This window comes from Phyllobates terribilis, unplaced genomic scaffold (assembly GCF_046119375.1).
Source record: "Phyllobates terribilis strain yellow unplaced genomic scaffold, ASM4611937v1 Scaffold_13__5_contigs__length_258822181, whole genome shotgun sequence".
Taxonomy (NCBI): domain Eukaryota; kingdom Metazoa; phylum Chordata; class Amphibia; order Anura; family Dendrobatidae; genus Phyllobates; species Phyllobates terribilis.
Window position 1 is genome coordinate 110,373,559 of NW_027362773.1, and position 72,089 is coordinate 110,445,647.

General features: G+C 46.3%; 2 protein-coding genes across 3 annotated transcripts; one reads left to right on the plus strand and one right to left on the minus strand.

The window, feature by feature from the left end:
• The first annotated feature begins 15,946 nt into the window (after nt 1-15,946).
• On the plus strand, nt 15,947-33,223 carry FOSL1 (FOS like 1, AP-1 transcription factor subunit). The gene is made up of 4 exons (XM_073659486.1): nt 15,947-16,258; nt 30,941-31,135; nt 31,771-31,878; nt 32,366-33,223. Exons 1-4 carry the CDS (start codon nt 16,115-16,117, stop codon nt 32,798-32,800), a joined length of 882 nt encoding a protein of 293 aa, XP_073515587.1. The 5' UTR covers nt 15,947-16,114; the 3' UTR covers nt 32,801-33,223.
• A 10,862-nt stretch (nt 33,224-44,085) lies between these two features.
• On the minus strand, nt 44,086-59,949 carry CCDC85B (coiled-coil domain containing 85B). 2 transcript variants are annotated; one of them, XM_073658392.1, is made up of 2 exons: nt 59,793-59,949; nt 44,086-49,744 (listed from the first exon to the last, which is right to left on the minus strand). In XM_073658392.1, exon 2 carries the CDS (start codon nt 49,423-49,425, stop codon nt 48,820-48,822), a length of 606 nt encoding a protein of 201 aa, XP_073514493.1. In that variant the 5' UTR covers nt 49,426-49,744; nt 59,793-59,949; the 3' UTR covers nt 44,086-48,819. The 2 variants fall into 2 exon arrangements, with proteins under 2 accessions (XP_073514493.1, XP_073514494.1); XM_073658393.1 differs by lacking the exon at nt 59,793-59,949 and adding an exon at nt 58,911-59,214.
• Nucleotides 59,950-72,089: the final 12,140 nt, after the last annotated feature.

The window sequence follows — 72,089 nt, forward strand, 5'->3', positions numbered from 1 at the left end:
CATATCCAGGTGTTAGAAGGGCCAAGTCAAAGTCCAGACCTGAATCCAATCGAGAATCTGTGGAAAGAGCTGAAAACTGCTGTTCACAAACTCCCTCCATCCAACCTCAATGAGCTCGAGCTGTTTTGCAAGGAAGAATGGGCAAGAATTTCAGCCTCTCGATGTGCAAAACTGACAGAGACATACCCCAAGCGACTTACAGCTGTAATCACAGCAAAAGGTGGCGCTACAGAGTATTAACTCAAGGGGGCCGAATAATATTGCACGCCCCACTTTTCATTTTTTATTTTTTTAAAAAAGTTTAAAATATCCAATAAATTTCGTTCCACTTCACGATTGTGTCCCACTTGTTGTTGATTCTTCCCCAAAAAATTAGAATTTTATATCTTTATGTTTGAAAGCAGAAATGTGGCAAAAGGTAGAAAAGTTCAAGGGGGGCAAATACTTTCACAATGCACTGTATATTCCTCATCCTGTCTGCGCTGCTGTTGTTCAATGCATAGAAAAAAAACAAATGATAAACACTCCTACTCACCTTCCCTCCGCTCCCCCGCCACACAGTGTCTTCTTCTGAAGCCTGACTTCAACGTCCAAGAGACGGGAGCCCATTACGTCACTGCCATGCACCCCAGTCACATGCACGCCGACATCAGCTGCTGGCCTCTGATTGGCCGGCAGCATGTATTGCGGTGCACGGACCTGGTGAGTTTGTGCGCTGCAATATACTTCAGCTGGATGTGCGTCCCCCCACCCTCGCAGGCCCGATCGCAGCGGCGACCACTACACCCGTCGTCGTTACGGCTCTGAGTATTACCCTGCCTGAAGGCAATCAAGATTTACTTCAAGTCCAATATTTCTAATAATACCACTATATAAGACTGAATAAGAATAATATTACAAAAATAATAAAGCAATATATTAGACAAATACCAACAAACCATAATCAAATATTACCAGCATATACAGTATTGATAATATCACCATTCCTCCTCACAGCACCTTATATACATTGCTCAAAAATATAAAGGGAACACTCAAATAACGCATCCTAGATCTGAATGAATGAAATATTCTCATTGAATACTTTGTTCTGTAGAAAGGTGAATGTGCTGACAACAAAATCACACAAAAATCATCAATGGAAATCAAATTTATTAACCAATGGATGCCTGGATTTGGAGTCACCCCCAAAATTAAAGTGGAAAAACACACTACAGGCTGATCTGTGGTGCCCCTGCGGGTTCAGTCGCCACAGAGGTGCTGCATCTCACCCAGGGGTGTGGTATCTCACTCTTAGGTAAGGATAGAGTGCTGCCTGGGACCCTAACACTTGCATCCAATATTACACTACTCCAGACCGGCAAGAGGGGCAAGATGTGCTGCCTCTCTGCTGAGCCCTGTCCCTGGCTGGAGTGGGGGGAACCAAAGTAGGGGGAACCATGTAGTGGGTGTGGGTGGAGGAAGTAGTTCAGGGGAGCTCAATAGGAAGCGATATAAAAGAGAGGGTGGAACATTCTAGAGGGAGTCTGAGTCTGAGGAGATTGAGTCAGAGGAAGAGTTGGGAGCCGGAGCTCCGCTCAGGAGAGCAGAGGAGTGGGGCCTAGTCAGAGAGGCCCAGGAGAAGGAGAGGAGGAAGGAACGAGAGCAGAGGGAAGGCTCCAGGAGTGATGAAGGGATCCCAGGGGTACGGGCAGTGCTGGAGGCCACCCGTACGCCCAAATCTACCAGGCGGTGAAGGGATCGAGCCGCAGAATGGGAACCGGCCCCTAACTAGTGAGAATTACAAAGTTCAACTAGAAACCGGAGGCTTCTGTATTTTCAGGGTGCAGTTGCCACATCCGCACTCAAGTCGTCAAAAAGGTAACCACATAGGATCCAGGGAACTCCAAGTTGCCCAGAAAGATCCGAGGATACCGGCTTGTGACATTGTTTGGCGAGGTGCAGGGCAAGAAGGGTGAGAGCCAGCGCAGGAAAACGGCTGAGAAGGGCATGTAGAACGGGGTCTTGTCAGGCACTCTTGAAATATCTGAGGGATTGCTGAACCCCGGCCCGGTGAACGCAGCATGATGTGGGAAGTTATGATCTGCAGTTGTAACCAGGAGCAAAGTGAGAACTGTGAGTAAATCCGGAAGACTGCACCCCACTGTCTCTGTGAATTATTACTGCTGTGCCATCCCCTGCACCACACTGCACCACAACCGCTACCTCAACATCTATAACATCTCAGCACAGCCCTGGGGCTTAGCTCTACCTGTGGAGAGCTGAACCAACTCTGCTGCATTAACAAAAGCTCCAGAGGACCTGCTCCACAGCGGCGGCTCCATATAGACACATACCACAGGTGGCGTCACAAACATTACACATAAAAACTATAATCCTTTTCTATAAATCCCCTTTTATTGACCGCCCTGGGTCACGGACCGGGTCACCGCCACTGTGACATCTCCACTAGCAATGACCGGCCCGGCACCGAATACCCCACGGCCCAGGGGGCGAGTCAGATCCAACTTTGATGTAATGTCCTCATCAGGAGCATGCCCAGGCGTTGTAGGGAGGTCATACAGGCACGTGGAGGCCACACACAATACTGAGCCTCATTTTGACTTGCTTTAAGGACATTACATTAAAGTTTGATCAGTCTGTATTGTGTTTTTCCACTTTAATTTTGGGGGTGACTCCAAATCCAGGCCTCCATTGGTTAATAAATTTGATTTCCATTGATGATTTTTGTGTGATTTTGTTGTCAGCACATTCAACTTTGTACAGAACAAAGTATTCAATGAGAATATTTAATTCATTCAGATCTAGGATGTGTTATTTGAGTGTTCCCTTTATTTTTTTGAGCAGTGTAGTATGATGGACCCCCCAATAGACCCCTATATAGTTTGATAGTCAACCCCACAGCCCCTTATATAGCATGATGATCCACCCCACAGCCCCCTGTATAGTATGATCGTCCACCTCACAGGACCTCATATAGTGTGATGGTCCACCTCACAGCCTGTTATATAGTATGATGGCCTCCTAAACAGGACCCTATATAGTTTGATGGTCCACCCCACAGCTCCCTATATAGTATAATGGTCCCCACAACACACCCTTATATAGTATGATGGTCCTACCCACAGCCCCCTATAAGGTATAATGGTCCCCACAGCAGTCCCTTATATAGTATGATGGTCCACCCCACAGTCCCCCCAAAAATAAAAATCCTTATACTCACCTAATCCAAATTCCTCGTCCTCTGCAGCCTCCGTCTCGTGTTCTATCAGGTCTCTCAGTGGACGCTGGCGGTGCGATGCAGTGAAGTTATTGCGCTGCTGACTTCCCATAAGTCCTGTGGCCTGCCAGAGCAAGCGATGGAGCACGGAGCCGGTGGCTCTGTCACAACTGACGATGCTGATACTGTTAACAGCATTGCAGACAATGCTGCTCACGGCTGAACCGGTCCATCTGACAATTGCCAGAATCACCAGATGGCCAGTCCGGCCCTGGGTCACAATGCGACCCTATTCATCTACATTACACTGTGAAGTAGCCGCTGCACAGAGCGATCTCTGGCTGCCTGACTGGTGTCACTGAGCGTCCATGTGAATGGAGAGATGGTTGTGTAGTGGGGGGATGACAAAGTATGGATTTTAAAGATCTGTTATACAGGGTTGTTGTATGAGTACCCCTTTAAGGAATTGCAGCCATCCTGGCTACATCATGCCACCACAAAGTGCTTTTTTGTACTTGGTGGCAGATGGGCCAAAAGTTCAATTTGCATGGCACATTTTTAGGCAGTGAAGGATGTGGCACATCAGGATGAGTCAACATTCGAATACTTTATCTTCATTTGAGTTTTTACACAAGAGACAGATTTTCTTTATTGACACATGAGGCCTCTGCCTAAGGGGAGAAAAGAAAGGTTGCACATTGGAATCAGGGCCAGCGGGGGCTGGTGTCCGAGACTTCATTCAATATGGATGATGCAAGCGCTGATAGCACAACACCTAGGGCTCCTTCACACATCTGTTTTTTTTTTGGTACATGAGCTTTCCATTATTAGGATGGATAGCTGATGGACTCATTACAATGATTGCACCTTTTTGCAGATTGTGGACAGATTGTCGGAGACATGTCCCACTTCAATCCGTGTTGCGGATCAAAATCGTCAATGCAGGTCAATGGCACCGTGAAAAAAAGTGAATAGCACACGAATGTCATCTGCGCGCTATCTGTATTTTCCTGCTTAACGGGCAGGAAAAGCTGAAAAATGCTTTATTTTTTTTTTCAATTGATGCCACCAGGATTGTAATAAGTGACCCATGGACCAAAAAATGGGTCCAGCACTCTGAAAAAAAAATCTAGAAAAAAAAAACGACATGTAAAAGCGGCCTTAATCTCAGTTTTGTTAAGAGATTGAAAGTCCCATGTAGCACACGTCCGATCTCTTCTACAATTACTCTGACTGGTCAGTGTCTTGTGATGTATATTGGAAGAACATAAGAAATAATAGTAAATAAATAAGACATCATAATAATAATAATACATACAGAATAATAAATAATAATAAATAATAAGAACTAAGAAGAAATGAATAATAATAGATATAATAAGAAATATCAATCATACTACACTGTGTTCCAAATTATTATGCAAATAATCTTTTCTCAGATTTTCCAAAATTACCTATATGAATTGCAGTCATTGTAATTTTCCAGTCAAATAACTATTAGAGTACAATTGAAAGGTTTTTGTACAAACTGCCTATGATAACAGTATATTTAAAAAAAATAAAAAACTCAAACTGCACTCAAAATGCATGTTCCAAATGATTATGCACAGCAGAGTTTTCAACCTTTTCATTTTAATAAAGAACAAAAAAATGGTTATTTTTGAAATTATAAGCATTAGCAGGTTATTACAAACTGAAATCAAACAGTTTTCAACTCAAAACTTTATTCTAGGTGATGTAACATTTGCACATAGGACCCCTTGTTCGAAAGCAGCTTCTGAACTCTCTCGTCCATTGAATTTGTCAGGTTTTGGATGGTTTCTGCTTTAATTGTTTTGCATGAGGACAGAATACCCTCCCAGAGCTGTTGCTTAGATGTGAACTGCCTCCCGCCATCATAGACACTCCTTTTGATGATGCTCCAGAGGTTCTCAATGGGGTTGAGGTCAGGGGAGCATGGGTGCCACACCATAAGTTTGTCCCCTTTTATGCCCACAGCAGCCAGAGATGCCGATGTGTTATGTGCAGCATGAGACAGGGCATTATCATGCATGAAATGATCTCGATGGTCCAGATGGATGGACTGGAGGATGGCTGGTTGATGGACACCCCATGCAAACACGGCTACGGCGCTAACAAGGAGGAGGTGGAGTAAAGTTTTGGGCTGGAATCATGGGGAGAGAGATTGTCGGCCCTTTTAGGTCCCTGAAGGGGTAAAGATGAACTCCATAATGTATGTTGAGTTTCTCAAACAGCACTTCCTTCCATGGTTCAAGAAGAAGAACCGTGTATTCCACAGCAAGATCATTTTCATGCATGATAATGCCCCGTCTCATGCTGCACATAACACATCTGCATCTCTGGCTGCTAAGGGCATAAAAGGGGACAAACTTATGGTGTGGCACCCATGCTCCCCTGACCTCAACCCCATTGAGAACCTCTGGAGCATCATCAAAAGGAGTGTCTATGATGGCGGGAGGCAGTTCACATCTAAGCAACAGCTCTGGGAGGGTATTCTGTCCTCATGCAAAACAATTGAAGCAGAAACCATCCAAAACCTGACAAATTCAATGGACGAGAGAGTTCAGAAGCTCCTTTCGAACAAGCGGTCCTATGTGCAAATGTAACATCACCTAGAATAAAGTTTTGAGTTGAAAACTGTTTGATTTCCGTTTGTAATAACCTGCTAATGCTTATAATTTCAAAAATGACCATTTTTTTGTTCTTTATTAAAATGAAAAGGTTGAAAACTCTGCTGTGCATAATAATTTGGAACATGCATTTTGAGTGCAGTTTGAGTTTTTTATTTTTTTAAAAAATATACTGTTATCATAGGCAGTTTGTACAAAAACCTTTCAATTGTACTCTAATAGTTATTTGACTGGAAAATTACAATGACTGCAATTCATATAGGTAATTTGGGAAAATCTGAGAAAATATTATTTGCATAATAATTTGGAACACAGTGTAGTAATCATAATAAATAATAAATAAATGATTAATATATAATAATAATAAATAATAAAAACATAATAATAAGAAATAAATAATAAAAAATAATAATAATACTGACCCTAAATTCTGTATTTCCTGACCCTTCAAGGATGACATGTCTGGCACTGAATTGATAGGTAATAAATGTATAATTGCTGGGAAATCTATCGATGGCCCCCACCATTTAAATGAAGCAGGCCTCCGTCTCCAGTCCTGATCCGGCGCCTCCTCTCGTCTTGCGATTGCCATCCTCCTTCCCTGCTTCATCAGGGATGACGCGTCCTACATCATCCATACTGTATCCTCCATCGCGCTTCAGCGCAGGCGCACTTCTCTGTGCCCTGTGGAGGGCAGAGCAAAGTACTGTAGTGCGCATGTGCCGGCTTTATCTACGGGTCACTGGCGCTCTTCGACCTTTCCCGACGCATGCGCACTACATTACTTTGCTCTGCCCTCCACAGGGCACAGAGAAGTGTGCCTGCACAGGAGCAAGATTGGGGGACACAGTATGGATGACATAGGAAGCGTCATCCGCATGAAGCAGGGAAGGAGGACGGCATCGCAAGACGAGAGGAGTCGCCGGATCAAGACCAGAGACGCCCATCGGACCGGACGGCGCCATCTATGGATATAATAAAAGGTCTTTTTTGTGCATAGGGGATTGGGAACATATATACAGCATTCTAGAATGCTGTAACAGAGTGCTGACAGGTGCTGGCTGTACTTTATAGGGGGAAAAGCTAAGATCGTACATTAATCAACCCCTTGAAGTAGTAGATTTTTAGTCTTGAGCCCCAACGATCAGCAGAATGAAAGGTATAATGTTGGAAGTTTTCAGCCTCAGCGTACGGATCCAAGACACAGTCATCTCAATAACTTCATTCACCTGCGGCTATATACTGTATGATAAACTAGACAGTATATACAGTAGAAGTAGGGTAGTATGCAGCTAGGTGTGTCAGTAAAAGCACTAAAAAAGACCCCCGGGGTGAGTACTGGGGGCTGCCGGGGCAGAGAATGACTTCATTTCAGATTTTGCAGCCAGTATGGACAGGAATGTGTAAATTATGCAGAGCAGCTGTAAGAGTTATTAGCTGGATGTATCTCCCAGCATTTCTGGATGGTGCAGTTTTCGGCTGTTTTTTATGGTTTTACACAAGGAATTACGACAGTTTTCCACTTTATTTCTAGCAAATGTCAAATTAACAACAAATAATCAATGAACATTGGAAGGAGCGTTCGTTTATGTTCCTGTTCCTTGTAGGATCTGATGTCCTTGTTATAAGAGCAGAAACAAAACCATGTGATGGCGGCTCCAGATCTCAAATATACATATATATATATATATACAGTATTAAACTACTGAATGCTGAGGGTCCAAACACTTGGACCCCCAGTGATCCAGAGTACAGGACTCTACATAAAGTTTATATTCACATGTGAACAGTACACCATTTTGCAGTTCATATATAGATAAAATCGTCACGTGAACTTTAGTTACTTAGTCAAATCCATTAAAGCAATATTATAGCCCAGAGCTTAATTCATAATTCAGCTAGTTGTCATTAAAAACAGTTGACAAGCTTGTCAACAGACACATGCTTAGCTGAACTCCTCTAATCCATTGTGAGTTTCTCCTACACCAGATTTCTATACATTTCCTGGTGTAAAAAGGGAATGGCGTGGAGGAATTCTGGAAGATTTCAGCTCTGAAGTCACCAGAATTGTGAATGTTGCCCTAGACTAAAGTACAGGCTGTAACTCATGATCTATACAAGATAAGTCATGTACAGTTATGGCTGAAAGTGTTGGCACTCTTGAAATTGTTCTAGAAAATGAAGTATTTCTCCCAGGAAATGATTGCAATTTCACATGTTTTATTACACACGTTTATTTTCTTTGTGTGTACTGGAACAACACAAAAAAAACAGAGAAAAAAAGGCAAATTGGACATAATTTTACACAAAACCCCCAAAATGGTCCAGAAAATTGTTGACACCTTCGCAAAAATTGTGGGTAATCAACTTTGTTTCATGCATGTGATGCTCATTCAAAATCACCTGTGGCAAGTAACAAATGTGGACAATATGAAAATCACACCTGAAACCAGATAAAAAGGGGAGAAGTTGACTCAATCTTTGCATTGCGTGTCTGTATGTGCCACACTAAGCATGGAGAACAGAAAGAGGAGAAGAGAACTGAGAAGTCTGAGGACTTAAGAACCAAAATTGTTGAACAATATCAACAATCTCAAGGTTTCAAGTCCATCTCCAGAGATCTTGATGTTCCTTTGTCCACAATGCATAACATAATCAAGTAGTTTACAACCCATGGCACTGTAGCTAATCTCCCTGGATGTGGACGGCACATAAAAAAGCTACTCTACAGTTTGCCAAAATGTATGTAAGTAAGCCAAAATCCTTCTGGGAAAGCTTCTTGTTTACAGATGAAACCAAGATAGAGCTTTTTGGTAAAGCACATCATTCTACTGTTTAGTGAAAACGGAATGAGGCCTACAAAGAAAAGAACACATTACCTACAGTTAAATATGGTGGAGGATGAAAGATGTTTTGGGGTTATTTTGCTGCCTCTAGCGCTAGGTACTGTGACTGTGTGCAAGGCATCATGAAATCTGAAGATTACTAAGAGATTTTGGGTCACATCCTAGATCATGGGTCTTCCAGCAGGACAATGACCCCAAACATACTTCAAGAAGCACCCAGAAATGGATGGAAACAAAGCGCTGGAGAGGTGTAAGAAGCTTGTTGATGGTTATAGGAACCGGTTGATTGCAGTTATTTATTCCAAAAGGTGTGCAACCAAATATTAAGTTGAGGGTGTTAACAATTTTGTCCGGCCAATTTTTGGGGTTTTGTGTGAAATTATGTCCAATTTGCCTTTTTTTCAAATTTTTTTGTGTTGTTCCAATAAACACAAAGGAAATACACGTGTATAACAAAACGTGTAATTGCAATAATTTTCTGGGAGAAATGCTTCATTTTCTAAAACAATTTCTAGGGTGCCAAGACTTTCGGCCATGACTTTAAGTGTGTAATGACTCAGCTCTGTATGATGAGTAAAGGGATTTTCCTAAAATCGCCATGTGCATAAGACAGAAAATGAAATGTCCGGTCATTGAAGGGAATGTATAATCAAAAAAATACCTATTGTTTAAACCAGATTGTTATCTTAAATGTGTTTTTTTATTTGTTTAGTTTTTTCTAATTTTTCTTGTCAACTAAAAAACTTCAAAAATTAAAAATCTTGCAGTTTTCACATTGGGCCTAATATTGGACTCCTACTTCCTGTTCTTTACAACAGGCACAAGAACAAAAGCAACCAAAGCCATAGCCGTAGCCATAGCCATTCTGACCATAACCTATTGTGAATGGTGGATCCTGTGTTATCTACTGTATATAGAGGTGTTATCAGTCATTGTACATGATGAGGAGGTGAGCTGTGACATCACCTATTGTGAATGGTAGAGCCTGTGTTATCTACTGTATATAGAGGTGTTATCAGTTATTGTACATGATGAGGAGGTGAGCTGTGACATCTCCTATTGTGAATGGTAGATCCTGTGTTATCTACTGTATATAGAGGTGTTATCAGTTATTGTACATGATGAGGAGGTGAGCTGTGACATCTCCTATTGTGAATGGTAGATCCTGTGTTATCTACTGTATATAGAGGTGTTATCAGTTATTGTACAGGAGGAGGAGGTGAGCTGTGACATCTCCTATTGTGAATGGTGGATCCTGTGTTATCTACTGTATATAGAGGTGTTATCAGTCATTGTACATGATGAGGAGGTGAGCTGTGACATCTATTGTGAATGGTAGAGCCTGTGTTATCTACTATATATAGAGGTGTTATCAGTTATTGTACAGGAGGAGGAGGTGAGCTGTGACATCTCCTATTGTGAATGGTGGACCCTGTGTTATCTACTGTATATAGAGGTGTTATCAGTCATTATACAGGAGGAGGTGAGCTGTGACATCACCCATTCTGAATGGTGGATCCTGTGTTATCTACTGTATATAGAGGTGTTATCAGTCATTGTACATGAGGAGGAGGTGAGCTGTGACATCTCCTATTGTGAATGGTGGATCCTGTGCTATCTACTGTATATAGAGGTGTTATCAGTCATTATACAGGAGGAGGTGAGCTGTGACATCACCTATTGTGAATGGTGGATCCTGTGTTATCTACAGTAAATAGAAGTGTTCTCAGTCATTGTACAGGAGGAGGTGAGCTGTGACATCACCTATTGTGAATGGTGGATCCTGTGTTATCTACTGTATATAGAGGTGTTATCAGTCATTATACAGGAGGAGGTGAGCTGTGACATTACCTGTTGTGAATGGTGGAGCCTGTGTTATCTACAGTAAATAGAAGTGTTCTCAGTCATTGTACAGGAGGAGGAGGTGAGCTGTGACATCACCTATTGTGAATGGTGGATGCTGTGTTATCTACTGCAGTGGTCCCCAACCTTTTTTGCACCAGGGACCAGCTTGAAGCAAGATCATTTTTCCATGGCCCAGCAAGAAGGGGGTGGGGTGGGCGGGGCTTTGGTCATATGGGGGCGGGGTAATGGAGGGATTTGGAGTTTAGTGCATACTTATCATATAGTGTAGACCAGGTCCCCGCCAGGAGCTATGCCAGGAGCCCCACATAATGTGCTGTGCCAGGAGCCGCATCACTGAGGCCCCATCACGCCCTGCAGCAGGACAAGGCAGCTGTCCTGGCAGCTTCTGTTCAGCTGCATTTACTTCATCCCAGGGGCGGACACAGACTGTAGTGGGCCCCTGTGCAAGAAATTTTTGGGGGCCCCCCCCCGCCCTTCATAAGGCAACAAAGTTATGTAAACATAACCCCCCCCATGTGCATCTCTCACCCCCCCATGTGCAGCTCACCCCCCGTGCATCTCTCATCCCCCTCCGTGCATCTCTCATCCCCCTCCGTGCATCTCTCACCCCCCCGTGCATCTCTCATCCACCCCCCGCGCATCTCTCATCCCCCCGTGCATCTCTCATCCCCCCCGTGCATCTCTCATCTCTCCCCTCCCCCCATGTGCATCTCTCATCTCTCCCCTCCCCCCCATGTGCATCTCTCATCTCTCCCCTCCCCCCATGTGCATCTCTCACACCCCCATGTGCAGCTCACCCCCCGTGCATCTCTCATCCCCCTCCGTGCATCTCTCATCCCCCCCGTGCATCTCTCATCCCCCCCGTGCATCTCTCATCCCCCCCGTGCATCTCTCACCCCCCCGTGCATCTCTCCCCTCCCCCCATGTGCATCTCTCATCTCTCCCCTCCCCCCATGTGCATCTCTCATCTCTCCCCTCGCCCCCATGTGCATCTATCATATCTCCCCTCCCCCCCATGTGCATCTCTCCCCTGCCCCCCATGTGCATCTCTCCCCTCCCCCCATGTGCATCTCTCATCTCTCCCCTCCCCCCCATGTGCATCTCTCATCTCTCCCCTCCCCCCATGTGCGTCTCTCACCCCCCCATGTGCAGCTCACCCCCCGTGCATCTCTCATCCCCCTCCGTACATCTCTCATCCCCCCGTGCATCTCTCATCCCCCCCGTGCATCTCTCACCCCCCCGTGCATCTCTCCCCTCCCCCCATGTGCATCTCTCATCTCTCCCCTCCCCCCATGTGCATCTCTCATCTCTCCCCTCCCCCCATGTGCATCTATCATATCTCCCCTCCCCCCCATGTGCATCTCTCCCCTGCCCCCCATGTGCATCTCTCATCTCTCCCCTCCCCCCATGTGCATCTCTCATCTCTCCCCTCCCCCCATGTGCATCTCTCATCTCTCCCCTTCCCCCCATGTGCATCTCTCATCTCTCCCCTCCCCCCATGTGCATCTCTCATCTCTCCCCTCCCCCATGTGCATCTCTCATCTCTCCCCTCCCCCATGTGCATCTCTCATCTCTCCCCTCCCCCATGTGCATCTCTCATCTCTCCCCTCCCCCATGTGCATCTCTCATCTCTCCCCTCCCCCATGTGCATCTCTCATCTCTCCCCTCCCCCATGTGCATCTCTCATCTCTCCCCCCCCATGTGCATCTCTCATCTCTCCTCTCCCCCCCATGTGCATCTCTCATCTCTCCTCTCCCCCCCATGTGCATCTCTCATCTCTCCCCTCCCCCCCCATGTGGATCTCTCATCTCTCCCCTCCACCATGTGCATCTCTCATCTCTCCCCTCCCCCCATGTGCATCTCTCATCTCTCCCCTCCCACCATGTGCATCTCTCATCTCTCTCCTCCCCCCCATGTGTATCTCTCATCTCTCCCCTCCCCCATGTGCATCTCTCATCTCTCCCCTCCCCCATGTGCATCTCTCATCTCTCCCCTCCCCCATGTGCATCTCTCATCTCTCCCCTCCCCCATGTGCATCTCTCATCTCTCCCCTCCCCCATGTGCATCTCTCATCTCTCCCCTCCCCCATGTGCATCTCTCATCTCTCCCCTCCCCCATGTGCATCTCTCATCTCTCCCCCCCCATGTGCATCTCTCATCTCTCCTCTCCCCCCCATGTGCATCTCTCATCTCTCCTCTCCCCCCCATGTGCATCTCTCATCTCTCCCCTCCCCCCCCATGTGGATCTCTCATCTCTCCCCTCCACCATGTGCATCTCTCATCTCTCCCCTCCCCCCATGTGCATCTCTCATCTCTCCCCTCCCCCCATGTGCATCTCTCATCTCTCTCCTCCCCTCCATGTGTATCTCTCATCTCTCCCCTCCCCCATGTGCATCTCTCATCCCCCCCACATGTGCATCTTCCATTCCCCCCACTCCTAGTTAATTGTATTTAAAAAAAAATAAAACTTGTTATACTTACCCCCGTGCGATCCCTGCAGAATCCTGGCGCTCGTCCAAATCGCTGACACCAGGTTCTCCTGCCTTCCGGTCATGTGACGGCGCCGTCACATGACCGGAAGTCAGAGGAATTATGAGATGTCCTGGACCCGGCGCTTTGCATGGGGCCGGGGGCCCCATGAGGAGAGAGACGCACAAGAGGGGGGCTCCGAGGGGGCTCCTACCGGCCGGGCCCCATACTGGAGTCAGGGCAGTCATGCCCTGATGGCGGCCCTGCTGGAGGCTGGAGGGGCCCCCTCTCCCTCGGGGCCGCCGTTCAATGAACCGGCTGCACGGGCGGTAGTTCCGCCCCTGCTTCATCCTGCTTCAGGACCTGTGGTGACATCACAGTTATGTACCTTGATGTCATCACAGGTCCTCTACAGGTCTACCCTGCGGGAGTCTAGAACAGCGGGCAGCATCCACCCCACACAGTGTGCTCTGAGCCACCGAAGACCAGAGCACACTGTCAATGTTTAGTGATTGTCTGTGACGGTGCCGCGGACCGGCTGAAAAACCCCAACGGCCCGGTCCTGGTCCGCGGACCGGCGGTTGGGGACCTCTAATCTACTGTATATAGAAGTGATATCCATCATTGTACAGGAGGAGGAGGAGGAGGAGGTGAGCTGTGACTTCCCCTATTGTGAATGGTGGATTCTGTGTTATGTTATCTCTTGTTTATAGAGGTGATATACGTCATTGTACAGGAGGGGGAGGAGGTGATCTGTGACATCACCTATTGTGAATGGTGGATCCTGTATTATATACAGTGTATAGGAGCATTACCTTACATTACAATATTGTCTATGATGATAATGAGACTGCTGAAAAGTCACCTATACAGAACAGGAACTATATCTCAGCCAGTGTGAAAATTGTAATATTTCTGCATTCTGCATGTCACGTGTGAGGCCATGACATGGGGTTAGCAGTGTAGGCAGTGGAGTATCATTGTGGAGGTGGGTGCACAATTTATGGATAAAAAAAAACAATAGGAGAGCAGCTATGCTAAAATGCGTGGGGTAGGGGGAACAGTTCACTGTTCTGTATTCATTTATTTTTAGTCACTCTACATCCCCTTTAACCCCTTAATGAACTGGGTGACCTTTAACAACTTAATGACTTCACTGTGTTGTATATTTTTGTGGTTGGGTCCACGTGCATGGAGCGGGCACAGGATCAGAGTCCGCTCCATACACAGCAGGTGCTGGCTGTGTTATACAGTCTGCATCTATCTCTAAGGCCACGGGCCCCACTATCAGTATTCGGTCAGTATTTTTTTCTCAGGAGTGGGATCCAAAACCAGGAGTGGGTGATAAATACAGAATTGGTGACTTGTTTCTATTATACCTTTTCTCTGATTGTTCCTCACCTGGTTTTGGCTCCTACTCCTGAGAAAAAATACTGATTGAACACTGACCGAATACTGATAGTGGGGCCGTGGCCTAACAGTGATCTCCAGTCGCTGCTGTTTAACCATTTAGATGTCGCTGCCAATTTCTGACAGCGGCATTTAAATGTTTGCTAAATGACAGCATCTTTTTCAGGCACCCATCGTCCCGCTCCCCCAGAGAAGCAACCACAGCTTTCCAATGTGCTACCATGTCACCTGGGGGTCTTCTAAAGACCCCTCCCCTCTCCTCACTGCCATTTTTGGTACATTGTTGTTTTGGTGATTGCAGTACATAGTATATGCGATGAAACAATTGCAAGTCCAAGTCCTCAAAGAGGGACGAGAAAAAGTCAATTGAGATAAAAAATGTTATTAAAAATATTTAAAAAATAAAGTTATATGGTTCTTAATTCTTGTATTACCAGTCAATCCTATGAGTAATGTCATTATATACCGAGTCTGCGTACGGGTATCTGATTATCGTCTTTAATCTGGTTTGTTCTTATGTTTTATGAAAATACCAATAAAAATTATATATTTAAAAAAAATGAAAATCTGATGTATCTATTCTTTTTCTCATCCCCCCAAAATTATAAATTAAAAAGTAATAATTTTTGCTATCTCCACATCTATACAAGTCCGATTTAAAAAAATATTACATTATTTATCCCATAAGGTAAAAAAGGATCGAAACGCCTGATCTGCTGATTATCCGTCACCATAAATCCCCCCAAAAACGGAGATAAAAATTAATCGATGGAAAAGCAAAGCGGATTTGGGGAAATGATGACACAAACCAATTAAAAAAAAAAAAAAAAAAATTTGATTTTTTTTGGGAAAAAAAAAAAGTTATGGGTCTAAGAAGAAAGAGAGGGAAAAAAATGAAAGTAAGCGCAAATAAGGGGTAAATAAGAAATAATTTGAATAATTGGGGGGGGGGATTTTATTCCAGGAAATGAGCGAATGTTTACAATAATACTAATTAATTGATAGTAATAATGTAAATATTGCAGGGAAACCTCCACATCACTGCAGGAATAGTTCATGGAGGGAAATGAAGAGTTTCAGGTAAACACTACACTCCATTTCCCAACAGAAGGGTGTCAGACCTGGTAAAAGTAATTCACCAGATACCTAGGAACCCTCCATGTACAAACAAGCATCATTTCCCAGAAGAAGCCATCTCTGCAGCGAGTTCTCTTCACCTAGAGACTTTCCATTCCACTCTGGAAACTGCAGAGTTAAAAAACAGACGCTTCTAAGCAAAGGGTTTTCCTTTCACTGAGGAAGTGTGCCCTTATAAGGGCATGTACGTCATCGCACTGGGTAATCCTCGGACTGTACCATACGCAGGGGGAGATGGGGAAGGTCCCATTTCTTACCGAGCTTCTAAAACTATACTATAAACTTTATACGTATCCTAATCGAGAAAATACGATTTATAATAAGGCTGGAAATACTTAGGAGCAATATTTAGGGTATAATACTAATCTGATAATGGTTTTTATTTTTCGCTCCCCCCTCTACGAGTTTGGTATTGCCCAGTTCATTAATTCGAGGAGTCCCCATTGATAAAAATGAGGCAGCGTAAGATCTGTGAGTCAGTGCGAGCGTGACAGAGCGAGAATTCACTTCCAGACAATGTACAGAGACTTTTCTGGGACTTTCCCTCTTCAGGATTTAGGGTGCAGCAGGGGCAGTCACAGTCCCAGTGACCCCGGGACTACACAAGTGTTCGGGATGGGTCACAGCATGAGATCGACACCTCCAGAGGATCAGCAGCAGGTGAGTCCTATATTAAAAGATGAATGGAGGAAATAGTTACTTTTTGTGAAGATGGATTGATACAGTGGGGTACATGTGTCACCCTCCAGAAATGGCAGCAGAGGGTGCATGCTATATCCATATGTAAGCTATAGGCTCCATCTATAGGGTTATGGGAGACAGCCATGTATGAGGAGGAGGAGGAAAATGTCACACAGATCAACAGAATAAGAGACAATTGTAACTGATGCAGTGACAGTGTAACACAGGTACTTTAGATGCAGTGACACAGAAGCACAGAGCAGCCAATACAGGGTTAATAAGCAGGGAAGTTTATGATAACAAGATGAATCTCCATGCAGGGAGTAACAGGGGAAAATATGGGGAAATAGCAGGTATTAGTCTGTGACTGACAGTTTACAGTTTAACTAGATGTAGCAGAGTCAAACCGGTAACAAACGACAGTTTTTTCACTTAGCTGACTTGTGTTCTCTACAAGGCAGTTGCCAGCTGGTGCTGGTGACGCCGTCTTCAGGCTTCCCCGCCCAAACAATGCTCCGTCTTCTGGCGGCAGCGGGCGGTCTACGGTTTTACCCACTGAGCCCCTAGTCCATAACACGGCACCTCACGTGCTCCGCTCCATGGACCCTGGACAGTCAGCTTGACTCCTCCGGTCCACTGCACTCTGATCCCTTGCTCCAAGTCCTGTAGCCAGGAGCCTGGACCCCCTCACACTGCTCAGCTCTGCTTTCCCTCTGTCTCTCCCTCCTCACACCAGGAGTCCCTCTGTCACCTGACCTCCCAGTTCTCTCTCTTGACACACCCCCTGCTTCCCTGTCACATGACTCCTCTGCTTGCAGTCTGTCTTAGGCTATGTGCCCATGATGCAGAAATGCTGCATATTTTTTACGCTTCTCCCTGGCAGGAAAAACGCATGTGGATTGTACATGTGGATTGTACATGTGTTTTTCCTGCCAGGGACAAGCGGATGTGAAGCGTTCTTCACATGTATTTCCGCATGCGGGTTGACAAGCGCTTTCGAAGCGATTTTAGCATCACTTGGAAAGTGCTTGACAACTTGGTCACACTATATAAATCCATGCAACCGGCATGGATTTATATAGTGTGACCAAGTAATAGTTAAAAAAAAAGAATAAGAATGGTGAAAAATAAACTTTATACTCACCTTCCGATGTCCTCCCGGTGTTTTGTCTGCTCTGTTCGGTGTCTTATATGCTCGCGGTGGTGGTAAGGACCTGCGGTGACGTCATTGAGCCATGTGATGGGTCACATGACTCAGTGACGTCATGGCAGGTCCTTCACACCACCGTTAGACACCGAACGGAGCAGACAAAACACCGGGAGGACATCGGAAGGTGAGTATAAAGTTTATTTTTTATTTTAAATTCTTTTTTTTTACAGTTTCTATAGTACCTGGGTCCGGAGGAGAGTCTTCTCTCCTCCAGACCTGGGTACCATCCGCACATAGAAACGCATAATATCCGTGTGTACAAATGTACTGACACGGATATTAAGCGATTCAATGCAAGTCAATGGCGGCGATTACGCTGTGTGTCCGCAAAATTAATGGACATGCTGCGGATTTTTGAGCGCAGCATAAACGCTGCGGAAAAATCCGCAGCATGTGCATTGACTGTGCGGCTTGTCATTGGGGACCATGGGGTGCGGATTACCAAGCGTTTTACAAGTGTTTACACTGCAGAAATTCCGCAGCATATACGCTTGTAAAACGCTACGTGGGCACATACAAGCCCCTGCAACCAGAGGTACGGCCCCGGCAGTTCCGGATCCCTTGCTCTGAAAGTACTTACACCCCGGTCTTCCCCCTTACAACAGTGTCATCACCCCCTCCCCCACCTCATAGAAGTACAGGTCAATAATTAATTAACCATTCCTGTACACTCATCCTGTATTCATAGTATTGTCAGCACCTTAAAAGGTGTTTTTTTTTTTTTTAATTAAATGGTCTCCCTATTATATGATCATCCAACGTTACCGATCTCCCTCCCCCCGTGACCCATGGCTCTAATGCCGTCCCTCCAGTGGTCGCCCCCCCGACTACAGGCTTACGTGGACTCATTGACCCCTACTTTACTTTCCACTTTTCCCCATCTGACAGCCCTAAATTTTTTATATTTTTCACTCTATATAATTGTATCAGACCTTGTGGTTTTTTTTGCTTATTTTCAGTACAAACTGTCATTTTTATTATATTCTTTTTGGGTCCGTATGAGTTTCTGATCACTTTTTTAGAGGGAAAAAATAAAAAATCAGAGATTCTGCAATTTTTCTAAAAAAATTATTTAGATAGCATCGATGTTCTGATATTTTATTAGTTTGGACAGTTACGCACGCTGCGATACAAAAAAATGGCAGATGCGCGGCGGGAAAGTGTGTATTTTACCCCACTGCTATTGTCACAACTGATGGTGGTACCTAAGAGGTTAAACTGCTGTGATCGGAGCAGTTAGAGTAAGGTGCCAGCTGTATAACACAGTCAGCACCCACACTGTAAGGCCATGTTCACACCTTCAGTATTATATATCAGAAGTGAGTGAAAAATACAGACGTGGTGACGTGTTTCTATTATACTTTTCCTCTGATTGATCCTCTCCTGATTTTGGCTTACAAATACTGAACGTGTGAATGCGGCCTAAAGTGCAGGCTCAGGTGGGCCCGCTAGGTACCATAGGCCCTGGTACCAGCTTTGCCTATTGGTCTCTGCCTATTTCCTGCAGTGAATTTTTGCCAAACATCCTTCATGTGACTGCTGCACCCAATCACTTTGCTCAGCAGTTACATGCTGGTATCACAGTTGAGCTCAGTGATCGGCTGCAGCGGTCACATGAATGATGTATGGCATAGGATCACTGCAGGAGGTAGGCAGAGACAAGCCGCAACCACCGGAGCGGCAAAGGATTGTAGTGGTGAGAATATTACTTTTTTATTTTATTTTTTTTTCCTTGCTTTTAACCATTTTTTCATAAATCTACAAAAACTCCTTTTTAAGGGGGATTTGGCCCAACCAAAAAATAGTAAAAAACAATATATGACTATTTTTTTGGTCTGGTCAAATCCCCCTTAAAAAGGAGTTTTTGTAGATTTATGAAAAAATGGTTAAAAGCAAGAAAAAAAATAAAATGTCCCCTTTGTACTATTGCTGGTCTCCGTACATTCCCCTCCATTGGAGACAATATGTGATTGCTGCATCCAAGCAGTGGCCCCAGATTTGAACATTGCATCACCGCTACAGGCAGTGATTGGCTGCAGCTGTCAGGAGTCTTTATAGGAATCTTCTAATACTTATTCTGTGTTGTTACCAATTATACCAGCCAAAAGTATAACAGAGGCAATGATTGCTTATGGCATGTCTTTACTTGCCTGACGTCACCTGCCTAGAACTATGCGGCAACAATGCTGAGACGTGCAGGATAGGAAACTGCGGACCTGGTGACACTGACAACTCACACTGACCCCATCATTGAAGATGTAGTGCGGTTTTCTATTGGTGTCTATGGGAGTGTTCATAGTTGCGCAACTCTCAGTTCTAGCGCCCCTTGATGGTCTTTTATTCTCCATGTCTCATAAAGAAACCGTAAATTATTGTATTATTGGGCAAAACTTGATAACATTTGCAGTGGGAGAGCTACTAAAAACATTGGGGGACCTTTCTCATTGAGTTTGCACACAAAATTTTTCACAATTTGCAACATTTCCAAATTGCCCATGTTTGTACAATATTTATCATACACTTTTGTTTAGTACCTTTGGCATTGAGCGTGACATATTTATTAATGCATTTCTGTTTAAAAGTTGCACAAAAGTCCCATATTCTTGACAGGTCAAAAGTGTGGAACAAATACATTTATTTTTCATATGCATTAAAAAAAATAAATCAAAATTTGCACAAAACTCTACATTAACGTTCTACATTTGCCCCTTTGTCTTAGACACTTCTGTTACACTGAGAAGTAAACTAAGTTTTACGCTGGTGAAATTTGCACCAAGTTTTTCATTAAGAAGCGACACTTGATAAATATTGAGTGATGGAGATGATGTGAGCGCACTAAAGATTTGGTACAAATTACACCATTTTTGGGAAATGTGGGCTACCTTATTCCTTTATTAGAGATGGTGATATTTATAGGGGATATGATTCAATAGTGTCATGAATTGAGTCAATGAAAACTGCGCTGATTGCATCAAATTTATACTTTTCTCTTCCTTATGTCATTGCTGGTGTTTGCACATAACAAGAAGGCCACGGCCCCACTATCAGTATTTGGTCAGTATTCGGTCAGTATTTTTTCTCAGGAGTGGGAGCCAAAACCAGGAGTGGGTGATAAATGCAGAATTGGTGACTTGTTTCTATTATACCTTTTCTCTGATTGTTCCTCATCTGGTTTTGGTTCCCACTCCAGAGAAAAAATACTGACCGAATACTGAAAGTGGGGCCCTGGCCTAATTGACACAAAAGGAAAGGGAAAAAATGGGGCACAACTTTTAAAAGAGCTTTCCCAAAATCTTAAGTGATAACTTGCTGATTACTGGGGGTCCGACAACTGATCTCGAAAATGGGGCTTCTGAATCACGAGAACAGGGCTCTGTGGAGGCTCTTCTTGAATGGAGCAGAGATGCGCATGCTTGGCCTCCGCTCCATTAAAGGGCTTGTGCAGGACTTTAACATTGATGGCCTATCCTTAGGATAGTTAATCAATGTCTGATCGGTGTGGTGTGACACATGGCACCCATGCCGATCAGCTGTTGCCGGTGTCGGCACAGCCAGAACTGCTCAATTATGGAGCTGCACAGGTCTGTCTATGAAATAGTGGCCACGGCTGGGTACTGCACATCCGCCCTCTATTGATTTGAATAGGGGGCAGATGTGTAGTACCTAGTTGTGACCACTATACAGTCGAAAGACCTGTGCTGTGCAGTGCAGTTCCAGCCGGTTGCGGCATCGGGAACAAATGATCGGCGGGAGTACCAGGTGTCGCACCCCACCGATCAGACATTGATGACATACTCTAAGGTCATCTAATGGACTGCCAGAATAGAGTACAGCACGCTGCTATTTCCGCCAGCCCTATGGCGGTATACTTTTATTTTTACAATGACTGACAATTTGCGACATATCACACTGTATGACAGTACAGGGGAACACGTGGCCACCTTCTATTGATGTTTACATGATCTTCCAGAGAGAAGTTTAACAGGATGTGAACACAGCCTCGTGTATGTCCAGCCCACGCCTTTCAGCATTTTTCCTGATGTCTCTGATATACTGACCATTAAATTTCTGTATTATGTGACTTTCCTGTGTAACCTGACGTTCACGTGTCGGCTAATCATGACCTAAGTTTGCACCTAATGCCCATAAAAATCGCATCCACTGATCTACTGCCATCCAAGTCGATTATCCATTGCTCTAGAATTTAATTAGCATCTATGATTTTCTTGGAAAAGGTTTGATCTCACAAGGGTCTTCCTTGGAGCCTCGGGTGCTCTGTGAATCATTGCTGACGTCATTAATGCTTTGTACAGAACGTCCTTCATGTGTTCAGTGCATTTAGTCTTCAACAGTCACCGCACTGATTACTCCTGATTACGTAAGATCTGCAAGGTTAGGTGTGACACAGGAGCACGTCAACAGGTCTCCCACCCTGAGCAGAGATGTCCTAAATGGCCCCCATCCTTCTCTCCACCAACCTCATCTGTGGCGGGGGAAGATCAGCAGGCCTCCATGCCCATGAGATGGTCAGACGGTTCAGCCAAAATTGTTTACTTTTACCTAAAGTTTATGGGCGTCTTCATAGACAAGTATGGTCAGTTTGGCCAAGTTTATGAGGAGAGGTCACCCCGCCGATGACACATTATGTGTTAGAAGTACAAACGATCTAGGGTTAAAATTCAACTTCTCTCTGTTGAGGAAGATTCTGGAGCCCTTCATACACATCAGATGGTCAACCAGACCAGTTTGGTCAACTTTTTTCTAATTGGGCTTCGAACCTTTAGTTTCATCCTCCTCATCTAGATCCAGAACATCATTGTGTAATATTTTAGGGTTCCATGTGTCCAACATCAACCATTTATTTCAAATGAATGGTAAAAGTTTGACATGAATCCTCTGGAGGATAAGGACCCACCATGACCACCTTGAACTCCCAATGTCCTTAGCTAAATGTTCACAATTGACATATTTCAATCACTGATTTAACACTGGTTGCATCAACTGAGACCTTATAAGATCTCTGCCACCCCAGTGCTACTAAGGTTTCTAGACTTCGACCTGACCACCAACACCCACCAGGTCATGAATATACTTAAGTGGTGGGTCCTGCATCCATGAAGTCCAGCCCTCTTCTCCGAGAGCGGGAAGATCTCTCCTTTACCAGGGAAAACCATGGAGATTTCATCAGATGAAGTCACCAAAAAAGGGGTTTGGATAACAAAACCGAGGTAAGCCACGGAACTGTGATCACATAAAACCCCTTCTGGTCACCTAATCTGATGACTCCTCAACATAGGAGGAAGGGAGAGCAGAAGCTGCAGAAGACAGCATTATTTTTGCACACAGAATTAGGGATGAAAATGATGGAAGCAGCTGAAAATTTTTGCAAACATTTTTTCAAATTAATCAACCCCTTTAATTGATGCACCAACTGATTTGGTTCATAGATCTGCTTTTCTGGGGGATATTACATGCAGAAATCATGTCGGTATTCATCTATGTGTTATTTAAAGTGAATTAAAAAAATTGTTAAAAACCACAAAATATTAAGAATAAACCATAAATTTAATCTTTCAAAATCTCTGACCCGCCCACAATGCACTCCCAGCTTGATTGGCATATGTTTTCTATGTTAGATTTCTCATAATAGGTACAGATGTCTACAAAAAATATATATTATTTTTCTTAAGGGTTAAGCTTCCATACAGCCATGCTACTAATTCTAAAAAAAAAACTTGTCGAACGGGTCCCTTTAAGAGGTTACACATAAACGTGCAATGTTACATCTTCCCACAAAGTCATCCAGGTCCTTTAGAACATTTATTTAATGAGTCATCTAATACTACATCCTGCAAATGAGAATTCCAAACTTTCACTCTTCTTACGGTAGAGAAAAACGTTAAGTGTCCATGATGAAAGATCTCTAAATTGGCTTTTGATATATTTGTATATTAATTAGGTCAACTCTAAATTGTATTTTTTTTTCTGGGAACTGCAATGCTCTTTTATATCTTTCTTGACTTATTATTCCATGTACAGTCTACAGTAGTTTTTTAACCTTTTATATATTTGCCCTTTCAGCAGCCACCTGACACTGGTTGCTAAATGTCATTTTCCATTCTATCATTTTTCTATGCCTGTTTTTTTTTCCTGGTTTGTCACCAACACGAATCTAAAGAGTAACCTTTGTTTATTTAATTTCCATAAATCAATAGTATGTATAAAAATCAGCAACTTTATAATATATGTTATCAGAGAAATCTGCTTCTTTCTCCTCCTGGACTGATCATTTCTTCTAAATTCACGAGTATAATCTGTATTCAGTGAACACAAATTTTCCCATTACTGAGAAGACGGCAGTTGGTGCTCATAAAGTTCTATGGTGAACTTTAACTGTAGTAGAATGTCTGTGATGGACTCTAGCTCCTCCCCTTTCCACAGAATTTTAAAAGCACCAACTGTCACCTCCTATCTCAGCAATGGGAAAAATCTATCTTCACTGAATACGGATTTTACTTGAGAATTTAGAATTAATGATCAGCCCAGGAGGAGAAAGAAGCAGATTTCTCTGATAAAATATATTAAAAAGTTGCTTATTATCATGTGTACCATGATTTACGAAAGATAATTAATATGACTGTTACTCTTTAATGGCTCCTTCAGACGTCAGTGAATTTCAGTCCGATCTCTAATCATAATGCATGGACTGGTCTGCTGGTCACCCGACCCAGGTTGGGAGAGCCACAGTTAGTCTGTGCTTTAGCGGTCCGTGCTTGGATTGATTGGCACTATCGTCTGTAAATGTCTCTTTGAAACTTTTTCTAACCTCACATTCACTTCCATTAAACTTAAAAGAGGTTTTCCACCACTTTTAACATTGATGACCTCTCCTTTGGATGGGTCATCAATATCTGATCAGTGGGGGTGCGATCCCGGTGCCAGCGGCAGTGGATTGTGCTTAGTTATGGAGCTGCTCCGTCCACTGATAGTGGCCATGACCGGATACTGCACATCCACCCCCTATTAATTTGAATAGGGGGCGGATGTGCAGTACCCGGTCACGTCCACTATCAATAGTCATAGCAGCTCCGGACCGTAACTGAGCACTTCCCACCGCTGCTGGCACCTAAAACAGCTGATCGGCGGGGGTGCTGGGTGTCGGACCCCCACTGATCAGATATTGATGACCTATCCTAAGGATAGATCATCGATGTTAAAATAGTGGACAGCCCCTTTTAAATTGCCACTTTTCTGCTTTAGCCTCCTATTGATTATTGATTGCTTCCCTATAATCTAGATATACAATATCCATAATCTTCTCAATATCCCCAGAAGAGGAATACATCGCTGCTCACAGACTGCCCAGGGCTAAGGCTGTGTCATACATTTGCTTTTGCTCTGTGTGGTTTAGTCATTTTACCTAACAGGATATTATATCATACAGTACACTGACACATACGGTACTTTTGATGTTTCATATTTATTTATTGATGGTTTTTTTATGTTAAATATATGCATGCATGCATGCAATAGTCTGCAATGACTGCTAATAGTAAAGGACGTGTGAATGTTAGGAAAGCATCACATCTCTGTGCAAACTTCATGCTCAGTGGGGGGATATGGTGACTAATGCAGCACAGTGACTACAACATCACTAAGTCCAAGTATGCAAAAGTTCACTAGGTGATTAACGGCTGCCGGAATATAATTTGAAAATATTGTAGCAAAGCCAGGTAGGCTAGGGTTAAATCCTAGCGCTGCAGGTCTTAATTAGATGTACCTGGCTAGCTTTGACTAAGAACCAGGGCATGTTTTCACCTGAGAGCTTTGTCTGCTGAGGATGTTGTGCAGAGTGGAGTGTGTTGAAGCTGGTGAGTGACCAGCCAAAATGTGAGCTGGGAGAGACAAGCCAGAGTCTCCCTCTCTCTGAATGGAGACTGCAGTGGTCAGCTAGGAAAGCTGAGTAGTCTGTGTGTTGGAGCTCAGGCTGAAGTTGATACAGAGACTGGTAGGACCATACCACTTCTTCTTTGTCTGAAGTTTGCTCCGGGAGAGAAAGGACTGTAATCTGTTTGGGTGAGCCCGCACTGACATATGGGTGCATGTTGAATGAACTGTTTATTTGCTGTTAGCCTTTTCTAGGGACAAAGGAATATTTTGTTTTGAATCCCTTGGATTTTTATGAAAGCAATAAAACTGCACGGACCAAACTGCTTTACCTGTGTGAACGCTACCTAATGCCTACGAGAGAGTGAATCCCTACAATATACAAGAAAAGATTCTACTGACTGAATATAGTCAGCTACCCCCACGCCTGCCGTGTTCTCGTCCCTCTGGGTGCCCCTGGTATTCTTTCACCTCCTTTTAAGTAAAGTTGTAGTGAATCCAGCAAAAAAACAAAACAAATGGATGATAGAAAACTTTTAGGTTTTTACTTTAATGGAGCAGATTAAAAACCATATTTCCACGTGCACCTACTGACAGTGGTGATTAGGGTGCAAAGAGATATGGTTCATAATCTGCTGCAAAGTTGAAAGTTTTCCATCAAATTACGGCACACAGAAGTTCTTGGCGTTTGGATAGAGCGACACGTAGATTAAGTGTACTACCCATGTCAGATGCCACATTTTGCAGATGCCAGAAGTTTTGATAGGCAGCTCTACCATATCTATTCCGTGCTACTTGTCTCCTCGATGAGCAGAAGTGACATGGAAACAGCTAATCAGTTGGCACTTCTTGGCAACTTCCTCTTCCGGTGCCAAATGGCACTGGAGAAGTCAAGATGCAAGTGACGCGCCCCCTGGGACATATTCCTTTTTGAGGGGAATACCCGGCACCGGATCAGATGGGGGGTTGTAGTCTCCGAGCGGCTGTGACCCGGTCCCGTGCCCAGGGCGTCAAGCTCAGTGTTATGTGGCAGCTTTACAGATGTTACTAAAGTTCTTTTGTGTCGACTACGCCACCCGTTGTGATGCGGTCACTGTGGCCGCCGCTGCAGCAGGGTCCGCTGAGGCTGATGGTGGGTGCGCAGCTTGGTGAGATAACCCCCAACGGGAGGGGTATAGCCTCAGAGGGGACAGGCGCAGAGGATGGGGGTTGTGGTGGTGCGGTGCAGCCAGCAATGAAGACAGACTCGGGTTGTGCAGTTAAGGGTGTTTACTTACTGCTGATGTTTCGGTCACTCCAGCTGCTAGTGACCACCCGAGCCGTGCTGCGTCCACCAGGTCCTGGGTCCGGCCAACCCCCAAACAAGTCCAGAGCGTGGCCCTGAGCTCTCCCTCTGTCCTTTCTTCAGCCGTCCCCACCAGTGATTCACCTAGGTCCAGCTCCCTCGGGCCTTCTTTTGGGACACCCTTGGCCCTGGGTTCCCTGACCCTTCGTGTGGTGTGCCTTCGGGGTGAATGTGGTGGGTGACCGTGACAGACACTGCCCACGGTCTCCGGTCTCTGGCTGGGGAATGTCTTTGCCCCCACCAGCTTGGGTTCCGGTACCCTCTTGCTGACTCCTCACCCGGTGCTCTAATTTGGGTTCTTGGGTCCCTTCAGTCTTCCCCCTCTGGGTCTTTCTCTTTCTTTCTCCTCTCTCTCTCTCTAGGGCTGCTGTTTCCTTCTCTCTCCTCTCCAACTGACTTGTTCTCAGCGTCTGACCCTGATTCTAGTTGGTGCCCTCCTTATATATCCCTCTATGTGTGAGCTCAGGTGACCAGCACCCAATGAGCTCCTATCACTACCCAGACTGCTCCCCCTATCTGCCCCTACACTACATGGGATGTACCACCCCCCTCCCACTCCAGCCAGGAACAGGCTCGGTTGTACCTGCACATTTCTAAGTGGGAGTACCGTCGGCCTGCTCCTCTGGAATGGGATGTATGTAGTGCATGCAGTCTATCTGAGCTCAGTTCCACACTCCTTCCTTACCCGGGAGTGGAATATCACACCTCTGGGTTGAGGTGCAATACCCCTGCAGCAGCCGAATCCTCAGGGTGCTACATTCCCCCCTGGTAAATCACAGCACGTCCTCGGGCTGTAAGACAAAAACACCAAAACATACAAAATTTTTATATGAACATATAAAACATATAAACATTATATATATATAAAACTTTTTATATAAACATTCTCGTAGACTTCTCTTGTCTCTGGTTCCTCCTCCGGACACTGTGCAACGTGTGTCCGGGAAAAGTGCGACAGCCTCTTAGAAAAATCTGGTTTTCTTATAAAACCGGTAGGGGGCGCTTTAGGACGCGCAACTATATACAGGGGAAGTTGGAAGTTGGCCGCTCTCAGTCCTCGGCCAGGTAGAGGGAAGGGAATGGCTGCTCACAGTCCTCAGCCTGTAGGATGAAGGGGTTAACGGGTAAACAGTTCACTGGTCCCAACGGGGACTATTTTAGCAGCAACAGTTTCAGTTTCTATATACCCCGATTGGGTAACTTATTTACAGCTCCTGCTCTGCCGCACTCAACGGCGTCTTCCTCCTGCTCTTTCTTGATATGATGTTTCTTCAGACCCGTCCGGCCATGTGAGCTGGCTGAACAAGTCCTCCCCGAGGTGTGGCACCCTTGGTTTTACGGGTGCGGGCGCGGTGGTGGTGGCGCCCGGGTTGCCCAGGCCTTGCGGCCAGGCCTGGGGCACCTGGAAGGTGAAGGGCACCGTTAATACGGCGGCGCCCTGGGCTACCTGGCCTTGCGACCAGGCCGGAGGCTCCGCAGAGGTAGGGGGCGCTGTTGGTGTTGCGGCGCCCGGGAATTCTAGGCCCTGCGACCAGGCTGGTGGTACTTCCTGCTTAGTCACGCTCGGGGTCGAGGCGTGTGACGTCACAGGGGTCGCGGCGGCGGCTTCCGGTTGGGGCCTAGTCTGCGTCGATGACATGGCGTTTTCGGGCACAGCAGGGGGACTTTCGGGCTCTGCGACGGGGAGCTGGGGCAGGTAAGCGGTGTCACGGCTTGGGGTATAGGCGTCCCCTTTACCTGCCTCCATGCGTTCGGCTCCCTCCTCGGCGCCGTCTCCGGCCTTGGGTCCTCCCGCGCCATCCTCAGAGGCGGTCTGCTTCCTCATCTCGGCTGGCGTGCTCCGGGTCTTGGTTTCAGCTTGCGTCTTGGTTTCAGCTTGCTGGGCCATCTCCCGGCTCCATTCCGCCAATATCTCGCGCTGTACCCGGGCCATCCTCCTTGCGAGGCCCTCCAGGGCAGTTTGTGCACACTCCCGGTCTCGGGGGAGCTGCGCTAGGATCTCCGCTAGACCTAGCGGGGTTGTGGACTCTAGCAGGCTCCTGACCATCGGGTCGGTGCTGCTCTGCTCTGCTTCCGGCAGGCTCCTGGCCAGCGGGCCGGTGCTGCTCTGCCCTCCTTCCTCGGTCTCTAGCAGACTCCTGGCCAGCGGGCCGGTGCTGTTCTGCTTTCTTTCCATCTCCGGGTGAGCTTCTCCGCTACTCCTTGTTAGACCTCTTGCCTCCGGGTGCGCTCGCTCCAGACTCCTCCAAGCGACACCCATCTTTGTTCTTCTCTTTCGTCTCCTCCCACTTCGAGGGCGGTCCCGGGGCAACTCGGTGACTGTCAGCTCCAGGGGAAGTTCTTTCACGCTGACAGACACCTCCAGCATCACAGTCTCTGTTGGTGGGGGCGGTTTCCACTTTTGGCGCCATTTTCTGTCCTGGCCCACGATGGGAGGTGGCCTCCTGCCCTCCTTTGGCACGCCCATAATGGCGTCCGCTGCTCTTCCAAGGCGGGAAATCTGCGGTTTTGGCGGGAAGCGTCGCCCAGTGGCGGGAAACTCTGCAGATGGCGGGAACAAGTTGGAAATGGCGGACAATCGGCGGGAAACGACTGGTGATGGAGTCCGATGGCGTGGACCCTCCGGAACCGGCGGGAGACTTCTTTCTGAGGTAAACTTGCACTTTTCTTCAGGCACGCAGTACCCGGGTGTTGCGGGCACGTAATCCTGCCGACTACGCCAAAGTTGACGCGCCCCCTGGGACATATTCCTTTTTGAGGGGAATACCCGGCACCGGATCAGATGGGGGGTTGTAGTCTCCGAGCGGCTGTGACCCGGTCCCGTGCCCAGGGCGTCAAGCTCAGTGTTATGTGGCAGCTTTACAGATGTTACTAAAGTTCTTTTGTGTCGACTACGCCACCCGTTGTGATGCGGTCACTGTGGCCGCCGCTGCAGCAGGGTCCGCTGAGGCTGATGGTGGGTGCGCAGCTTGGTGAGATAACCCCCAACGGGAGGGGTATAGCCTCAGAGGGGACAGGCGCAGAGGATGGGGGTTGTGGTGGTGCGGTGCAGCCAGCAATGAAGACAGACTCGGGTTGTGCAGTTAAGGGTGTTTACTTACTGCTGATGTTTCGGTCACTCCAGCTGCTAGTGACCACCCGAGCCGTGCTGCGTCCACCAGGTCCTGGGTCCGGCCAACCCCCAAACAAGTCCAGAGCGTGGCCCTGAGCTCTCCCTCTGTCCTTTCTTCAGCCGTCCCCACCAGTGATTCACCTAGGTCCAGCTCCCTCGGGCCTTCTTTTGGGACACCCTTGGCCCTGGGTTCCCTGACCCTTCGTGTGGTGTGCCTTCGGGGTGAATGTGGTGGGTGACCGTGACAGACACTGCCCACGGTCTCCGGTCTCTGGCTGGGGAATGTCTTTGCCCCCACCAGCTTGGGTTCCGGTACCCTCTTGCTGACTCCTCACCCGGTGCTCTAATTTGGGTTCTTGGGTCCCTTCAGTCTTCCCCCTCTGGGTCTTTCTCTTTCTTTCTCCTCTCTCTCTCTCTAGGGCTGCTGTTTCCTTCTCTCTCCTCTCCAACTGACTTGTTCTCAGCGTCTGACCCTGATTCTAGTTGGTGCCCTCCTTATATATCCCTCTATGTGTGAGCTCAGGTGACCAGCACCCAATGAGCTCCTATCACTACCCAGACTGCTCCCCCTATCTGCCCCTACACTACATGGGATGTACCACCCCCCTCCCACTCCAGCCAGGAACAGGCTCGGTTGTACCTGCACATTTCTAAGTGGGAGTACCGTCGGCCTGCTCCTCTGGAATGGGATGTATGTAGTGCATGCAGTCTATCTGAGCTCAGTTCCACACTCCTTCCTTACCCGGGAGTGGAATATCACACCTCTGGGTTGAGGTGCAATACCCCTGCAGCAGCCGAATCCTCAGGGTGCTACACAAGTTTCTTACCCTTGGAAGTGGGACTTTGGCAGCAATCTTGAACCGTGCTGCCGAAATGTGGGTCAGTTGGAAGCATCTGTAACGCAGCAATGTTCCTTACTAAGTTGGAGAAGCGTGAACGCTGAGTGATCCCGTCCTTGCTGGCACATTAATTGCTATAAATGCAGAAAATATCACGGGTTGAGCGGAAGTGTAGAGTCGGATATTTTATACATGTGCAAATTCTTCAAAAGTGTTCAGATTTATCTCATCTGACTCTTAATGATCTTCTTGTCGTTCTCTTTTACAGAAATATCCCATCCATACATCGTCCGGTCCTTTCATCCCAACAATAAACGCAATAACTTCAAGCCAAGACCTTAACTGGATGGTACAACCAAGCGTCAGACAGCTTTCCCTACCACCCTACCATAGTCCACGCCATGGTGTCATCAGAAGTATGGGGGGAGCATTAAGCATGGGACGAAGAAGACAAGGTGACCATGTAAGTACTCAGATCATTAATATAATGTGCTCATCAAACTTAAAGTTTTTTTTTTTCCAAAATGGCAAGATATTCCATATCCATTGCTGATTACTAAGGGTCTGAACACTGAAAACTCCAGTGATCCCAAGAATAGGGTTCTGGAACGAGGATATGCAAAGACCCATTCTGAATGGAGCAAGCTCATGGGTACACTAAGGGTTAAAAAAATTGATCATTTGCCTGATTTTTTTTTTAAACTAGTTACACATGTGACGGAAACAGTTGACGGGCGACTCATAGACCTGTGGCATGAGTCAGTAGGAAAAGGAGCTAGGAAATGGGGGCCAAACCACAACTTGAATCGGGATAAGCAATAATGGCTGACTCACCGGGTCACACACACTGCCAATCCTTCTATTCATAAAGAAATCAGACATCATTCACTCCAGACTTCATGAATTCAGCACGACCTATGTGCATAGTGAGGGCACACGGTGTTTGGTAAAAGGGCCATCTTTCCACAAAGATTCGCTTAAAAACTTTAGGACCAGAGCAGGACAACTAGGATAATAGGATAATAGGATTGTATTTTAGTATTGTTATCAGTGGTAGCAAAAGTTGTATTTCTTATCAATTTTGTTTCTTCTAAATAGATTTCAGCAGAAGAAGAAGAAAGGCGAAGAGTGAGGAGAGAGAGGAACAAGATCGCTGCCGCCAAATGCAGGAACAGGCGCAAGGAGCTGACGGATTACCTACAGGCGGTAAGTACACAGAGAGGAGGCTTTCTGGACACTTTTTAGGAGGGGGTGTCTGCTTCATTCAGATTTGGTTAAAAAAGACAAAATATTGTAGCATGCTGTCCGATTTCGGGCAAAAAAATGTGATGGAAACCTGAAAAACACTATTGTAAGTTTTTGGGTCTGTTGGGCGCAACAGGTTTTCATCAAGTGATGAATCCCAAACTTCCATTCATGTCATAGCTTTTCTGCTGTGACAAAGTGCAACAATGGAATTACAAACTCTGACAATGCCTAAGACACTGAATTTGGAGTTCTTTAACTTAAAAAAAAATATATATATGTCAGATGTTTGTAGAAACTTTCCATGATGGGTGGTGCTCATCTTGAGTTTTCCCCTTTATCTTGAGAAAGTAGGTGAAATATTATGGAAGGATAGAAAATATAAAATATGGCAATTATTGCTAAAGATGAGGTTTTATTAAGAATTGTTTCTCTTCTATCATTTTAGGAGACCGATAAACTAGAAGATGAGAAGTCATCTCTACAAAAAGAGATAGCCGAACTGCAGAAGCAAAAAGACAAGCTGGAACTGATCCTGGATGCGCACCAACCTATCTGCAAGGTGCCCCGAAACCACCAACTGGCCCAACATTCAGACTCTTATAAGCTCCTCAAGGAGGAGCCACATGAAGAATCGTCAAGAGGTCCCAAGGTGAAGCTCCCCAGAATTGAGCTCAGCAGCACGGTTCTGGAACCCGAAGCTCTTCACACTCCGACATTGATGAAAACTCCTTCCATCACACCCTTTACGCCAAATCTAGTCTTCACCTATCCCGGACCCCAGGAGTCCTGTTCCACTGCCCACCGTAGGCTAAGTAGCAGCAGTAGTGGTGGTGACCAGAGTCCAAGCTCCCTCAGCTCATCCTCATTATTGACTCTTTAAGGAAATCCTTGAGAAGAGGTTATGTTCCCGAGTGTTACACTAGAGTTTTATAAAATTGACTTTTTGCCAGTATGAATATTGTTGTATAGAATCTAATTCACTCACTCTGTAAGGCATGATATCACGCTCTCTTAAAGGGTTTTCCTATGCTTCCTTTAAGGGATATGTCAGATGCGTGACCTTTCTTTTTACATGGTCACAAGTTTATTCAGTAATAGAGCTATATTAGACCACAGGGTCACAGAAAAGGGCAGAGCCAACATTTAACTGCATGAACGCGGTAATAAAGTTATTATAAAAAAATAGTCGGCAGAGCCGAAATTAGTTTATATAGTTGTGGGTGATGTGTAACAGAGCTGGTCTACTGTGTTAAAGTATATTTTTCTATGATTGCTTGAGATGGCATATGTACATTTTGATAATGTATCTTTATTAAGCCCCTCAGTGTTGTTTTCTTGTTTTGTTTTTTTGACCTATTGTGCACTTTTAACTCACAAAATCTACATTTAATACTGTATGAAATAGATAATATATATATTAAATAGAAAACTGTTGTATTTGTGTAAAACGTGTGTTACAATTCTTTAGGACTACCAAAGCCTTAGGACACTAGTGGAGCAGAGACATGTCTTAAAGAGCTGCCAAAGTAACATGCCAATGTCTTAAAAGGTGTCATCCGGACCCCTTTGACGTGGCTATTCCTCGCTCCTCTTCATAGTCAGGAAAAAGCATCAATGACCCCCTCTACTCTGGCAGTCTTGTAATGGTGGTTTCTTCATCCAGGTGGACTGGAGTCTTCCAACTGGGCTATCATTACTGACTACAGTTCTGGCAGGGTCTTCTTGATCCAATTTAGGAACCCTCCTGAAAAAAATGCTTTAAGGGGTTGTACAATACTTTAATATTGATGACTTCTCTTTAGGATGGGTCATCCATGTCTGATGGGTGGTAGTGCGACACCCAGACCCCCCACCGATCAGCTGCTCCCGGTGTCGGCCAGAACTGCTCAGATGTTAAGCTGCACAGCTCTTGTCCACTGTATAGCAGTTGTGGCCATGTGCGGTACCCGGCCACAGACACTATGGATAGGACATCAGTGTTAAAGTCCCGGACAACCCCTTTAAAAAAAAAAAAAAATCTAAAAAGAAATGAACATACGCACTGCAATGTAAAAATCTGCTAATGTATATATTCAGTCTTTTTTAAGTTTCCTTCAACCACTTCAAAAGTCACAAAGTAGTTAAATGAATTGGCCTGACCATCCTTAAGGTGGCTTTAGTTTGGAAGCAGCTTAATAGTTTATATCATAATGTCCGAAAAAAAAAAGAAAATGCAGGAAAAAATGACAAAATTATCGAAAGGACATTATAGTCTAAGGGACTATTCACACATCCAATGTAAGGACCACAAAAACGATGGACAGTACGAGTCTTTTTTCAAAGAGACACTTTGGAAGCCTCCTGTTTGGGACTTTCTTCCATAATCTTAATGTAAAAATGGGACAAAGATATAGAATGGACCAGTACGTGGATAAACAAAAAAAAATGGTCACGCACATAGGAAGAAGGTCTTATGGTGCATTTACACTGCGGTCTCTAAACTACATACAAGCCGATCAGCGGTCATCTAATAGCCTGATTAGACAGGCTGACTGTACTTGCATGCACACAGAACAATCGTTAACACCATCGTTCTGTGCACATAGAATATCATTATTCTCGGCAGCACGTCCTACTTGCACAGGACGATGTGCTGCCGAGAACAATGATTTGTAAGCTAGCCTGAAAATGTTGTGGCCCAACAAAAGAGCATTTCGCTTATTTGTCAGATGATATTTCCTCTATGAAATTTCCAGCAATTGTACAGTTGATTTTTACTGTAGATTCTTCACTGAAAATACAAAATTCAACCAGTAAATGCAGATGGACGGGAGCATAGCCTTGTCCTGACCATTTGGTCACAATTGTCTATCACTGTAACAAAGTATCAGACAGAGGAGATCCCGAATATACCCGGACCGCCGCTTGCTACATTTGCCATAGTGTCCACCACTGCGGAAACACGAATGTAACACATGAGATCACCGCTGATCTGTAAAGAGCTTTACTGAGCTCTACAAAAGCACCGAGGCTTTATCCGAGGATTATGAGGAGGGAATGAAAACACTGAATGTGAAATGTGGGTCGTGTGACCATGGATTACTGGCAGAGCATCATTGGTATGATGGCATAAGAACCGTAACCGTAAGGTCCCTCCTTAGATAATAGGATCAGACAAATGCAAACAAAAGTAAAAGAAAAGGAAAAAAAAAAGAGCATAATTTGACTTTGCGCATAAAAATGGCTCATGAAAACAGCAAAAATGAAAAAGTCACATAAAGTAAATGAGTTAATAAAATAAAAAATAAATTAAGTCCTCAGTGTCCCGCCATTGATTAGCCAATTGTTTTTCTATATTTCTCATTTTTTGGGGAGCCTGCTGCTCCTCTCATTAAAGAGGGTTGTTCTGTACTTTTATATTGATGGCCTATCCGTCAGTCAGACAGCTGTATAAATTGGAGCAGTGTGTGGACTGGCCGGCGCCAGCACCCGGGCAAGTGCCGAGGCCCTGAGCAGGCGGGGGGGGGCCCACTCGCCGTCGGGCACCCCGCCGCGTCATGGGACCCGTGAGCGGAGGAGAGCGGTGCCAGAGCCCGCTCCCCCCCCCACTTGCTCAGAGCCCCGGCACAATACTTACCTCTCCTCGTGCCTCCGCAGCAGCTCCGGTCTCTTCCGCGTCCTCTGACTGTGACGTCTCAGGTCAGAGGGCAAGGTGATGTCTTTACACCACGCGCCCTCCTGAGCTGTCACAGTGCAGAGCGGGAAGAAGCCGGCGTGCGTGAGGAGTCCGGAGCAGCGGCAGCAGGTGAGAAGTGAGGTCAGTATTTGATTTTTTTTTTTAATGTATGGAGGCATGGGGTATTATAAGGGAGGGGGGAGTGACATACTGCATGGGGCATTATAAGGGAGGGGGGGTGACACCCTGCATGGGACATTATAAGGGAGGGGGGGTGACATCCTGCATGGGGCATTATAAGGGAGGGGGGGGTGACATCCTGTATGGGACATTATAAGGGAGGGGGGGTGACATCCTGCATGGGGCATTATAAGGGAGGGGGGGGTGACATCCTGCATGGGACATTATAAGGGAGGGGGGGTGACATCCTGCATGGGGCATTATAAGGGAGGGGGGGTGACATCCTGTATGGGGCATTATAAGGGAGGGGGGAGTGACATACTGCATGGGGCATTATAAGGGAGGGGGGGTGACACCCTGCATGGGACATTATAAGGGAGGGGGGGTGACATCCTGCATGGGGCATTATAAGGGAGGGGGGGTGACATCCTGTATGGGGCATTATAAGGGAGGGGGGGTGACATCCTGCATGGGGCATTATAAGGGAGGGGGGTGACATCCTGCATGGGGCATTATAAGGGGGGGGGGAGTGACATCCTGCATGGGGCATCATAAGGGGGGGAGAAGAGACATCCTACATGGGGCATTATAAGGGGGGTGACATCCTGCATGGGGTACTATAAGGGGGGGTGACATCCTGCATGGGGCATTATAAGGGGGGTGACATCCTGCATGGGGCATTATATGGGGGGGAACAGCCTGCGTGGGGCATTATAAGGGGGAACAGCCTGCTTGAGGCATTATGTGGGGGAACAGTCTGCATGGAGCATTATGTGGGGGCACAGTCTGCATGGAGCGCTATATGGGGGCCAGTATCCTGCATGGAGCGTTATAAGGGGGCCAGTATCCTGTATGGAGCGTTATATGGGGGGCCAGTATCCTGTTTGGAGCGTTATATAGGGGCCAGTATCCTGTATGGAGTGTTATATGGGGGCCAGTATCCTGTATGGAGTGTTTTATGGGGGCCAGTATCCTGTATGGAGCGTTTTATGGGGGCCAGTTTCCTGTATGGAGCGTTATATGGGGGCCAGTATCCTGTATGGGGCGTTATATGGGGGCCAGTATCCTGTATGGGAGCGTTATATGGGGGCCAGTATTCCGTATGGAGCATTTTATGGGGGCCAGTATCCTGTATGGAGCATTATATGGGGGCCAGTATTCCGTATGGAGCATTTTATGGGGGCTAGTATACTGTGTGGAGCGATTCGCCGGTTTCTGAGCTATTGTGTAATTTGCAATAGATATCTGTCATGTAATGTAAGAAGTGAAATCTTAGCATTGTACTATATATATATTTCTCTGCGGTATCTGTGCATCATGAATCGTAGTATGTATTAAAGGGGCCACTGAGACTCTTTCGCCGGGGCCCACAAAAACCTGGAGCAGGCCCTGCGCCAGCCAGTCCGTGCACTGTATTCCAATCTTGCTCCGATTTATATGGCCGTCTGACTGCGCCCTAGGACATCCATATCAGATCGGTGGGGGAGTGACACCTGGCACCCCCGCCGATCAGTTGTTGCCGATGCTGGCGTCAACTGGTTATGCTCAGATGCAGAGTGGAACAGCAACTGCGTGGTGGCCATAGCTGGGTACTGCACATCTGCCCCCTATTCAAATGAGTGGGGGTGGATGTGCAGTACCTCACTGCGGCCACTATACAGTTGATGGCGCTGTGCTGTTCCGCTCTGCAACTTGAGCACATCCGTCCGGCACTGGAAACCTCTGTGGAGGTGTCGGGTGTCGCATCCTCACCGCTCTTATATTGGTAAGGCCTCTCCATTAATATAAAAGTACTGGACAACCCCTTTAAATAGTAAAATAAAAAAAGTGTTGATATCCCTAAAGCTCATTTTCTAGAGATGTTCTACTATCAAGAAAGAAGGTATACAGAAAAATGTAGAGAAAATAATGTCAGCCGCTGCTGTCACCTGGTCTGGCAAACATTATCAAAAAGTGGCTGAAAAAAAAAAAAAAACAACAACTGGAGAGGTTGAAGCACCACTGAACCTACTAGTTCCTCCATTAAGGAAAATGTAGTGTGCATTTATATCAGACGTCCATGTGAACACGACCTAATAGCCTTTGTGTCCTGTAATATAATGATATAATATCTGGCCACTAGGTGGCACTGTTCTTCTAGAATACCTGGCCTGGTTCTGTACAGAGAAATATATATTATATATATTATTATAATATATTATTGCTACTTACTTTTAGCAGAAAAAAATGCGTATTTTATGAAAATTAACAAAATGTAGCATTTCCTGCAAAGTTCTGTAATAAAAAAATCCTCCATACATCTTGCAAGCATGAAAGAGATATTTGCCTTAGAGTCATGAGCTGCCATCATGTCCTAATAAATACCAACCACCACCAACATGTTCACCTTCTTGCTGTTAGTGGAAACGGAGGAGCATGATGAGATCAGGGCACAAGAATGGAAACACTAAGCAGTGGTTGGTGATGAATGTTTGCAATACTATTGGGTCTTTGAACTTTATTTCGGTGGCACAACTTTTATTTTATTTTTTTCGAGGAACCTATCAGCAAGTGTCCAGTTTCACTGCAGCACTCCTACAGGAGAAATTAAGTATTACACTGTCCTCATTGTACTTAATGGCGGAAAATTCTTAGGGCCATGTTCTAACAAATTTATGTTTAAAGTAAAAAAAAAAAGATAAAAAAGGTTAAAAAAAAGCAACGCAAGCAGGAGCAGGTTTCATTTTATGAACCAAAGATGCACCAAATATGTGATGCGGCTTGAATCTTTCGCATATTTTACAGCAATGTCAATTAGTTGAAAACTTTTAGATTTACTAAATTTCCAGTGTTCATAAATCTCTCACTTCACGGCATGAAAGTGAAATATCTACAAAAAATTCACTTACCTCCCGTATGTATGGCCAGCTTCAGACTCTGACATTTCTATAAGGGTCCCCTTACATCAGTCCCCTCCTCCGTACGACCCATGAACTACCCATTCAATCCACTAAAGCAAATATATCACACAGATGATCAATTGGATTGAGATCTGGGGAATCAGGAGGACAAGTCATCACCTTGAATTAGATGCCATGTTTGTTTCCTATAATTATAGTCCCATAATGGGGAATTCAGGGTCATATAGGCCCCGATTCATTAACAGTGGCGTTTTGTATGCCATACATCATGAGGGGTCTTCAGTAATAAGTTAAGCAAAATTCATTGATAACTACATTTTCTCAGTCCCATGTACCTCATCAGAAATGTTACTCCAGTCGAGGACTGGAGTAATATTTCTGGCATAAAAAATGCCGTCCATGAATTTAACAGATGGGCATAGCCACATCCCCATCCCGCCCCAGTTGCCCCCGTCAAATTAGGCACAGCTCCCAGAAAGGGCGTGAAAACTCCATGTTGCACAAAAATTTTGCAAAAGTGATTTCTGAGCATTTTCTGGACCCATAGTGTTTAAGTAGCATTAATGGCTTCTGAATTTGCTACATATAGAGGGCTTATTAACAACAGATTTACTTACTGACCACCATCATAGGTCAACCAATTTGCTGCTATAAACTGCAGTCTCCAATGGGTATGCTGAGATCTACACAAAAGTATTGTGCCTCCTACAGGAGCTGACCCCTGAAGAACAAGCCCATAGCAGTATCCCTCATCCACCAAACTGTATGGCAGGCACAATGCAGTCAGGCGGGTAAAGTTCTCCTGGTGTCCAACAGACTGCCAGATAGAAGAGCAGAACACATTTCCTCCAGAGTCCAGTGGTGGCGGCTTTATGACTTTACACCACTCTATCTGACGCTCGGCATTGTGCTTGGTGATGTAAGGCTGCATGAAGCTACTCAGCCATGAAGCTCCCGGAGTGGGCGCAGTGTTTGTGCTGATGTTATACCAGAGGAGGTCTGGACTTTGCAGTTATGGAGTCAGCAGAAGGTTGGGGACTTTTCTGCCCTCTGTTCCACAGCACTCGGCCCCCCGCTCTGTAAAGTTATGTGGTCTCCACTTCGTGGCTGAGTTGCTGCGGCTCCTTCCACTTCTCAATAATATCACTCACAGGTGGTGGGGGAAGATTAAGGAGGAAGAAATGTCATGATCGGACTTGATACCTCAGTGGCCGGTAGACACCAGGTACCACTACCCGGGACTGCAGCAGCTGACCGGAGGGTCAGAGACTTGGGTACAGTTGGGCGAGACAGAAGCGTAGTCAGACGGTCCAAGGTCAGGGCAGGCAGCAAAGGTTCAGAATTTGTAGCCGAGGTCAGAAGAAGAGAGATCAGGATAAACGAGAAGGCTAAAGTGAGACAAAACAGGAATATGCCAATATGGGAAGCTAGAGACTGAGCTAGTAGGAACCTAAGTTCAGGCGAGGAATAGAGGGTGGAGTCACCTGATATATCACCTGCTGGCCGGGCAAGCAGAACTTTGCAGGATAGAATGGACGCAACTTCCTACACAATTCGGCAGCGCCCCCTATGACTCACAAACAGCAGAGCTGGAAGAAAAGCACCAGGCAGCTCAGAGAGATGGTCAGGTACTGGGTGGAGCAGAGCAAAGCACGTGGTGAGTAGAGCGGCGATTAGAAGGTGTGCGAGTGGCCGGCGTAACAGTATCAACCTGCTTTTCTATGCTATCACACAGTGTCAATGGTGCTTCAAGCCTCGCTGGTTACTTGGTATGTCCTGCCCTACGGCTATACTTTTTTTATACAGGGCTGTCAATTAGAGTGTCCTGAACAACCAGGATGTCAGAGGATACACATATATGAAGCTAAAGAGCTGAATTGGTACACTTGAGACAGAGCAAGGGCAGAGTTTGGCATTACTCATGTCATCCAAGTGCAGTCCAATTTTTTTTTTTACAGACCCATAGATTTGCATTGCCAAGTTGCCCATACACTTTATATGGCTGTCAGCTAAACGACGTTCAGTAGGCAGTTATCCCGGGCGTCTCTCATACACAGGAGCACTTTCTCTGCTGAGCGCTCCTGTGTTCTCTATAAAAGAGTAGCTGCCAGACATATCTGCCGGCGGCTTATCCTATGGAGAACAAAAAAACTGACAGTACAAAATCAACCATGTCGAATCCTTAACTCTTAGGGTGTCACCATACACATTAGATTGTTGGCTGAACCCGTCGATATTGACTAAATTAGTCAAATGTGTATGGGGGCTTAAGGATAGGTCATCAATGTCATGGTAGACGACAACCATTTCCATTTTTTTAGAATGTAATTTTATAATTTTTTTCACAATGGCAGGAACTCTCCAATCTGCTAAAAGCAACTTGTGCCATCTTGCCTTCCTCGTAGTGTCCCAGACACTGAGCTGTCCCCATTGTCTAGAAGTTCCTTCCTGTATGACTTCACTCAGATATAATCATCTTTCCCCCGCAGCTGCTCATTGTCTATGGTATGGCCCACTACTGCACCTAAATATTGGGCAACACCAAATAAATATTGGGCAACTCTAAGGCAGGCAATATGCAATGATCAATGTTTCCATGAGTGTTATAAGGAGCAGAGTCAATAACAGAAATCCTATTCAGATGAGGACGCCATTCCTGAAGCCCAAGGATGCTACTCTGGAAATATCTTACTAACCAATGACATTTCAGAACTGGTTACTAAAAATGGCAGAAATCTGGTTGCGGATCATGTGCTCTGAGGAGGGGGCATGCAGGATCTTGTCAAAAGATGTGGAAATCCTATGGATAAAGACGTTATGCACGCAGACTGATACATACACAGACGTGTGAAAAATCCAATACTTGACTGTCATAATCATCGACCTTATAATATGGACCTTATAATGCACAAGGCAGTAGGACAGGTGACTCGGAGATCCTGCACTATCTTATAGATATCTTGGGATTATGGGCGGACATACTATCGGTGCAACCTGTGCAGCCGCCTGTGGCCCACGCGGTAAAGGGGCCCACATCCTCCTCTAAAGCAGGTGGAATTGTTCATTATAATGAGCTATTGGACTGCAAAGGGCCCTTATATTGTTCTGGTACAGGGGCCCTCTTCTGTCTGCATCTGCCCTTGCTTTTAATGTCACTACAGAAGCTGGACCAACTGTGCACACTTGGGGTATGTTCACACTGAGTCTTTTTTTCTGAGCCGATCTACTTCTAAAATTGTCGGGAAAAGCAATAACAAAACGCTCAAAAGAATCCTCCTATTCATTTCTATGAAACAAAACACTTTGCTGTTCATATGTTCAGGCTTTGGAGGGTGCATGTCACTTCTTCAAAGCGGCTCCTGACGGCAAAAGCTCCAAACTCTAGGCACTAAGCAATCAAAAGGCAGTAAAAATACATACTGAAAATTTTTGATTGTGAGCCCCCAATGATGATGTGTGTAAAGCGCTGTGGAAATCAATGGAGCTATATAAGCGAGTAAAATAAATAAATGAAAAAAAAATTTCAGGAAAAAAAAAAAACCCTGCAAAAAACGCTTGAAAAATTCTTCATCAGGAAATGAAAAACTCCTCCAAAAACTCTTCAAAGAGAGTTTCATGAAGTGGTTTTCAACTAAAAAACTCATAGTTTTTGATGGCCTGGACAAAAAAAATCAGTGTGAACATATCCTTTTCAATAATATCAGAAAAATCACTTTGCTGGCACAAAGTTGCATTTCAAATATTTTGCAAAAAAACTATTTTATTGCGGGTTTGCCATATTTTGTGATTTTGGTTTTATCAAAGTAGAAGGTCTTGAAAGTGGCCCCATAGGAAAACAGCAATATGTTTGGTAATTTTATAGCTTTTCCCTATTAAAGTGACTCAAAAAATGCATTTTTTTCGGATACAACGTCACATAAAACAGCATGAGAATCTGGCTATAGAGTTGCATATCTACCACTCTCATTTCTTTACGGGGTCTAAAAATAGAGGGTGCAGAGGTGAGGTGTTCATCCTCTAAAAATGCAAAATTACAGTGAAACTTCTCGAAAAGCCAACTGTAAAATAAAGCCACCGCCCATGCAGAACAGATTTTTTGTGTTACAGATTCAATTCCCCTTCTGTGTATAGAAGACCATTCTTTCACTGCAATCCTAGGTGCTTGTCTCAAAGAGGTCACACTGTGTTCTAATGTACGGGGAGTCTCAAAGGTATGGAAATGCCCAAATAAAATGAAAATGGTTTGACCATGTCACTAACTTGAGCCGCCATGTTGAATTAAACTTCAGTAACTTTATTTATTCTCATGTTAAAACAGTGACTTTTCTTCTGTGCAGGCGATTTAAAGGATGGTGACATCTCAAACATAAGATGTTGAGATCATCCTCATTTTCAATGAACAAAGTGAACGAAGCACAAGGTCCATGAAGGAAGATTTCAACAAACAACACCCAACCAGGTCTCTCATTACCACGTGCAGTGCAGGTGCCAAACTTCCTGCCACAGCAGGACAGGATAAGGAACAAAAGGATTTATTTGAAGCTACTGTGTCATCCATTCTGCAAGTTCCATCTTATGGTCTGGATTGTCTTTGGGCAGATGTTGCACCATCTGAATTTTGTAAGGGTACCATATTGGCCGGTTTCACACATCAATGTTTCATGAGTTGAGTACAAACTGGCTTAGGACATAAGAGGTTATTGAGTTCGGTCTGGAGATTCTCAGCCAGTCCATACATCTTGGTCAGTTCTCAGACCATGAAACACGGATGTGTGAGGCACCCTTGAGAGAAGAAAAAAATTGGCTGAATTTAGGCATGGTTGACAAGTGGCCAGAACTGCAGTTGTGTTGTGCTGTTTCTTCATCCGTAATGGTTTTTGGGTTGTCCAGATTTTGGTTTATTGGAGACAGAACCCCTGTCTCAGAATGTGGCAAGAAGTTTGGCAAAGCACTTTGGATAATGGATGACCTGTTTGGGTGGTGTTGGCTAAAATCTTCTACGATGACACATCTGCTTCCTCATCAGATATATCGATGATCTCAAAAAGTTCTGGTTGGTCTAACAACACCCTTCACATAATCTGTACAGAAAAAAAATTACTGCTTTAACATGAGAACGAATTGCAGACATGTCTGGGTTTGCCTGCAGCTGGACAGATTCAGGAACGTCCTTGTCATTGGTTTCCCATCAGGAAATATTAGAGTATATGCATGGCATATAGGTGGGGAGAAAAAAGTGAAGAACTGCTAAGAAAAGGTGGCTTTAAAGAATGGACACCATGAAATAGAAAATTAGCTCTGCAGTGTTGCAGGCTGTCTGCATCTTCACCAAAGAGATGTCAGCGAATCGGCAAATTTTCCAGCTGCTGGAACCCCGGTGATCAGGTGATCATTATGGCAAGTCTGCATTTACAGAAAGGATTGTGCTGATGTGACAACTCCTTTAACTGCAACAATCTGCAATTCAGCTCCAAGCAAGAATTTAAAGGCATGATTTTCCAGAAGAATTGCCATATATACAATTCACATCCTAACATAAGGACTTGTATAAAATCCGAACACTAGAAGTAAAACAATATTAACACTATTATACTTAGGGGTGTACACAGACAGAAATGGGCCCCGTGCAAGAACAGTAAAAGGGCTTCTTGGTCTCTTATAGCTCAAATGCTCTGTCCCATACATGCGATCTAAAAGACAGGAGTTGATTTTAAGGTATCGGTGGACCCCTTTCTTACCGGGCCCTAGTAAAGCTGCACGATTGCACATACTGTATGGTATTGCAATATATCACTACAGCAAAAACAGCAAGGTTGGGGTCTTAGTATTTCCTGATTTGCTATTAATAAGTTTGAAGACAAGTCTGAAACAATGGGAAAGGAAATGGGTGTGATATTCTGAGTGCTACGTATGACGACGAGGAGGGAGAACATATAAACAGCCTTATAAAGTCAACTGCAAAAGTATAGAGGTCATCAATCTCTTACATCATTTCCATAGGGCACGGTAGAGACCTACACTGTAAGCTGTAATACATACTTGTAGGACTGCCCGCTACTAGCCCGTATAGGTCAATTTCTTTATAGGATATCTATGGGAGAAATATTACATGGATTTGTCAGACCACAACATATAAACCCCCAAATATATATTTATTTGATCATGTGAAACAGGTGAAGATATCCAAACCACACACACGTGTATGTGAGCGCCCCTATGCTTTATATACACACATTAGTCATGAAATAAAATTAATATATACAAAGAGGACCATTGCTCCAATAATACAGAACATAAACCTATATCTATCTTTAGAAAAATCGTATTATTATTACAGTAAGATCTGTCTCAATACGATATGGGATAACCTAATGACTCCTAGGGAATCGATCTCTGGGATCCCCAGCGATCCTGACAGCGGGACTCTGTCTCCATAGGTTATGGGATAACCTACTGACTGCTGGGGATTCGACCACTTGTACCCCCAGTGATCCTGAGAATGGGACTCGGTCTCCATAGGTTATGGGATAACCTACTGACTGCTGGAGATTTGACAGCTGGGACCTCCAGCGATCCTGACAGTGGGATTCTGTCTCCATTGGATATGGGATAACCTACTGACTGTTGGAGATTTGACCAATAGAGCCCCAATGATCCTGAGAGTGGAACACTGTCTCCATAGGATAGCCTACTGACTGGTGGGGATTCAACCACTGGGATCTCCAACAATTCTGACAGCGGGACTCTCTTTCCATAGGATATGGGATAACCTACTGACTGCTGGGGATTCGACCACTAGGACCCCCAGTGATCCTGAGAGCAGGACTCTGTCTGAATATGATAACCTACTGACTGCTAAAGATTCAACCACTGGGACCCCCAACAATCCTGAGAGCAGGATTCTGTCTCCATAGGGTATGATATTGTCTACTGTCTGCTGGGGATTTAACCACTAGAACCCCCAGTAATTCTGAGAGCGGGACGTTGTCTACATAGGAAAACCTATTGACTGCTGGGGATTCAACCGCTGGGACTCCCAACAATCCTGGGATTGGGACTTTGTCTCCATAGGATATGGGATAACCTACTGACTGCTGGGGATTCGACCACTGGGACCCTCAGTGATCTTGACAGCGGGACTCTATCTCCATAGGATAACCTACTGACTGCTGGGGATTTGACCGGTGGGATCCTCAGCGATCCTCAGAGCGAGACTCTGGAACTCAAAACTGGATTTTCAGATCCTTGTCTTGAATGGAGCAACCTCTGCCCCATTCATTGTCTATGAGACTGCCGGAGAAAGCCTAGTGCAGTGGTTCAGTCCACCAGCGATTAGTAAGTTATCCCTTAGCCTATTGTTAGGGGATACCTTACAATTTGGGTTAATAATGGGAATAATGAGATTTTTCTAAAAATAAATGTAAGAGGAGAATCTATATCAATATAAAATGATACATTCCAACACTATCCAAGCACTTTAATTTATTTGGCAACATTTTATATATGAAATGACGTATTTTCGGCTAAGAAGACCGGTGGCAGATAAGAGTAGAGCTGCGGTATGTTTCTACAACTGCATTAATACCAATCCCAAGCAGTCACCAGCTGTCTCTTCATGCTAGAAACCTCCCGGAATGAATATCCAACATGGATTCACATTTTATGACCATGGCAAACCATACACTGATAAAGTCATGGACCACTTTAAACACTACTCTGGAAGGAATAGAATAGGAGATACCCTGTCCTTCCTCTGTATATATAGAAAAAACTCAAAAATGAGATCTCCAATATCATTTTATTCTTTGGTTCATATATTGTGTTTCCCTGGTTGCCAGAGAAAGGTCTACTTAGACCAGGTGTAGAAGCATCATGGCTGAACTAATAGACAAAGAAAGTTAGCTCTCTAGTGCATCCTACTGGAGGTACAGTTTCCCCTACACCTTCGTCATAGGCCTTCCACAAAAACAGTACCCTGAAATAGCTGTCTGCAGATGGAGGTCTTTTCCTTTGGGACAAGTCTCTGATTTAACGAATTGTCCTAAGTCATAAGATAAAGTTTGAAAATTGACCTATAGTGTGGCTACCTTCAATAGGTGGAACTAAAAAGAAAGATTTCTACCCCTTGGAGGAGAGCTTTTTTTGCATACCTCTTTCCCATGGTTTCCAACACTAGCTGGCGGTCAAGCCAACCAGTTCCCGACTCTGCACTGACGAGGGGCAAAAATCCTGAAACAGCTATCTGCAGACAGAGGTCTTTTCTTTTGGGAGAAGACTCTGGTTTGGCCAAATAACCCATGTCATGTGGTAAGGTTTATTAATGGGTTAGATACTGACCTAAATGCTTGCTACCTCCAATAGGTGGCACAAGAAAGCCAGCTTTCTTCCCTTTGGAGGAGAGTTTATTTGAACATCTTTTAATGAGGGAGTATTGCCTGATCTATAAGTCTCTAGAGACTAGCTAGTAGTCTCCATAAGGAGAAACATTACCACCTGAACTTTCATCAAAAGCCATTCATCTAGCCAACAAGTGCCATACTCTGCACCAATAAAGGGCAATAACCCTGAAACAGCTGTCACAGATAGAGGTCTTTTCTTTAGGGAGATATTTGGCTAAATATCCTACATCATGTGGTAAGGTTTATTAATAGGTTGGACATTGGCCTAAAGGGTGGATACCTCCAATAGTTGGCACAAGAAAGCCAGCTTTCTTCCTTTTGGAGGAGAGTTATATATACAAGTTATGTATACCTTTTTCCAGAGGAAGCATTGCCTGGCCTACAAGTCCCCCTACATTACCGAGAAGCAATACTGCCTAGACCTTCACCAAAGGCAACTCATCCAGCCAACCAGTATCCTACTCTGCACTGACGAGGGGCAAGAGTCCTGACAGTTGTCTATAGATGGTCTTTTCCTTTTAAAGAAGACTTTGATTTGCTAACTATCGTAAGTCATGTGGGTGGGACATTGACTTATAGGGTGGTTACCTCCAATAGGTGTCACTTACGAGCCAGATTTCTTACTCTTGAAGGAGAGTTAATACTTTTTCACTAGGTTATGTTGTCTGGCGTATATGTTTTTCTATGCCAGCTTGATGGTCTCCCCAAGGAGAAACAGAACTGCCTTTACGAATAGAGAAATCCCAGGAATTTTAATCCGGTTAGTATAGTGCACGGGATTGTCTGGACGGCTAAACTGTTAACCAGCGGAAACTACATAGAACTTGTATTTTACAGGTGAACTATTTTGCAAACTATTGCAATGATGCAGGGGCGGATACAGACAGAAAAGGGCCGCTGTGCAAGAACAGTATATGGGGCCCTTTGTAGTCCAATAACGTGTCTGTGACAAAAGCTGTTTACTGCTTTGGAGGTGGACGTTAGCTGCCTTAACTCTTGGGCACCTGTGAGGCTGCACAGGTTGCACTATTGGTATGTCCGCCCCTGCAATAATTTTAAGAATGTCTATTTACACGCATTATTAAAATGCATCAGGACCAGTGTGACAATAAAACGACAGCGGAAATCTCATTTAGCCATCTGACTTGTATACACACAAAGATAAGTGACTGTGCCCTCCCACTCTCTCCTGTATACATATATACACACACATTGATCAGTGACTGCGGTGTCTCATTTGTATATACAGAGAGCCATGATTGAGAGCAGACCCCCGAGCGCTCTCCCACATGCATATACTGTAACCCGGGCAGCAGGGATCAAGTCTTCCTCCTACTGCGATATTTGCTGACGGGTCATGGCATCTGCTCGATTAGGTAACAGGCCCCATACTAGTCTTTATATACAGCGATCAGTAAATGGAAATTGATGTTTGTAATGCATGAGCCCTCTCACACCTGTCTATATAAAGAGGTCGATGACTGGGGGCAGAAACTAAGCTGTTGCTGGTCTGTACATATACAGAACCTAGTGGCTCCATTGCATCGTGTGCTGTCTTCTTTTCTCATATTTACAGAGACCAAATGGCTTAAAGTTTATGTGTTTACAATATATACAGAGAGTGTGGTAGATAGGGAAAAAAAGAACAGACTATTTACCCCAAATTCACCCCCCCTTCAGTTGACCCTAGAGTCTCAATCTAATGGCCAACAGTTTTGTCATTCATAGCCATATACATTCACAAGTTTGGGCTAGATGCCCATTCTCAGTCATCGGGTGAACAAACCACATGGAGTTGATCTGGGCTCCCTACACTCCCAGTACTGGAGCTCCCATCTCCCAAGTCTCGTGGTCCACAAGGTAAAAGGCTTAGCTCCGATGAAGCCACGGGGCTGGCATGATGCCTTATGGAAGCCCCATCTTCCTCCAAAGCCAAAAAAACTTCCGAAAGGCATGAGTTTTCCCGAACAAGCTCATCCTGACGTCTCTCAAGCTCCGAAAGTTTTTTCAGATACCCACCCAAGTCTTCTCGTAACACTTTGGCTGCATGGTAACCAAAGAGTTGCCATTCGCTAGCCAGCTTCTTGCTTTTCAATCTGTCGTCATCCAAAAAGCAGCAAAAGTCCTTCAACTCTCTGTTCTCTTCTTGAAGACGATGATTGACTTGTTTTAGCTCTCGAATCTCCGTTAAGTGGCCTTGTAGCTGGCGGTTGACTTCCTTGATAAGACGACCTCTTTGGATAAGGGCGGCCATTTTTTCTGCTTCCTCTTCTCTCAGTTTCCTCACGAGTTCTTCTTTGCTGTGAGATAGCATTTCTTCATCTGTCACCTTGGAAAGGTCCCGTCCTAGTAGACCACATTCTTCATTCATCCTGTATATCCTCTTTTGTAGCCACAATAATGTATAATCTGTTGGATTTTTGGGACTCAAATCTGGTCCCGGATATCGTGACAAAACGAAGTGAGGAAAAAAAAACAGAAGAAGTATGAAATACAAAATAGGACTAGTGAAGGAGAGCCTGGAGGCTCCTTTTACTGTCTGACAGGATGATGAGCTGAAATGCTGATTATACCCCTTCACGACCCAGGATTGCCCTGGCTTCCTTTGATCTTGCCAGCCGACTGCTTTTAACTGATCCTTTTTTCCACATTCCTCATTTTACTGAACAGATGGGAAAGGTTGAACGTGCCTAAGCAAAAGAATAAGATACATTAAAAAAAAATTCAGATTTTTATTTGTCTTTAAATTTATACAATTAATGTGAAACTTCACTAGATGCGGTAGAATTTTGTGACCCAAACTAAAAATGCTCTTTAATTTATCATTCAAAAATCCATTACTTGACTATAGAAATGCGTTTTATGCTTTTAACACAGCTAGTATGGGCCCAGTGTGAATATTTAGGTCGATATACAAAGTGAGGCCTAGTTTACCTAAACTGCAGAAAGAAAATCTTTCTTAGTTACCCACAGCAACCAATCACAGCTCAGCTTTCATTTCTTCAACGGCTCAGGTAAAATGAAAGCTGGGTTCTGATTGGTTGCTAGGGGTAGTTTCTTTTTCAGACAGTTTTCATATGTCTGACCTAGTATATAAAAAATAGCTGTATGAGCAACCAAAGCCAAAACATAATACCATAAACATGCAGTTCCCAAAATATCAACTTAAGGAGTAAACGTTAAGTGTTTATTACAGAGAAATTTCACTTCTAGTGTTAGGCTACATAAGCAACATAAAGCTTGTTATACTCTAGGTTCTGCTTCTTCAACAGTCTTTAAAATTGACTGAACCCCATAATTTCGGTAGGATAGGCCAACCATCTAATGTGTATGGGGGCCTCCAGACTCTCCTGACAATAGCGCAAAATGTGTGTTTATTCCACATATCTGCATCCATTAGTGCCTTCACACATATGGACGTATATATATGTCCTGATGATGTGTTGGCTCCAGTATTAGGACGTATATATACGTCGCAGGGATGGTGCAAGCACGGGACTTGCGCCCGTGTCATTTGCAACAGGAATCATCTGTAATATTCAGCTCTGCTCCCATTACAACTACTAGGACCAGAACTAGCTTTGATCACTACAGTTTAACTCCTCCTTTGCTGCAGTCAAATTTGAGGAGTCTGATAAAGGGAGAATGCGCCACCTGTCAGTCCATTGCCCCTTTGCAACGTGATCACGGGGCGCCATTGGGTTGCTATTACAGTAGAATTGAACAAAATGATTCACGCTGCCCTTATCCAAAGTCCAATCTGGTCTTGCACAACTAGGCCTCATGTGATGTCATGACGTAGTGGGACCTAGTAAGTGTAAGATGTATCCAGGATGCCGGCCAGAGGAGTGAAATTTTTCCCAGTCCTTCAAACATGGAGGAACAAGAAGTCCATCTAACATGGAGGACTAGATGCCAGACCTGGGCAGCATAAATCTTTTTTGTTCAACTCTATCTGCTTATAGCAACTGGAAGCTTAGATGGGTTGACCAGGTTTGGCTGCACCGTCTGCAGTAACATGGTGCGTAGAGTGGATATTCATGTGACCTAAAGTATGTGATGAGCGTACTTCCGGCCACATTCCAACTAGACTTGAGTGGCCTCGCTCAATACGAGTGAACTGAGTGAGGCCAAGCATGTCTAGTTGGAATGTGGCTGGAAGTATGCATAATCACATAGATAAAGTCACATGACTGCCTGATCTCGGAGAATCCGGACAGCACGTGGTGTGCGCGATGTGAGGATTCACAAGTGTCCAGTCACCTGGACTACCCCTTTAAAAATGGCATCTAGATCTGCTACAAACCAAAACATATTACATCCTGACAGAGATAATAACACTGACATGCTGAGATAATACTCTGCAGTGCATAAGTAGTGCAGTGGATGATCAAAGGATTACATGAAGGGGACTTGAAGGATGGATCATCATTTTAAAAGTCATTACAAAAAAACTTTAAGGCCATTTTACACAGACTGATGATTGGTTGAAACATTAGTCCCCGATTTAGAGTTTTTCCACAACTTTTAAAATGATGATCAATCCTTCAAGTCCCCTTCTGGGACTGCTATGTATTAAAAAAATATATACAGTATGTTTTCCCCAAATAGGAGGTCAATCTTTAAAAAACAATCGTCCAAAAGAAAGAAACACATTTGATATTGTTGCATTCGTAATGATCTGTACTTGAAAACTATATTATATTTTTTCCTGAATGGTTAACGCTGAAACAGAAAAATGCCAAAGTTGCTGTTTCTGTCATTCTGCCTCATAAAAAATAAAATAAAACAAAAAACAAATAAAAAGTGATAAAAAGTCCTTTTTATCACAATCTACTATATAATTGTCTTATCCCGTCTGTCTGTCTGTCCTGGAAATCCCGCGTCGCTCATTGGTCCAGCAGCGGCCAATCAGCGCCGCGGGATTTCTGACAAAAATATGGCGGCCGTTAGCGGCTCATCTGGCGGACGGAGGTCAGCGGCGATGCAGCGGGGAGATGAGCGGAGCTAGCAGCACAACTACCCGGACCGGTGCCGCTGACCTCCATGCGGCTAACGTCGGAAGATCAGCGACAGCAAGTGTGAACGGAGAACCGGGGAGTGGCGCCGCCGGTCGGGATGCTTCTGCTGCGAGCAGCCGCTCATCTCCCGGCTTCTCGCAGCAGAAGGAGCCGCACAGGCAGCGCCGCTCCCCGGTCCTCGCTAATACGGAGCCGCACAAGCAGCGCCGCTCCCGGGCCCACACTAACACGACGCTGATTGGTCGCGGTGGCCGGCCGCGACCAATCAGCGAGATGGCCGGCAAATTTAAACGCCGCTCTGCTGATTAATCGCGGCCGGCCACCGCGACCAATGAGCGAGATGGGCGGCAAATTTAAATGCCGCTCTGCTGATTGGTCGCGGTGGCCGGCCGACCGCGACCAATGAGCGAGATGGGCGGCAAATTTAAACGCCGCTCTGCTGATTGGTCGCGGTGGCCGGCCGACCGCGACCAATCAGCGAGATGGCCGGCAAATTTAAACGCCGCTCTGCTGATTAATCGCGGCCAGCCGACCGCGACCAATCAGCGAGATGGGCGGCAAATTTAAACGCCGCTCTGCTGATTAATCGCGGCCGGCCACCGCGACCAATGAGCGAGATGGGCGGCAAATTTAAATGCCGCTCTGCTGATTGGTCGCGGTGGCCGGCCGACCGCGACCAATGAGCGAGATGGGCGGCAAATTTAAATGCCGCTCTGCTGATTAATCGCGGCCAGCCGACCGCGACCAATCAGCGAGATGGCCGGCAAATTTAAACGCCGCTCTGCTGATTAATCGCGGCCAGCCGACCGCGACCAATCAGCGAGATGGGCGGCAAATTTAAACGCCGCTCTGCTGATTGGTCGCGGTGGCCGACCGCGACCAATCGGCGAGATGGGCAGCAAATGTAAACGCAGCTGTGCTGATTGGTCACGGTGGCCGGCCGTGACCAATCAGCGAGATCGGCGGCAAATTTAAACGCCGCTCTGCTGATTGGTCGCGGTGGCCGGCCGCGACCAATGATCGAGATGGGCGGCAAATGTAAACGCCGCTCTGCTGATTGGTCGCGGTGGCCGGCCGCGACCAATCAGCGAGATGGCCGGCAAATTTAAATGCCGCTCTGCTCATTGGTCGCGGTGGCCGGCCGCGACCGCTACCAATCAGCGAGATTGGCGCCAAATTTAAACAACGCTCTGCTGATTGGTTGCTGATGCCGGACGCGACCAATCAGCGAGATTGGCGCCAAATTTAAACAACGCTCTGCTGATTGGTCGCGGACGGCAGACACGACCAATCAGCGATATGGGCGGCAAATTTAAACCCCGCTCTGCTGATTGGTTGCGGTGGCCAGCCGCGACCAATCAGCGATTTTGGTGCCAATTTGAAACACCGCTCTGCTGATTCGTCGCGGCCGGCCACCGCGAGCAATCAGCAGTATTGGCGCCAAATTTAAACACCGCTCTGCTGATTAGTCGCGGTCTCCGGCCGCGACCAATCAGCAATATTGGCCCAAATTTAAACACCGCTCTGCTGATTAGTCACAACCACCGGCCGTGACCAATCAGCGATATTGGCGCCAAATTTAAACACCGCTTCGCTGATTGGTCGTGGTGGCCGGCCGCGACCAATCAGCGATATTGGCGCCATATTTAAACACTGCTCTGCTCATTGGTCGCGGTTACCGGTCATGAATAACCAGCATTATTGGCGACAAATTTAAACTCCGCTCTGCTGATTAGTCTTGGCCGTGACCAATCACCATTATTGGCGCCAAATTTAAATAACGCTCTGCTGATTGGTCGCGACCGCCGGCCGCAACCAATCAGCATTATTGCCGCCAAATTTAAACCCCGCTCTGCTGATTAGTCGCGACCGCCGGCCGTGACCAATCTGCGATATAGGCGCCAAATTTTAACACTGCTTTGCTAATTGGTCGCGGTTGCCGGCCTCGACCAATCAGTGATTTTGGCGCCAAATTTAAATACCGCTCTGCTGATTGTGCCCGGTCGGCCGCATACCTATTCTAGAATACCCGATGCGTTAGAATCGGGCCACCATCTAGTAATAAGTAAAAGCCCATTACTTAATAAATCAGCCCTTATAGCGCCGTAGACAGAAAAATTAAAAAGTTTTGGTTCTCTGAATATGTGGACCAAAAAAGACACACTATATATATAAAAAAAATGTGAAAAGAAAATGGTATCAACCCACAGAATAAGATGAAAAGCCAATTATATTGAATGGTGCTTGGTGTTTTTAAAAAAGATAAATAAATAATATTAAACCGTCCAAAATTGCTCTTTCTTTTGCTCATTCCACCTCCTAAGAAGTGTTAAAAAGTACCCGAAAATGATACCAATGAAAATTACAACTTTTCACGCAAAAATAAACCCTTATATAGCTCAGTTGATGGAAAAATGTTAAACATATGGCTCCTAAAATATGTTGATACAAAAACCAAATGTATTTATTGTAAAAAAAGTAAAAAAATATAAATGAACTTGTGTAAATTGGGTATCGCCATGTTTGTACAAACCCATAGACCTTATTTGTGTAGCACATGAAATGTGGAGAATTTAAAACGTCAAAAAAAGTAGAGCAGAATTGCTGTTTTTTTTTTTTAAGTGTTTTTTCCATGACTTTTAAAATGATGATCCATCCTTAGAAAAGGTCATCAATATAGGAGTGGGGTTCTGACACTTTATACCCTCATCAATACTGCAGATCATCTTTTACCCTTTTCAATAGGAGCTAAGCAGCAGCCCAGCAGTGGCCACTAAACAGTGTGTGGTGCTGTGCTTGTCCCCTCCATACACTGTTTATATACAGTACAGACCAAAAGTTTGGACACACCTTCTCATTTAAAGATTTTTCTGTATTTTCTTGACTATGAAAATTGTACATTCACACCGAAGGCATCAAAACTATGAATTAACACATGTGGAATTATATACTTAACAAAAAAGTGTGAAACAACTGAAAATATGTCTTATATTCTGGGTTCTTCAAAGTAGCCACCTTTTGCTTTGATGACTGCTTTGCACACTCTTGGCATTCTCTTGATGAGCTTCAAGAGGTAGTCACCGGAAATGGTCTTCCAACAATCTTGAAGGAGTTCCCAGAGATGCTTAGCACTTGTTGGCCCCTTTGCCTTCACTCTGCGGTCCAGCTCACCCCAAACCATATCGATTGGGTTCAGGTCTGGTGACTGTGGAGACCAGGTCATCTGGCGTAGCACCCCATCACTCTCCCTCTTGGTCAAATAGCCCTTACACAGCCTGGAGGTGTGTTTGGGGTCATTGTCCTTTTGAAAAATAAATGATGGTCAAACCGGATGGAATAGCATGCCGCTGCAAGATGCTGTGGTAGCCATGCTGGTTCAGTATGCCTTCAATTTTGAATAAATCCCCAACAGTGTCACCAGCAAAGCACCCCCACACTATCACACCTCCTCCTCCATGCTTCACGGTGGGAACTAGGCATGTAGAGTCCATCCGTTCACCTTTTCTGCGTTGCACAAAGACATGGTGGTTGGAATCAAGGATCTCAAATTTGGACTCATCAGACCAAAGCACAGATTTCCACTGGTCTAATGTCCATTCCTTGTGTTCTTTAGCCCAAACAAGTCTCTTCTGCTTGTTGCCTGTCCTTAGCAGTGGTTTCCTAGCAGCTATTTTACCATGAAGGCCTGCTCCACAAAGTCTCCTCTTAACAGTTGTTGAAGAGATGTGTCTGCTGCTAGAACTCTGTGTGGCATTGACCTGGTCTCTAATCTGAGCTGCTGTTAACCTGCGATTTCTGAGGCTGGTGACTCGGATAAACTTATCCTCAGAAGCAGAGGGGACTCTTGGTCTTCCTTTCCTGGGGCGGTCCTCATGTGAGCCAGTTTCTTTGTAGCGCTTGATTGTTTTTGCAACTGCACTTGGGGACACTTTCAAAGTTTGCCGAATTTTTCGGACTGACTTACCTTCATTTCTTAAAGTAATGATTGACACTTGTTTTTCTTTACTTAGCTACTTTTTTCTTGCCATAATACAAATTCTAACCGTTTATTCAGTAGGACTATCAGCTGTGTATCCACCAGACTTCTGCACAACACAACTGATGGTCCCAACCGCATTTATAAGGCAAGAAATCCCACTTATTAAACCTGACAGGGCACACCTGTGAAGTGAAAACCATTTCTGGTGACTACCTCTTGAAGCTCATCAAGAGAATGCCAAGAGTGTGCAAAGCAGTCATCAAAGCAAAAGGTGGCTACTTTGAAGAACCTAGAATATAAGACATATTTTCAGTTGTTTCACACTTTTTTGTTAAGTATATAATTCCACATGTGTTAATTCATAGTTTTGATGCCTTCAGTGTGAATGTACAATTTTCATAGTCATGAAAATACAGAAAAATCTTTAAATGAGAAGGTGTGTCCAAACTTTTGGTCTGTACTGTACATCCACCACTGGAGATAACAGCTGATCATTGGGAATGCTGGGCCTCGGACCCCCATCAATCTGAAACTGATGACCTAACCTAAGGATAAATCACCAATATAAAAGTAGTAGACAACCCCTTTAAATAATGATATCTAGAAGCCTACTGTAAAATTTAAGCCATTCTAGTAAAGTAGATATAACAAAAAGGAAAGCTATGCTTCCAATATGCCTCCCAACTTTTAAAAACAAGAAAAAGGGACACAAACAGCATAGGACACACAGTACATTCCCCCCGACATATTATGATGTACCTTGGTGTACACACACACAGCTCTGTACATTAATGCACATTCATGCACAAACCTCTGTTACATCAATACACACAGCTCTGCTGCACCAATACACACAGCTGTGCTACACCAATACACACAGCTCTGCTACACCAATACACACAGCTGTGCTACACCAATACACACAGCTGTGCTACATCAATACACACAGCTGTGCTACATCAATACACACAGCTGTGCTACACCAATACACACAGCTGTGCTACATCAATACACACAGCTGTGCTACATCAATACACACGGCTCTGTTACATCAATACACACAGCTGTGCTACACCAATACACACAGCTCTGTTACATCAATACACACAGCTCTGTTACATCAATACACACAGCTCTGTTACATCAATACACACAGCTCTGCTACATCAATACACACAGCTCTGCTACAGCAATACACACAGCTCTGCTACATCAATACACACAGCTCTGCTACAGCAATACACACAGCTCTGCTACATAAATACACACAGCTCTGCTACATGAATACACACAGCTCTATTACATCAATACACACAGTTCTGTTACATAAATACACACAGCTCTGTTACATAAATACACACCCATACACACAGCTCTATTACATCAATACACACAGCTCTGCTACATCAATATACACACAGCTTCACTACATTAATACACATACAGCTCTGCTACATCAATACACAACGTCACAGCTTTTCTAAATCAATACAAACACATACACACAGCTTGCTCTGGTACACCAATACAAACACATACACAAACAGCTTTGCTACATCAATAAATAAATATATACACACACATTACCTGTGTCCTGCAGTCCTACAAGGACTGAGCTTAGGATACAGACACAGCTGATATCAGAACATACCCGCCGACCTCCTGAGCCAGCACCCCAAATTAGGGATGGTCCCACTGCACTCTGGGATAGTATGCTTCCAATGCAGATGCCAAAAAAAACGCAAGTGAGCGTTCGAAACACGTCTTGCTCTCCTACCCTGTCTATGCAACCTTTGTAATTTTTGCAAGTTTTTAATGGACGAAAAATAAAGAAATAATTATTTTACCAGACGCTGGAACAACTATCCCTTTTTTTTGAGCATGTGGCTCCACCTGGTTCCGTGCAAGCTGGATTATAAGTACTGGGTGAGCTGGCTTTCCTTTTACTATATGTGAAGATGGCAAAAATGTCCATAGCCAATAATGGGCTAATGCTACATATGTCGTACAACAGCAATTTTGAGAAAAGCAATAAACATCTGTGCAACTTGTCTCGGACTTACTTGTGCGACTATTTTACAGCTGTGATTTTGCTGCAAATAAAACAGAAAGTCTTGTCGTTTGCAACTTGCATTGAAGCCTATGGCAAATGAGTCGCGTATAACTTGCGACCAACGACAGAAAATCCAACACATTTGGAAACATTTGCAAATTTTGCAGTATGTCGCAGGTCGCTCGCATCTTGACACCATAGGAAATCATTGCATCCAGTGTGGCAATGTGTTACTGCGATTTCAGGGTCACGTAACACATGTCACCGTATAGCCCTAGCCTAAACATATGCCAAAAGAGTGTACGTTAAATATTGATATACATCTATCTTTTTACCCTTTATTCAACAATTTTATTAAAAAGTGTAGAGGACAACACTTTTCACCTCTGGAATGTCTGGAATATTGACTTTTTTTTCATCCCTCCGTTCTCCCTACACGCATACAGCATTTGCAACAGTATACCAAGGGTGTCCTTGCCCTTTATGTCGGCGTTAGATATAAAGTTTACAGATTTGTGTAGTAAAACAAAGAGTCGTTCATTTGAAGAAGACAAACGCACATCACACACATAGATACATTATACCAGGACTCAAGAAGTCCGGAGCCAGGTAAAAGTTGCAACTCCGATCCCAGAAAAAGTCGAAAAAGTTGAACAAGTCGAATGTTCTAGTGATTCAACTGGGTCCAAATTCTCCAAACGTTTTTTGCCTATTTTATTAAATGATTACATATGCTAGTCAATTGGTGGATTCCTATCATTAACCGGAATTAGGACATAAGGTATAGTAATTGTAGGACTTACGTGTTTTCATTATAGTTATTTAGGCCTCCCTTCGAGGTATAACTACTTCTCTCTGTGCATCAGGGACAATGCAGATAGAGGGAAGGTTATATGGATGAGGAATGCGATGGATAAAGTTTCAGGTCCTAGGTAATTCACACCCAAGGTCAGTTTTCTAATCTGATCTATGGCTGGAAGAGGACAGTATATACTCAGCCCATAGGGAGGAATGACCGATCCCCAAAATGGCATTTCCGAATAAAATGCGAAAATTGGAAATCACTCAAAGTCAAAGATCTATCAATGACGGAAGGACAGGAACAAGCACATGTAATAAAATAGAGAGGGTTTACAGACACGGATAGATAGGGATCTATAGAGGGAGGAGGAATGACAGAGGGAAGATGGTAGATATGAAGGATGCAAAAAGGAAATTTGGAAATGCTGGGAAGGAGCAATTGGGAAAAGACCGGAGAAAGGCTTAATCATGCAAGGAACAAGCAATGGAGCAAACGGCAAGTGAGGCATGAAAGTAATCCGATAAAATGGAAGATGCCGAGCGGAATAAAAAGAGAAGGAATCCGACACATATACGCAGAGCCAGCATTGTGATCGCAGGGCCAAGGGATTGCTAAAAACCTGGCAATGACACAAAGCAGACTGCATGCCGAGGATATATATATTTATATATACACCATACAGGCGCAAGGTGGAGGAAATGGAGAAATACAAAGAGAAAAAGACAAATGCAGATATTGGAGGAGGAGGAGGGAGGCACAGAGGAAAAGCAGAGGAAAGCAGAAGGATCCACACCTAGAAAACGAGAAATGATACAGAAATAATGGCATCGTGGGAAAACGGAGGATACGAAGGAAAGATGATCAATATAAAGACAAGACTAACCTGCTCCTGCAGCTGATGGGGAGAGAGTGGGAGAGAGAGAGAGCTGGGGGAGGGGGAGAGAAGGGAGATAATGGGAGGTGTGCTACGTCACAGGCTCCAGGAGCTCAGGAAATCCTGTGTACAAGACCGATATAACACACACCGGGCATGGATTTACCGAAAGTCTAGGGGTGCGAAACATAGAAATGGCCCCCTAATAATAAAGGGCAGCGCCAGGTTCATGATATTCATTATAAAATAGGAAAGGTTTTTCTGATACAGTATTTTATGTAATGTCTGCACTACATGCGGTTTTAAGAAAATGATACCAAACGTCATCCATTAATCCACCGACTGCTTCCCGAATTATAGCCGGTGTAAACAGGCTTGGACTGGCCCACAGGAGAAAAGGAGAATCCTCCGGTGGGCCACCACCCTCTTATATGAGCAGTACTTGGCACAATATACTTGAATCACTATGTACAGACAATGGAAGCATCTTATTCATTTAATAATCTACGCGGTTCATTGTTATATAAATTGAGGATAATGACACATTTGCATGTAGCAGAAAAGTGGGGCCCTGAAGTTGGTTATTTGGTGGGCCCTCGGCACCCCAGTCCGACACAGGGTGTATACATCAGGTGGTTTAACGCTAACCTGCCAGTGTATTATATTGTACGTCATTTCCAGGCCGGTGACCCTGCCCCGTTTTTCAAGAAAAAAGATGCTTCAGGGAATGCTGGAGATGTTTTTTTTTCTAAAGTGCCTTTTTTAGGATTTTTTTTTGGTCATTTTCTAAGCTCGTTTTCGACTACCGGCGGTTTTCTTTAGCATTTTTACAGTGTTTTTGTATTGTCTTTTGTACTGGTATTTTCCAGGCATTTTTTTTTTTTTTTTTACGTAATTCAACAATGAATAAACCACTAGTGGTTTTTGAAGCAAAAATGCTGGCAATACGCTCAAATAGAAACCCAGCTGGCTTTTGAGCTTTCCCATTGACTTCTATTATAAAATATTGAGCAAAGTGTGAAGAATGGTCAGCTCCTTTCTTTTAACCGCTTGGCATCTTTGGAAACCTGAAGTAGTTAATGCTGCTACACATTTATATAAAACAACAATACAATACCTAGAACAACACATGACAAGTTATTTCTGTTCTTTATAAAACTTTAACACTAATATTTATGAGAAGTCAAAGAGTTCTTCCCATCACTAAACTCTCCCCTCTCCAAACTATCCTAGGCTTGTATTTCTATCCAGCTGCTACACCGATGCCTCCCTCCTGACCAGTCATTACACTCGTTACCCATCACTATATACTACAACATAAACTTATCACACAAAGCTCTCCAGTGTTACGCCTACATACATCTCCTCCCTCTTCTCGGTCTACCTACCCTACATGTGCTCTCCATTCAGATGATGATCTATGACTAACATCCAAGACTTTTCTCGTGCTGCACAAGTTTTCTGGAGTGCACTACCCCAGAGAATTTGGTTAAGTTCCCACAGCCATAGTTTTAAAAGTGCCCTAAAAAGATACATTTTTTAGGTCTCAACCCATCTCTTTTCCATTTCCACGTTTCAACATTTTTTTCTCAGAATCTGGTCCCTTTTTTGAACAATTTTCCACACCCTCCATGCATTCAGTAGCACTTCTACCTCTATATACACAGGTACTAGCTGGTGACCAGCTCATGCAGCTTTATAAAATATGGCCAGACCATTGTATGGAACTTCTTGCCTTTTTTTTGGCACTTTTTATAGGTTAATATGTACATGTTTCCTATGTATTGTAAAGTGCTGATATCAGAACTGTTTATATGTACATGACGCGCCCCCTGGGCCATGTTGTGCTGCGTTGCGCATGCGGGGGATACCCGGAGCCGGATCCGATGGGGGTAGTAGTCTTCTTGTGGCGGTGACCCGGTCCGTGCCCAGGGTGTCAAACTAAGTGGCGGTGCTTGGCATAAGATGTTGTTTTGTTCGACTACGCCACCCGTTGATTGCGGCTATGAAGCCGCCGCTGCAGGGCAGACCGCTGAGGCCGGTGGTACGGTGGTGCAGCGTGGATGGTATAACCCCAACGGGAGGGGTATAGCCTCAGGGCAGCTGGCGAGGCAGGGAGGAATGATGGTGGTAGTGGTGGTGTGGCAAGGAATCACTGAGACGTGCGGTTGCAGTTTTCACAGCTTTACTCACAGTTCTTTATCAGATCACTTGTGCGCAGTAAGGACCACCCGAGCCGTGCTGTGCCCACCAGGTGAGGGACTCAGCTAACTCCCAGGCAATTCCGGAGCGTGGTCCAGGGCTCCCCTCTCTTCCTTTCTACTGGCCGTCCCCACCAGGGACCCACTTTTGTCCGGCTCCCTCGGGCCTTCTGGTGGTGAAACCTTTCCCGGTTTCCCTGACCCTATATGGTATGCCTTCCTGGTGGATATGGTGAGGGGTCGCGCCAAGGCTTGACCACGACCTCCGGTTCCTGGCTGAGGATAATTGGCCTCCACCAGTTTGGGATCCGGTACCCTGTTCTGCCAACCCTTCACCCGTTAACTCGTGGGATCTCAGGGTTCCCTCTCTTCTTGCGTCTCTGGGCCTTTCCTGGTGTTCCTGTTCCTCCTTCTTCTTCTTTCTCTCTCTCTGCTTCATGCCTCCTCTCCAGGCCTGGCTATGGAGCTGGGCCCAGACTGAGCCACAGCTCCCTGTCAGCCCTCTCTGGCTGAGCTCCTCTCCTCTTCTCCTCCAGACTGAACTGACTGCTGTCCTAAGATGGTGCCCACCTTATATACTCCCTTCTGACACCCGAGCCCAGATGACTAGCACCCAATGGGCTCCTACCTATGCCCAGAGTCCCTCCCCTCTCTGCTCCTACACCACTGGGATGTTCCTCCCCCCTCCCCACTCCAGCCAGGGACAGAAGCTGTCGTACCTGCACATCTATCTGGTGGGAGTACCGTTGGTCTGTCCCCCGGAAATGGGGTGAGTGTAGTGCATGCAGCTAACTGAGCTATGTTCCACACTCCATCCTTACCCGGGAGTGGAATACCACACCTCTGGTTCGAGGTGCAATACCCCTGTAGCAGCCGAGTCCTCGGGGTGCTACATTCCCCCCTGGTAAATCACAGCACGTCCTCGGGCTGGAATAGAGCAAAACAATTAGACATACAAAAATTTGAAAGTGCACTCACATATAAGATATTAACTATGAACTCATCCCTTTATGGGAGGTACTCTTTTCTTTTTAAACGTTACAGGTATAAAACATTTTCCTATGACATTATAAAATATCTGGCTAATGCCACCGGAACTCTTTTGTAAAACATTATGCAAGATTTTGGCATTACTGTTTTAGCAGCATAATAAACTTTCTATTATAAGACATTTTCACATACAACGTTTTCAGAACATATTCTTGATTTCTGGCCACGGTGCAACTTGTGACCAGATAAAGTGCAACAGTCACCAATTCCGTAGTAGAAAAACAGTTCCTTATAAAACCAGTAGGGGGCACTTTAAGAAGCGCAACTATTTACAGGGTGTTGACCGCTCTCAGTCCTCGGCCAGTGGGAATAGGGAATGGCTGCTCACAGTCCTCAGCCTGATTAGGGATTAGGGCACACAGGTAACAGTCCCTTTAATAACTCCATACTAGTCCCAACGGGGACCACACTCCAATTAGCAGCATGACAGGTACCCTTACGGGTAACTATATACAGTTTCAGTTACCGTTCATTAGTAACAATGTCCTCCTGCTCCTTCCTGAGGGTAGTCTTCAGACCCGTTCGGGTCCTCTTGGTCTTCCTCATACTGCATCTCCTCCTCAGTCAGCCGGTGTACGTGAAGGGCGTACGGTCCTTTAGCACACTGATGCCGGGTGAAGGCGACCACATCACCCGGGTAGAGGTCACGTCCGCGGTGTCCCTCCGGCAGGTGGCTCTCGACATCCCTGCGGGTGACAAAGACGTCGCCGGGAGTTCGGTGATCCCGGATAAAGCCCCAGCCATTCTCCAGTTGAAACTTTATTACGGTCCCGGTGGTGCGGGGGCCGTGGGCCGTACGGGGGTTTCGTCGGGCCCGGCGTTTCTGCTCCGCGCTTTGGGCCTGCAGCTGTTCCTCGCGGATTCGCCTCTCTCGCCGTTCTCTCCCAAAGACCTCCAGCTGTTGACGGCAGCACTCCTCACGCCGGGCTGCGGCCGCCCGGGTCTCCTTGGTGAACCCCATGAGGTCCTCACCGGTCGGATCCCACGCGAATTGGGCGTCTTCCAACGGGAGCGGGACAATTTTAGCAGGCGCCGGTGCCGGGATCAGAGGCTCACACAGGGGCCGTTCCCTCTGGAGTTGGGGGTTGACGTACTCCGGTGGCCACTCGAAGGGCAGCCCGTCCGGGCTGGTGTGCTGCGCGAAGAGATCTTCGCCCAGGGGCAGCACTGTGGAGGTCGAGGGCGCAGTGGGGGCAGCGGTGCCCGGCGATACCCGGCCTTGCGTCCAGGCCGGAGGCATCCTCTTTGGGTCCAGGTATGGCACCTTTGGGGAGGAGGGCGCTGTGGGGGCAGCGGCGCCCGGATGCACCAGGCCTTGCGACCAGGCCGGCGGCACAGTGGAGGTAGAGGGCGCTGTGGAGACCGCGGCGCCCGGGGGTACTCGGCCTTGCGACCAGGCCGGTGGCACTTCCTGTTTTGCCGCGCTCAGGGTCAAGGGGCGTGGTGTAACAGAGGGCGTGACCGCGGCTCCTGCCGCTTGAGGCCTAGTTGGGAGCGTCGGCGGTGCGGCAACGGGCACGGTGAGTATGACTTCGGGCTCTGCGACGGGGAGCTGGGGCAGGCTTACGGCTACTGGGCACGGGGTGATGACGTCCCCATTACCTGCTTCCTTCCTTGCAGCTCCCTCCGCGGCGGCGTCTCCGGCCTTCGTCCCTCCTGCACCATCCTCAGGGGCAGACATGCCCCACGTTGCGGGTGGCGTCCTCTGCTGGCGGGTTCCAGCCTGCTGGGCCATCTCCCTTCTCCATTCGGCCAGTGCTTCTTGCTGTACTCGGGCCATCTTCCGGGCCAAGGCCTCCAGCGCGGTCTGTGCACGCTCCCGATCTCTGGGGAGTTGTGCCAGGATCTCCACCAGGCCTTCTGGGGTGGCGGCCTGCAACAGGCTCCGAACCACGGGGTCGGTGCTGCTCGACTCTTCCTCCATCCCCGGGTGCGATCTGTCCAGACTCCTCCAGGCCGCACCCATCTTCTCAGCTTTATTCCCTATCCGCCCCCATTGGGAGTGGTCCCGGGGCATCTTAGTGACAGTCAGTTTCAGGGGCAGACCCCCCACTCTGATGGACATCTCCATTATTGTAGTCTCGGCTGGTGGGGGCGGTCTCTTCCTTTGGCGCCACTCTGGGGCCATGCCCACGATGGGAGGTGGTCTCTTGCCACCCTCTGGCACGCCCATAATGGCGTCCGCTCTGCCAGGGCGGGAAACCGTCTCAGATGGCGGGAATCGTCTCCTGATGGCGGGAAACTCCGCGGATGGCGGGTAAAAGCTGCAAATAGCGGGCAAACGGCGGGAAACGACTCCGGACGGCGTCCGATGGCGGGAATCCTCCGGAATTGGCGGGAGACTTCTTTTTGAGGTACATGTTAACTTTTCTTCAGGCACGCAGTACCCGGTTGTTGCGGGCACCTAATCCTGCCGACTACGCCAAAGTTGACGCACCCCCTGGGCCATGTTGTACAGCGTTGCGCATGCGGGGGATACCCGGAGCCGGATCCGATAGGGGTAGTAGTCCTCGTGGCGGTGACCCGGTCCGTGCCCAGGGTGTCAAACTAAGTGGCGGTGCTTGGCATAAGATGTTGTATTTTTCGACTACGCCACCCGTGGATTGCGGTCAGTGGGGACCGCCGCTGCACTGCAGACCGCTGAGGCTGATGTTGATTGTGCAGCTCAGTATGGGATGACTCCCCACGGGAGGAGTATTGCCTCAGGGCAGCTAGTGTGGAAATTGATGGGAGTGATGTTGTGAGGGTCCCAGTGCTAGTGGTGCTGGAGTGGCAAGGAATCACAGAGACTTGTGGTGCAGGTTTAAAGCTTTACTCACAGTTGTTGCTCCGGTCACTCCGGCCAGCAGTGACCACCCAAGCCGTGCTGCATCCACCAGGTACGGGACTCGGCCAACTCCCAGGCAAGTCCAGAGCGTGGTCCAGAGCTCCCCTCTCTTCCTTCCTACTGGCCGTCCCCACCAGGGACCCACCTTTGTCCGGCTCCCTCAGGCCTTCTGGTGGTGAAACCTTTCCCGGTTTCCCTGACCCTATATGGTATGCCTTCCTGGTGGATATGGTGAGGGGTCGCGCCAAGACTTGACCACGACCTCCGGTTCCTGGCTGAGGATAATTGGCCTCCACCAGTTTGGGATCCGGTACCCTTTTCTGCCAACCCTTCACCCGTTAACTTGTGGGATCTCAGGGTTCCCTCTCTTCTTGCGTCTCTGGGCCTTTCTTGGTGTTCCTGTTCCTCCTTCTTCTTCTTTCTCTCTCTCTCTGCTTCAGGCCTCCTCTCCAGACCTGGCTCTGGAGCTGGGCCCAGACTGAGCCACAGCTCCCTGTCAGCCTTCTCTCGCTGAGCTCCTCTCCTCTTCTCCTCCAGACTGAACTGACTGCTGTCCTAAGATGGTGCCCACCTTATATACTCCCTTCTGACACCCGAGCCCAGATGACTAGCACCCAATGGGCTCCTACCTATGCCCAGAGTCCTTCCCCTCTCTGCTCCTACACCACTGGGATGTTCCTCCCCCCCTCCCCACTCCAGCCAGGGACAGAAGCTGTCGTACCTGCACATCTATCTGGTGGGAGTACCGTTGGTCTGTCCCCCGGAAATGGGGTGAGTGTAGTGCATGCAGCTAACTGAGCTATGTTCCACACTCCATCCTTACCCGGGAGTGGAATACCACACCTCTGGTTCGAGGTGCAATACCCCTGTAGCAGCCGAGTCCTCGGGGTGCTACATACACATACACAATTGATAAGCCCAAAGCTGATGGAGGGTTGTCTCAATAATCAATCAGCTCTGAGAGGGAACCCAACAGCAGCTGTTTGATTTGCCTGCAGCGCCACCACAGGGAAACTGAAGTATTGCATGCAGCTTATTGAACCTGTCTATTGACCTATTGATGTGTCCACCTCCTCCAAAGTGGAAGGTGCATTTGCAATATGCTTTAGCTAATTTAGATACCTTTATCTTTAGTGCCAGAATATCGTATAGGAGATCTTGATTTTCTAAGCCATACAACTCCTTTAAAAGGTTAAATTCTTTTTGGCCATTCTTAAGTGAAACAATTTCTTCCTTCTGTGTTTTCCGCAAGTCAAAACAAGAAATGGATCAATCATAGGGGTGCTAAGTATCTTAATGGCAAAATTTGAACACAGTGTCCCGTGCGGCTCTGTACTACGGAGCCAAATGGGCATGTCGTGATCTGCATGAAATCTGAGTCATATGGAGTCACCGTACGGTTATGTTCACACAAAACAGACATATTGCATTCAACCTTATTACAGAGCATTTCTACTTTTGGCCCTACCAGCCATTTCATAGTGATTGGGCTCTGCACCATTGTATTACAGAGGTTATATACTGCACGGTAGTATTTGTTCGTTGGCGAGTCCCCGGCATCACCATGCAGCACGTCACCAAATACCACAGTGCAATGAATTAATGCACATTGGAAAACTGAGATTCTACGAGTTACAGCATAGCCTAAAAATGAATAAATGCACTACAAGTAGCAGCAGAGCCTAGATTAAATACCGCCCAAGGTTGTACCTTTACACACTGAGGCTGAGCTTTCTGAGCATTCTGTTACTAAAGCACTCTACTGCACCAGAAACGCGTCGGAGACTTTCTTTAACAGCCGTAATCATGTGCCATTTTTTTAACTTTTCTAATTAATTTTGGCACAATATAATCATTTTTTTACAATGATAGAACATGTACCCATTGTTGCTGTTGCTGTTCACAAGTCCATTATTTATTATGCTTTACTTATATAGCGCTATCATATTACACTGCACATTACATACATTATCATCACAGTCCCCATTGGGGCTCACAATCTAGATTCCCTATCAGTATGTCTTTGGAGTGTGGGAGGAAACCGGAGAACCCGGAAGAAACCCACACAAACACGGGGAGAACATACAAACTGATGTACTTGGTAGGATTTGAACCCAGGACCCCAAAGCTGCAAGGCTGCAGAGCTAACCACTGAGCCACCATTCAGTGCTATTGTGACACCCCAGGGGTCTGGTTGCCACAGTGATAGAGATGTTATGTCTGAGAGCAGGTGGGAGGTCCTTTGGTCAGGGATCCTGTGCATGCCACACCTCCTGCCCAGTCTTGGGAGGGGAAGAACTTCCCCTATATAAACCCGGGGCTGAAGCAGGGTTAGGAGTCAAGGAGAGTAGAGACAAGAAACAGTCATAGGAAGAAACAGCTGGAGCTCAGTGGGAGCAATACTACTACGAGTCAGGGGCTGGCAGCTGCAGAGCTCGCCCTGACTGAGAAGCTTTCTTACCGGACCCGGCGTCCGAGGCTGTGGGGACTAACTCTTACCCAGCAGCAGAAGCCGACCGGCAGGGGATTTCAGGTCCTCAGGCCCAGAAACCCGAAGGCACGGTCACACGTGTGGGACCAGCACCGCCATCGTGGAGCGGAAGCCAATAGAAGGCCCCGAGTCACCGGCCATACGGGTGAGCACCACACGGTACACTCAGGGACGTGGGCTACTTATATCCGCTTCTAGCAAGGTAGCCAGAAGAGTACAGTCAGTTTGGGAGGCCTACAACTCCGCCTGGCCAGGGGAGATCCCATCTGCTCAAGGACTGACCAGGCCCCGTTCACTAGCAAGTACTCCGGGAGGGTCTATCGTTGTTACCAGTAAAGACCCTGAATTACACCGCACCGTCTCTGAGTGGTTCCTGCTACCCCCATCTTCCACTTCGGCTGCCCTGAGGCCATACCCCTCCCGTTGGGGGTTATACTATCACGCTGCACAATTCTACACCGGCCTCAGCGGTCTGCCCTGCAGCGGCAGCTCCATAGCTGCAAATCAACGGGTGGCGTAGTCGACACTCAAATAACATCTATCAAGACTGCCACACATGGAGTTTGACTGCCTGGGCACGGACCGGGTCCCCGCCACTCGGAGACTACAACCCTCATCTGATCCGGTTCCGGGTAAGCCCCCGTGCGCGAGACGCTGCGCGACACAGCAGGCCCAGGGGCGCGTCAACTTTGGCGTAGTCGGCAGGATTTCGTGCCCGCAACCACCGGGTACTGCGTGCCTGAAAAGCAAAGACTGTTCAAACTTACCAGTGGTGAGGTTTCCCGCCATCCGGCGCCATCTTCTGCCTTCTTCCCGCCATCCGCGAAGTTTTCCCGCCATCCGGCGCCATCTTCGGCCTTCTTCCCGCCATCCGTGGAGTTTTCCCGCCATTGGACGCCATCTTGAGGATGCCGCGCGGGAAGAAGAGGGGCGTGGACTTCGAAAGTGCGCGAGAACTGAAGCCCCGCCTCACGTCCGGACGTTGCGTAAGGTCCTGGAAGGAGCCCAGCAGACGCCGACGTCACCGGAGCGCGACGGAAGGTCCTCAACCCTGACGATCTACTGCGGAGCCGCGGCCTACGGAACAGGATCATCGCAAGGTAGGCCACGGTCCACTAGGGGGGAGGAAGATGTCGGATACGGAGGAGAGCTTCACTGCCTCAACCCCCGCCAGCGCCACCGCTGCTGCAGTTATGCCCTTCACCATGCCCTATATCCCGGGAGCAGCTTGGCTACCCCAGTACTCAGGGGAGTCACATACCCTGCATGACTTTAGAGAAAAGCTGGATAGCCTCTTCCAGGTGTACCCCCTCACAGAAGAGCAAAAAGTGAGCATCCTGGTGGCCCAACTAACCGGGGCAGCTAAAAGGGAAGTAAAATCCTGGCCACCTGGGAGGAAGACTGTCGCAGGGATACTAACCCGGCTGAAGGATACCTTTGATACCCGCACCTCAGCCGAGATTAAGCTTAGATTCTACGGGTGCAAGCAGCGAGCGCAGGAGAGTATAAGGGACTATGCACTAAACCTACAAGAGGCCCTGAGGGCCATTAAGCAGACCGACCCTGATGGAGTGGGAAACGAGGACAGGCTGTTGACTGAACAATTTATAGAGGGACTGAATTGTAATGCCCACCGAACCCAGTTGCGGGCGATGGCCTTACAGGATCCCCATCTGGGCTTTGCACAGTTCAAGGACAGAGCCATCCGGGTGCTCCGAGAACCGGCACCGGGTGGCGTTATGACCCACAGGCGCCCAGCTATTACTTACCACCAGGAGGCGGCGCCCTTGTCGGCAGGGCCTGTGGGAGCTGATGCGCAGGCTTTGGACAATGACCCGGCTCCAGACCTACACCATCAGGTCCAAGAGCTAGCTAAGAGCGTTGCTGCGCTAACCCGAACTGTGCAGTCTTTACAGGTTTCCACCCCAGGGAAGATCCAGCTGGCATCCGGACCGGAGGACATCCCGTGGCGTCGACCAAGGAGGACCCCACCGGCCAGAGGAAGACCCAGTGACCGATACAGCGAGGACGGACGACCCATCTGCCGCCGCTGCAATCAACCCGGACATATGGCAAGGTACTGTTCTTTAAACGGGCACAACCTGGGGTAGAGGGCCAACCCCCAGGAAAAAGATCACCAGGCCCATCGAACTGGCGCGACAGATATGTGGGAGGACGTCCAGTCTTGCCTGTGGTACTGGATGGCATTCCCATGAGTGCCCTACTGGACACCGGGTCGCAGGTCACCACCATCCCGTACGTGCTCTTTAAGCAGTACTGGAATGACTCGGATATTACCCGCTACCCTGACGACGACTTGAGTATCATCGCCAGCAATGGCCAGCCCGTGCCACAGATCGGATTTAAAGAGGTGACCATCAAAATCGGTAGAGTCGAACTGGCAGCACAGGGACTGATCATTGTAGATATTGACAAACATGAGAGTCACCCAAAAATAACTCTAGGAACTAATGTAATTGAAAATTGTCTTGCAGAGGTGATTTTCCTTTTACAGCAGGTTGCCAAGAACGCCAGCTACGGCGAGCAGCGGGTGCTCCAGAAAGAGATCCGGGCACTGATGCGACGGCAACAGGTGGAACTCTCCGGCGGTGAGATTGGTAGCGTAAGAATGTGTGACCTTTTTCCTATTGCCATGCCCCCAAAAAGTGAAATGATGATTTGGTGCCGGGCAGCTATTGGTCTGAGAGGTAGGGATTACCAGGCAATGGTAGAACCAGTTTACTCAGACAGTAGGCCCACCATTTTGACAGCACGGGGGGTGGTTGATGTACGCCATGGGAGGGTGCCCGTTCGCATAATAAATATCGGGGAGAGGGAAGTGTACCTGCCCCGGTATGCCACGCTAGCCAAATTATATACCATTAACCAAAATTCTATACAATCTGTGGAACCCTTGCCTCCATCTCACCCGGAGGAAGGTAACGGCTCTAAGAAAAACATGGAGGACTGGTGTCAGCAACTACATCTGGGTACTGACTCCACTCCCTCACACCAGAAACAAGGAGTCTATCGGGTGGTTCAGGAGTACGAGAGAGTGTTCAGTAAACACCCGTTAGACTTCGGGCGAGTCAAGGGGGTAGAACACCACATCCCCACGGGAGACCATCCTCCTATAAAAGAGAGGTATCGACCCGTACCCCCTGCCCACTACCAACACGCCAAGGGGATGCTTAGAGACATGAAGGAGGCTGGGGTGATCAGGGATAGCTGTAGCCCCTGGGCAGCTCCACTATTCTTAGTCAGAAAAAAAGACAACACCATGAGGATGTGTGTAGATTACCGGAAAATCAACCGTATCACACACAAGGATGCGTACCCCTTACCAAGGATAGAGGAGTCATTGGCTGCTTTAAGATCTGCTAACTTCTTCTCTACCTTGGATCTCACTAGCGGGTACTGGCAGGTTCCTGTAGCAGAGGCGGACCGGGAGAAGACCGCATTCACCACCCCGATGGGACTTAGCGAGTTCACCTGCATGCCGTTCGGACTCTGCAACGCACCAGGAACCTTCCAACGACTAATGGAGTGTTGTCTGGGCCACAGAAACTTCGAGACGGTCCTGTTGTACCTGGACGATGTCATCGTATATTCCAAGACGTATGAGGACCACCTGAAACACCTGGCGGAAGTGTTCGAAGCTCTGGCGAGTTACGGCCTAAAGGTGAAACCCTCCAAGTGTCACCTCCTGAAACCAAAGGTGCAGTACCTGGGACACG

Coding starts and splice junctions, on each gene's coding strand:
- FOSL1 (XM_073659486.1), top strand. CDS start 16,115: ATGTACAGAGACTTTTCTGGGACTTTCCCTCTTCAGGATTTAGGGTGC. Junction 16,259..30,940: donor CTCCAGAGGATCAGCAGCAG/GTGAGTCCTATA, acceptor TCTCTTTTACAG/AAATATCCCATCCATACATC. Junction 31,136..31,770: donor GAAGAAGACAAGGTGACCAT/GTAAGTACTCAG, acceptor TCTTCTAAATAG/ATTTCAGCAGAAGAAGAAGA.
- CCDC85B (XM_073658392.1), bottom strand. CDS start 49,425: ATGAATGAAGAATGTGGTCTACTAGGACGGGACCTTTCCAAGGTGACA.